Genomic DNA, 71807 nt, shown 5'->3' with positions numbered 1-71807 from the left:
GAGTAGGCATTGGCTGAACCATGGGAAAATCGGTGTGTCTCTTGTCCACATTACTTTATTGTGATTCTTGTCTTTCTTAGTGCTCATATTCACTTGTGATATTGCTCCTAGTTTAATACACATATTAAGAGAGCAATCAAGTGAAGAGTTCTCTCATATCTTCTCATCCGAACTTGGTTTTAATTCTCTCTAACTCATTTATTAGACCAAGTTATGTTGTTTGGAGCAAGTTTTGTTGGATCACCTATTCACCTCCTCTAGGTGCTCTCAGTCACCACCAAACCACGTCCGGACCATAGGCGCAACATACCGAAGGCATGCTGAGAGGTCGCTATCGACACAATTGTACGACGTCATGTATGGTCTTTAGCGTGTCCCTGTTGCCCAATGGGGACAATCAATACCAGTCATGGGGGGCCTCAACACTGAAGTCTCTACAGTGACCCACGTATCGGTAAGGATAGGACGATACACCATACTGGTTGTATGCGTACACACACAGGAAGGTGACGCAAGGCTCGTGACGGAAGACGAAGCCTCACCACGCACAACCACAAACCACACCGCAAGTCTACCCTATGGGACCCATCAAGTATCACTACATCAGCATTGGACTCACTACCAGGACCCACATACTGGACGGATGAATCAATACGCCATACTTGGAGTACGACTACGCACGACCCTATCAAAGACGTCAGAAGGCTACACCACCCAAGGGAAATAGGTCGACCTTCCTCCATTAGAATACAAGTCCCCACTGTAAGGTCCTACCCTTGAGCTATAAAAGGGCAGGGCCCCCTCCTTCTTCCCACATGCACACCTATTGTAACACAATCCTCAAGCAATACAAGGATCAACACTACACTAGACTAGGGCTAGAGCCTGAACCAGTATAACTGACCCTCTCAATATCCCTGCTCGAGTCCCAGCGATTCACCATTCAGAGTGAGTTCCCGCTAGCATCCCCCACTGAACACAAATTCTATTGTCCCCCAGTTTCCAAAACCACGACAAGACTTGTCCCAAAAATCAATATGGCATCGACATACAAGCATAGGATTACTCCTTTGCCCCCACCATAGCGATAGTACACATAAGTGTCGACTTCATTTATAGCAAACCCAACAGATGTTAAAGTTCTATCGAACTTCTCATGGCATTGCTTGGGCGCCTATTTTAAGCCATACAAGGATTTAAACCTGCACACCTTGCCCTCTTGTCCTTATGCTATTAATCCATCATGTTGATCCATATAAATTTCTTCCTCTAGCTCTTCATTAAGGAAAACCATCTTCACATCCATCTGATGGACAAGACGACCAAGGGAAGCAGCCAAGGATAATGTAACACCCCAAATTTTGGGATATAAAAATTTCTTTACTCTATGCTCAAAATTTAGGTGTTACTCTCTCTTTTCCTTGCTTCACTTCGGTCATCTTCCTAGTTCACGGTGAGTCCTTCGTCCTTTCTCTGTAAATGGTTAGTTGTTTCTTCTTTCTTTGATGTTTGCATGCACGACCCTGAGCCTTCGGCATCCTTGCGCCCGTCCCTCTGCCAAGCTGGCGCGAGCACCATAGCCAGGCGCGACCATGGCGGACAGTTTGGCCTCCCCCGTGGCCCTGCCCCTCCCTAGCCCTTGCGCCCCTCCGCAACCATGGTGGCGCAGCACCCCAACACGTGTGCATATGCGTAGCTGCCCCACCCACGCGTGGCTTGGCTGGTTGAGTAGCCTGCAGGCGTGCGTCCCTGACCCGACTGTTTGGTCGTGCATTGCCATCTCGCCCCGGCAAGCCGAGCAATGCTGGTGTCCGCACCTGTTAGAAATATAGGCATTTTCCGTACCATTTTAATTCCATAAATTAACATTATGATGATGACATATAATAGATAATCAAACATAGAAAACATGATCTCAAAAATATCCATAACAATATGGATCATGAGAACACAAAGCATATGAAGCATGTAAATCATATAAATAAAATAAGTATATAAACATGGTTCATGGATTATTGCGGAACAACTGGAAATAAACAGATAACAACATAAACAGGATGACTGTAAAATTAAGACAGACAGATATAACATATTATAATACGATAGAACAAAGCTACATATGACATATATAATATGCAGAATATAAAACTGTAATGAACTGAATTGATCATACCCTCTCATGCGCTCCGAGGATCCTGATCCTTGTCCAACTTCTCTTGTCATCCGATCGAGATGAAGACGCCAAGAATCAGCGATGAAGACAACGACAGACGTTGGACAGTCGCGTAGACGCTCCCCAAAAACCTAATTGCCGATCCCCCGTGCAAGGTCTCGAACGGCACCGGCTTCAGAGGCACCTGCCCTCTCGCTTCTCTGTGCGCGCAGATTCACGAGATGGAAATACCCTCACTCGGCTGCTGGACTGTGAGACTGAAAGTGTTTCTCGCGTGTACCGAGTGACAGGGGTGCTCCTCTATTTAACCTCTCGCAGAGGGAAGCTGAAGGAGAAAGGTCGCCGAGTCACGCCAAGAGTCGGCCAGCTCTAGCCGAGTTATGCCATGAGTCGGCCAGCTCTAGCCGACTCACGCCATGAGTCGGCAGCTGAAGGAGAAGGGTCACTCGGCTAGCTGACGAAGAGACAGGGTCACTCGGCAGACGAAGAGACAGGGTCACTCGGCTGACGTACGCGGTTAGTGAGTGCTAAAAATTAACACAACCACACCACGCCCGCTCGCCTGTCTGCCTGCCTGCCTGCCTCGCCTCGCCTCGCCACGCCACGCCCGACCCGGCCCGGCTCGGCCTGGCCCGGCCGGCAGCGGCGGCGGCGCGCGCGCGCGTGTGGCACACCCTTGTCCATTTGTTGACTTCTCAAGTTAAGTGGAATAAATCCCACCATATAAGTCAAGGCAAAAGACCCTTGGACTTCCAATGTGGTACTATTGGTATTCTCCACCATTACACACCATAGAGTTTATTCAATAAATGGGCCAAGCCCATAAAAGATCCAACAATCCCCACCAAACTCTAGGGTTTGTAATGATGAAGTATCAGAATCACAATCCTTTGATATACCAGTGTTTCGATGGAGACTATTAAGTTGAACATCCATCTAGAATAAGAGTTTCACTCATTCACAACTGAACAATGGACTATGCCTTGAATTGACAGTTTTGTGCGAAATAAGATTCACTCAAATCCTTTGCTGATACTAGGCTGCAAAAGGATATTCCCGCTGTTTAGAAGCATATAAGTCACACTTCAGTGCCTTTCATGAGTATTTAGGGATTACCCAAGTCCCATAGACTGTGATTAGCAGTCTGACTCATATAGGTGTATTCCTCAGAAGATGTTCTGTAGGACAACATCTCACCTTTATAAGACTCTTGGAATACATTAAGGTAAAAACCATCCTGCCTTACAGATAGGAAAGATGTGCATCAGAAATGAGTTAAAGAAGGGATCTTTCCTCACAATCTACTCCTAGTTTGTTTCTCCACTCTACTTCACGAGATCTCCGATCACATAGAGCAGGTTACCACTAGAGTAGATCTCACATGGGTCTCATACCCATTTCCCTCGATGCACTTTCTATCACATTGCGTGATAGACCCTTAGTGAATTGATCTGCCAGATTATTTGATGTGTGGACATAATCCACAGTTATAACTCCAGAGTTTTTCAACTTTCTGACAGATTTCAATCTCCTCTTAACATGCCTTGTAGACTTCATGTTATTCCTAGAACTGTTAACCTTTGTAATCACCGTTTGGTTGTCACAGTTCATGGAAATAGCCGGTATCGGTTTTTCAACTACCGGTAAGTCCAATAGGAAATCACGAAGCCACTCGGCCTCAGCCCCAGCAGTGTCTAATGCTGCGAGTTCTGCTTCCATTGTAGACTTCGTTAAGATAGTCTGCTTGCAAGACTTCCAGGAAACAGCGCCACCTCCAAACAGAAACACATATCCGCTTGTGGCATAAAGCTCATCAACATCAGAAATCCAGTTGGCATCACAATAGCCTTCCAGCACTTTTGGGTTTCCGGTATAATGAATATCGTATGTCATAGTACCTTTCAAATACCGCAACACTCTCTCAAGAGCACGCCAGTGATCATCTCCTGGTTTCGACACAAACCGACTTAGCTTACTCACAGCATAAGAGATGTCTGGCCTTGTTGCACTTGCAAGGTACATGAGCGAGCCAATGATCTAGGAGTATGACAATTGATCCCTTGCTATTCTCCGATTCTTTCTTAATAGCACACTAGGGTCATAAGGTGTTGGAGCAGGATCACAGTCACTAAAACCAAAGCGACTCAATACCTTTTCCACATAATGGGATTGTAACAAAGTTACCCCACCATCAGCTTCTCTAACAAGCTTGATGTTTAGAATGACATCAGCCTCTCCCAAATCTTTCATCTCGAAATTGCTCGATAGAAGATTTTTAACTTCCTCAATCACATTGAGATTTGATCCAAAGATCAAAATGTCATCAACATAAAGGCACAGCATAACAGACTCACCCCCACCATACCGAAAGTATACACACGTGTCAGATTCATTTACAACAAAGCCAGCTGCTGTAAGAGTATTATCAAACTTTTCATGCCATTGCTTAGGTGCTTGTTTTAGGCCATACAATGATTTTATCAACCTGCACACTTTGTTCTCTTGACCATCCGCAATGAACCCTTCTGGCTGATCCATATAGATCTCCTCATCCAACTCTCCATTTAGGAAAGCTGTCTTAACATCCATCTGATGAATGATAAGACCATAAGAGGCTGCCACGGCTATTAATGTGCGAATTGTAGTCAATCGAGCCACTGGTGAGTAGGTGTCAAAGAAATCTTCACCCTCCTTTTGGGTATATCCTTTGGCCACAAGCCTTGCCTTGTACCTCTCAATTGTACCATCAGGCCTAAGCTTTTTCTTGAAGATCCATTTGCAACCTATAGGTTGACAACCATAAGGACGGTCAACGACCTCCCAAGTTCCATTAGACATAATAGATTCCATCTCACTCCTTACTGCTTCCTTCCATAAGTCAGCATCAGGAGAGGAATATGCCTCACTAATGGTGGTTGGTGTGTCTTCCACAAGGTACACTATAAAGTCATTACCAAAGGATTTTGCAACCCTCTGTCTCTTGCTCTTTTGAGTGACTATAGTGTCATCCTCCTCAGGGATGTGCACGTGAGAATCCTCAGCATGATCTATAGGAATCGACAGTTCGTGCTCATGGGGAATTATAGTCTCATGACTTGTATCGCTAGGTGTATTCTTCATGGGAAACTCATTCTCAAAAAATGTTGCGTCTCTTGATTCCATGATAGTATCAACATACATATCAGGCACATCAGATTTTATAATTAAGAACCTATACCCAGTGCTGTGAAAAGAGTACCCAAGGAATATACAGTCAACAGTTTTAGGCCCAAGTTTACGCTTTTTGTTGATTGGCACATTCACTTTAGCCAAGCAACCCCAAGTGCGCAAATATGAGAGATTTAATCTTCTCTTTTCTCATTCCTCAAATCGAGTGATCTCTTTGTTCTTTGTTGGAACTCTATTCAGGACATGACATACTGTCAAAATCGCCTCACCTCACCATGCCTTGGATAATCCCGCTGTACTCAACATGGCATTCACCAAATCTGTTAGAGTGTGGTTTTTCCTTTCAGCAATCCCATTGGATTGTGGTGAGAATGGCGGTGTCCTCTCATGAATAATACCATGTTCCACGCAGAACTCATCGAACACATTAGAGAAATATTCTCCACCTCGATCCGACCTTAACCGTTTTATTTTCCTCTCAAGTTGATTCTCAACTTCAGCTTTATAGGCCTTAAAATAATTGAACGCTTCATCTTTTGTTTTTAAGAGATACACATAACAAAATCTAGTGGAGTCATCTATAAAAGTGAGAAAGTATCTTTTACCACCTTTGGTCAAAATTCCATTCATCTCGCACAGATCAGAATGAACAAGTTCTAGAGGTGCCAAACTCCTCGCCTCAGCAGCCTTGTGAGGCTTGCGGGGTTGTTTTGATTCAACACACACATGGCACTTAGACTTTTTGACCAAGTTAAATTTAGGAATTAAATTTATATTTGCTAACCGCATAAGACAGCCAAAGCTTGCATGACAAAAACGTGAATGCCATAAATCTGACTCATCAGAAAAATGAACAGAATTCACCAGTTTATTACACACATCATGCAATGATAAGCGGAACAAGCCTCCGCAGTCATATCCTTTACCAACAAAAGTACCATGTTTCGACACAACACATTTATTAGACTCAAGAACAACTTTGCATCCATCTCGACATAGCATAGAAGCGCTAACGAGATTCTTCTTGATAGAGGGCACATGTTGCACGCTCTTCAATGGCACCGTCTTTCCCGAAGTAAACTTCAGAATGACCGTACCAACACCAAGAACATGAGCACGCGACCCATTTCCCATCAACAAGGCGACAGACCTCCCGACCTGATAGGAAGTGAACATAGAGGCATCAGCACACACATGAATGTTTGCACCACTGTCCATCCACCACTCAGGTGAATTACAGACTGAAAGAACAAATGGTAAAGAATTACCATACCCAGATGTTCCTCCTTCAGTTTCAGTGGTTACAACATTAGCTGATTTCTTGTCTTGAGTGAACTTGCGATCAGGGCACTCTCTTGCCCAATGTTGATCACTGCCACAGACAAAGCATCCTCCCTTTCCCTTGTTATTGTTGTTCTTCTTTTTAAACTGTGTTGTATGAACAGGTTTATTTGCATTCTCTTATTTGTTATGGTTTTTCTTCTTGTTAAACTTGCGGAAGTTTCTCTTCTGCACCACATTAGCAGTAGAGGTCTCCACACCTTTTCCATTGTCCTTTGTTCTAGCCCTTTCCTCAACATCAAGAGTACCAATGAGCTCTTCCACATTGAACTCTTGTCTCTTATGTTTTAGAGAGGTAGCAAAGTCCTTCCAAGAAGGTGGCAACTTGGCGATTATACCGCCAGCCACAAACTTGTCAGGCAAAGGACAAGGAAAAAGTTCGAGTTCCTTGGCTAGTGCCTGAAACTCATGAGCCTGTTCCACTACAGATCGGTTCTCAACCATCTTGTAGTCATACAGCTGCTCCATGAGATACAGCTCGCTACCAGCGTCAGTTACTCCAAACTTTCCGACAAGTGCATCCCACAGCTCTTTCCCTGTGGGAAGGATGATATAGCTTTTTTGGAATTTTGTATCCAGTGCGCTAATTACTGCTCCTCGAAAGAGGTTGTCTTCAGCCTTAAACTTAGCCTCATCCTCAGGAGATAAGTTGGCAGGCTTGCCCTCAGCGGCATGAAAACAAGACATTGCAGTTAGCCACAATTCCATTTTAGCTTTCCATATCAAGAAGTTTTTACCATCAAAAGGATCAGGCTTTAGCACAGCAGCAAAACCTCTGATAGAAAAATGCCTAACATTAGGTTTTTGGATTGTTAGAAATATAGGCATTTTCCGTACCATTTTAATTCCATAAATTAACATTATGATGATGACATATAATAGATAATCAAACATAGAAAACATGATCTCAAAAATATCCATAACAATATGGATCATGAGAACACAAAGCATATGAAGCATGTAAATCATATAAATAAAATAAGTATATAAACATGGTTCATGGATTATTGCGGAACAACTGGAAATAAACAGATAACAACATAAACAGGATGACTGTAAAATTAAGACAGACAGATATAACATATTATAATACGATAGAACAAAGCTACATATGACATATATAATATGCAGAATATAAAACTGTAATGAACTGAATTGATCATACCCTCCCATGCGCTCCGAGGATCCTGATCCTTGTCCAACTTCTCTTGTCATTCGATCGAGATGAAGACGCCAAGAATCAGCGATGAAGACAACGACAGACGTTGGGCAGTCGCGTAGACGCTCCCCAAAAACCTAATTGTCGATCCCCCGTGCAAGGTCTCGAACGGCACCGGCTTCGGAGGCACCTGCCCTCTCGCTTCTCTGTGCGCGCAGATTCACGAGATGGAAATACCCTCACTCGGCTGCTGGACTGTGAGACTAAAAGTGTTTCTCGCGTGTACCGAGTGACAGGGGTGCTCCTCTATTTAACCTCTCGCAGAGGGAAGCTGAAGAAGAAAGGTCGCCGAGTCACGCCAAGAGTCGGCCAGCTCTAGCCGAGTTATGCCATGAGTCGGCCAGCTCTAGCCGAGTCACGCCATGAGTCGGCAGCTGAAGGAGAAGGGTCACTCGACAGACGAAGAGACAGGGTCACTCGGCTGACGTACGCGGTTAGTGAGTGCTAAAAATTAACACAACCACACCACGCCCGCTCGCCTGCCTGCCTGCCTGCCTGCCTGCCTGCCTCGCCTCGCCTCGCCTCGCCACGCCCGGCCCGGCCCGGCCGGCGGCGGCGCGCGCGCGCGTGTGGCACGCCCTTGTCCATTTCTTGACTTCTCAAGTTAAGTGGAATAAATCCCACCATATAAGTCAAGGCAAAAGACCCTTGGACTTCCAATGTGGTACTATTGGTATTCTCCACCATTACACACCATAGAGTTTATTCAATAAATGGGCCAAGCCCATAAAAGATCCAACAGCACCTAACACTGCCATAGCCGTAGAACCGCTACTGCGCCCTCCTCTCTGTCGCAAAAGCCACCGCTGTTGGCTGATCCCGACCGCCGTCGACGCAGCCCCCTACATGACCCGCCTCCACTCCCGCCCCTTGGTCCTTTGCTAGAAATCGCCCCGCCTGCATGCTTGTTGCACCTGACTTTGCAGGAGGAAGAAACGACCGAGCATCATGATTTACAAAACCGTTTTAGGTGGGAAAACCGGTACCCATCGGTAACGGTTTACCGCCAGTAAACCGGTAAAAACCGGCCGGTTTGAAAAATTCAAATCAATTTGAATTTGTACCGGTTTACCGACGAAAAAACGACGAAAAATCGCTCTAAACCGCCGGTTTTTCGCGATACCAACCGGTTTTCACTGTTTTTTATAGAAAAATAGAAACTTTTGACAGGATTTAGTTGTTATTTGCTCAATTCACATTGCACAGTAAATATTAATTGATCCACACAACATATGTTCACCAAAATAACATACAACATACATATTCAACCACAAACTCCAGTTCTCATGCAACAAACAACCAGTGAACTTCGCAATACTCAAATACAAGTTCTTTTACAGCTCTCCAACGAGGCAACGACACATAGGTCGACTTATTTCACAATACTCTCATGTTCAGCTCGAGTCATAGTGATAATACTCAGACATGTTGGAAGGATCGTGATATTGTTCCAATCATTGTGATAGTGATAGGTCTATACAAAATATATGAGCGGGGAAACAAGGATGGTAAATAAATACTTATCCACAAGAACGATACATAAGCGAGAAAACAAGAATTGTTATCCTAGTGGATATATATTTGAATATGGTGGTGGAGGGGTCCATAGTTTCCATACCCATACATGATCGATGGTGGTACTTCGCCTGGTGGTCCCTATCCTAGTTGCCATTGCCATGCATAAGGATTCTAGATTGGGTCTTGTCCAGACGGATAATTAGAAGAACTGGAGCTACTTGAGCTACGGATTCCATCTAGGATAGGAAATCAAACCAAAATTGACCACTAAATGCCTAAACTGGACTTGAGCTATGGATTTCATCTTCACATATAGTGTATAGCATCTTCACATATAGCATATAACAGTAAACAAGACTAATATACATGAATTGACCACTAAATGACTAGACAGAAACTCAATCTTGGCATTAAATACAGTTTCCCGGACAAAATTGGCGATTTACCGGTCCAAAAATGGTTTACCGGTCCAAAAATGGTTTACCATTGGTTTTCGATTTTTATGAATTTTTTCAAATTTTTTGAATTTGGAACGAATTTTGAAAAAATACGTGGTTAACCGAAACCGCACCCCCGTGGTTTCGATAAACCGACCGGTTTACCGTTGGTTTTCACCGGTTTTGTAAACCATGTCGTGCATGCAGCTATCGTGAGAAAACAAAAAAACGTATGGGCCCATGCACGGCACCAGCCCCATGAATTCCTTGTATGTGGCTAGAAAACTGCTCCCATAATAGACAAAGGGATCCTCTGCGCCCATGACTCTTGTGGCCCTCCGTGTGGCCACGCCCTAGCCAATAAGATCGTGCCATATCGTAATGATGTAAATAATCTATGGACACTATTTATTCAATATAATTTGTCGTAAACCCATTTTAGTTGCACTAATTTATAATAATGTCGTCAATGTGTTAGTAACATTATCTTGTCACGACGAACGTTTTAATTAATTAGTTAATTATTTGTTAATATGATATATATCAAAATAACAGTTTAATTAAAACTAATTTGTATTTTTAATTTACGTTTATAATACAGAGTAATGTGATCAATGTCAACCCACATGTCTTGAATTAATACTTATTTAGTGTAAACATGACATATGTTTAGTAGTTCATGTGTGTTACGCACGCCATTTTCGCGTGTCGCGCGCTGTCCGTGCGTGATATTAAACCCTTCGCTTATAATCAGTCATGTCAGATAGTTAACTATTTGTTTAGTCGTCCACTACTAAATAATAAATTAGTCAAAACAAAGTAGTAGTTTTAATTTACATTTGATAAATGTCGATTAATATAATTATGTTGAATTAAATATTCCAACTAATACTCGCTTAGAATAAACGTGATAACATCTCGATCGTGCTCTAATTGTTGCGTTTATTTTCCTTGCGTGACCGTAGAAGCGAGCTCTATTTCATATTGCATGTTTTGATAATATTTTCCTTTGTGTGGTGTGATGTTCTTATGCATTTATATGTTTGTTAGCTTATGTTTGTTCATATTCGTTGCATGTTGCGAATAGAACGTGATCCGTTCCCGAGCTTCAATGAATTGACGATCAAGCTTTGGTTATCTCGAGGTCAAGTTCTTCGAGTTCTACAAGATTGAAGACCTTGAGCATCTGTTTGATGAAGGTAAGTGTCATCTGACCCATTTATGTCATATTCACATGATAATTCATTTTCCCGCATTACATAATTGAAACATAAGGATTGACTAGCTTTCTATTTACCTTGTCTACCTTTTGGGCTATTATGATTAGCTTTATGTGGGCGCTCTACTTTAATCAATGAACATGATGAGATACAATTCTGATACGATGCTTTACATCTTGATTATGATTATGAGCTTGTGATACTAAAGGATGCTCAGACTATTTCCCGAGTACTTCTCCGTAAGGACTTATTCGTTGGATGACCACCTGGGAAAACTATGTAGCCATGAGGGTGGTATGGGACGCCCTTGGCCAAGTAATTAGATAAGTCTTATGTTGGGTGCTGGTTTTGGTTATTAGGGATGGAGGCGTTTGTTATGCTCTTATATTCTTGCTTAGGGATCTAGGTACGGGTGTCGTTCCCACGACTTTTTCCTAAGGGCAGAGGGTATAAGGTTGGGTACGTCAAATGGTCTCTATGCAGTGGTCATTTCCAACATTCACATAGTGATGACTCTAGGGAAAAGCCACATAGTGAGACCCTGCCAGTTCACCTTATAAGTGATCAATGGGGAGTCGCGATCCTCATCCAGAAAGGAAATCACGACTCATGGGTAAAGTGTGCAACTTCTATAGAGTGTTATGAAACTGATATATCAGCCGCACTTATGGTTAAGAGCGGCATTGGGAGCTCCATTGATTAGAGATATAGATGGTTCGAGATATAATGATTCTAATTATGGTTTTGGTTATGATGATGATGATGTTCCTCGATGAGGAAATGATCCACGAGTTGGTTATTACTAAAACTTGGCTTCTACTAATAATAAATATGTGACGAACTAAAAGCAATTGTTTTGAGCCTAACCCCACAACAAAGCAAGTCCATCTTAGCCAAACGGGAAATTTGGTGAGTACATTGATGTGTACTCACCCTTGCTTTCACAAACACCAGGTTGCATTTGGTGCAACCTATTCTCAGGTAAAGAAGAAGAAGAAGAAGGCGTCGAGGCGGATCTCCAGGAGTTCCAGGACTTCGACGAGTTTGAGGATTAGGCTAGCGACCTCCCCTAGTCAGCTGACTGTGGTGGGTTTATTTACTTTGGCTATGCTTCTATTATGTGCACTTTGATCTATATTATGTAAATGACTCTAGTTTGTAATATTATTACTTACTCTTTATTATTATTCGAAGCATTGTGCTATGATGAGTCATTTATGTAATAGATATGTATATGAGTTCTGATCCTGGCATGTACATGGTTCACATTCGGTTTGCCTTCTGAAACCGGGTGTGACATAAGTGGTATCAAAGCCATGATGACTGTAGGACCACTGACCTAGAGTAGCATTGGCCGTTTTGAGGACTTATTGACTATTACTTCACCCCATCCTTGATGTTGCTTCAAAAAACGACACCTTGACCAATTCTATGTTGTACTTCTATATATATATCACCTTGCTAAAATATTTTATTTTAGTACTGTCTATGCTCTACTTATTCTATTAGACCTGCTCTCACTCTTGTGCTTGCGACCTCTTTGTAGTTAATCTGGCAACAGGTGAGTAGGTATCAAAGAAACCATCACCCTTCTTTTGTGTATACCCTTTAGACACAAGCCTTGCTTTATACTTTTCAATAGTACCATCAGGCCTAAGCTTCTTAAATACCCACTTAAAACCGATTAGCACACATCCCATAGGTCGATCTATAACCTCCCATGTTCCATTTGCAGTGATGGAGTCCATCTCACTATGGACTGCATCCTTCCAATATTTTGCATCGGGCGATGCATATGCCTCTGCTATGGTTGTGAGGTATCCTCAATAAGGTACATAGTGAAGTCTTCACTAAAGGACTTTGCTATCCTCGATTTCTTACTTCTTCTAAGAGCTAACTCACTATCACCTTCTTTATCTTCAAGTGGATTTTCAATTGGCTCAACAGTAAGTGTGGGTTCAGGAATAAATTCATTTGCAACACTAGGCAAAGAGTAAGTTTTTTCATCGGGAATATGTTATCAAAGAAAGTGGCATCCCGCGAATCTATGAGTGAATCCACTAAAATGTCACACGTGTCTGATTTTATCACCAAGAACTTATAAGTTGTGCTATGATGTGCATAGCCCAAAAGGATACAATCAACTGTTTTAGGTTCAATCTTGCATTTCATATAATAGGTACGCTAACCATGGCCAAACAACCCCACATATAATGGATTGATGGTTTCCTTCCTTTCCATCCTTCATACGGAGTTATCTCACTATTTTTAATGGGAACTATATTCACAACATGAGATGCTATCAAAACAGCCTCCCCCACCATGTGTTTGCCATAGTGGGAACTATATTCAGAACATGATATGTTGTCAAAATAGCCTCATGTTGGGAACTTGTTCTCAAATGCTTCGAATTAAGAACAAGGCAACATAAAATGTTAAATGTTAATGCCCTTCGTCCATTGAAGCATTATCTCCCCAAGGGTATAATGATCTTCGGACGAAGGTCGTGAACAAAGACCACGAAGGTCATACCTTCGTGATTAGAGTTATGAAATAATGAAAGATAAAAAATATATAAAATATGAAACATGAATGAATAATATATCAAAACACTTAAACTTATTCATATATTTCATCATACAAATTTAAATATTAAAACATAACATTTAATCACATTTATACCTTCGTCTTGACAGGAGGCAGTAATCCGAGTGTCGCGTGCAAGTGATTACAAGATTGCGTGAACAATACGGGGGTACTGTTCATCTATTTATAGGCACAGAACACAGCCTGTGAGAAATTACATTCATGCCCTTTACAAATGCTTACAATCATAATACAAGCTATCACGGGTCGATTGGTCATTTCATCTTTAAGTCGGTTCACTCCTTCGTCTTGAGACATGTCACTATGTCGAAGCTTTATGGGTGATAGCTTCAGCACTGCTTTTGAGAGGATCTGCCGAAGGTGTTTCTTCTTACAGGATCTTCGGCGACGAAGCATACCCCCAACAGTAGCCCCTTCATGGTGCTAGATCGTTTTTCGTAACGAGCTTGATCCGTGAAAAAATCTCCTAGGCTTTGGAGAGCTGAAGATCCGAAAAACACCTTCCCTGAGCTCGTTGCCGAGAAACGATCACAAAATTTCGAGCGCAAGATGGTCCCACCATGCAGCGGGTAGACGCGTCCTGGCGATTCACCTTCTCGGGTTCTGTGGCCCACCACTCAGTGAGTGCGGGCGACTGTTCGTCCGGTGTGGAAGACTTGACGATTCACCTCCCCACCTGCGGCACTATATAAATAGATGGGTAGGTGTGAAGTTACCACAACATTCATTGTTATTGCCCTGTTTTGCTGCAAAAAATTTGACCATAGCCGAAGCTTGTTCATCGCACTCAACCGAAGCACCGTTGTTGACTTAGCTTCGTCACAAGAGGAAGAGTTTCGGGAAAATTAAAAAAGTCAACAATTTCATCAAAAATTGTGAGGAATTCATCATCACATGGCAAGGGTACGTTCTACTGCTAGGGTTACACATGACGGAGAAGAAGCTGAAACTGCTGAGACCGCTTCGATTTCCGAAGTGATGAAACGGTCGGGGCTAGTAGTGTCGGAAGATGTTTCTGATGAAGGTGCACCTGCCGCTGAGGCTGAGCAGGTTGATGCTGAGGAAGATGAATCTGAAGATGATTATAGTGTCGTGCCATCTAAACCCAGCCACCTGGAGTTTGGGAGGTCCACCGTTACCGAAGATGACATGCCTAAATTGATGAAGTTAGGCTATTTCAGTGAGGCCAAAAAGGAGCTAATTCGCTTTAGCGGAGAGGAAATTACTCCGAAGCCGGAAAAGGATGAGGTGGTAGTCTTTAAAAGCTTCTTCAAAGCAGGATTAAGATTTCCTTTGAATGAGATGATTGCTGATGTTTTGAAGAAGTTTGGGATTTATCTTCATCAGCTAACTCCTAACGCCATCGTTAGGCTTAGCATCTACATATGGGCCCTCCGAAGCCACGGGTAGAACCGTTTGCCGAAGGCTTCTGCTGAGTACATGAGGTTCATTATCAAACAAAGGCTAGAGAAGATGGGCTGCACAAAAACTTCGGCAGCTACAATTTTGCTTATCGCAAAGATGCGAAGTCTCCAGTTATCAGCTATCGTACCAAGTGGCCAGCTGGCTGAAAGACTGAATGGTTTTATGTCAAAGTTGATGAGAAGAAGGACAAGTTGGTTCAAAGCCCATTAGAATTAATCTTTGGAGAAACTAGGCCTCGGTGCGATATGAAACCAGAGAGTCCAAGCCAAATTGCACTGGGCGAATTTCGAGTTATTGCGGAGCACATTGGCACTAGGGATCTGGTGCAAGAATTCTTGGCTTTTAGAGTGTTCCCAACTTTGAAAGAATGGGACATGCCGAATCTCAAAGGGGAAAAAAAAAGAAGGAACTTGTTCGGTTGCCCTATTATTATAAATTCAAGAAACACTTCAAAGTACCTTGCCAAGAATGGTTAGACATGATTGAAGTTATGTGCAACGAGATCCTTGGGAATTATTCTAAAAAATAAGATCAACTAATGACTGCAGCCTTCGGCACTCGTCCGAAGCGAAGGTTAAACCGGGTGATGGATGCTCTGAACTTTGAGTATCCTGACTATGAGCGACTAGACAAAGGTGCTGAAGGACAGAAAAGAAAGAGAGTTGTTAGTGTCCTGGATAAAGAGGCTGCCAAATTGGTGAAAAGGATGAAGAAACTTTGAAGAAAAGAAAATTAAGCCCTGAGCCGAAGATAACTGCTTCGAAGAAAAAGAAAGCTTTGGCTCTGAAACAAAAAACAACTGAAATTGAGGATGAAGCTCCTTCAACACCTCCTGCTATCGATGTAGAAGAAATTTTAAAGGTAATGACTGAATCTTTGCCTGTCAAGATAAGTCCACTAGGGCCACATCTGACGAAGCTTTTTCAGAAGGAAAAGGAGCCTTCAGCAGCGAAGAAGCCAGATGAGCCGAAAAAACGAAGAATTATTCGTGTAGTTGAAGTTATCGAGCAAACGCCGCCGCTAACATCGGCGTCAAAGACTCCAGCTATTAAGAGCTCTACTGCTACTGAAGCTATACCCGCCGAAGCCGAAAGTGTCGAAGCTGAAACCGCTGAAGATGTGAATCTAGATGCCACGCTCTCTAAAATTGATACAATGCTTCTAGATGCGGCCGCGGAAGAAGCTACTGCAGCCGCTGAAGAGATCCCAGGCACAGTGGCTGGAAAGGAAAGGAGAAAGCCGAGGATATTTCGGAAGGAGAGGACTTCAACTTCCAAGATATACTTGGGCAAGAATTGTCGAAGGCTGAAAAAGAAGAACTGAAAGAGTATGCTATATCTTGCGGATATAGACCAGGTGCGCTACTCTTCGGGGGAGTTAACGAAGAAAGCTTAGGATGCCTTCGGGACCACACTAGGGCGAAGGTTGTTGGTACTATATCAAAGAGTGTTGGCTTCCCGAAGGTTAAAGCAGACCTCAGCAGGTACCGGCGGCAACATATCGCCGACAGCCTATTTTATGCTAACTTTAAGGTAAAATTCTTAACTTTTCATTGTTTTGATATGAAGATTGTTTTCTGATGAAACTTATGTTATCAGAGCTTACTGTTAAGCAAAGTCCTAAGGATGCAACAATACCTCGAGGACAAAAAGAACGAAGTTATAATTAGGGCCTGGAGAAGAAGATTAAAGACCATGAGGCTACACTGGAAAAGAAAAACTTCGTACTTCAAACCATGGAAGGTTCACTGGCGGAAGCCCAGGCCGAAATTGCTAGATTGAATGGTGAACTCTCCATGGAAAAGAAAAATTTCGAAGCCAAACTCGAAGCTGAAGCTGAGAAAAATTCAAATTTGCGGAAATCACTGAAAGAACTTCAAGAAAAATGCTTGGGCTTCAGCAACCGGTGCCTACAGCGGCTAAAACAGGTTTTCAACTCAGTCGAAGCTGGTGCTGAGAAATTCAGTCCTTCGGTTGAGAACCTACCGGAAACCTTCGAACATATTGAGGGCGAAGTTGATGCACTCGACGAAGTTATAGGTGGTCACGCCGATTTCTGCGCTCTGCTAGCTTCTCGGGGCACAACTGTTGCCTTCATGAAATCTGGCTGTGAACATGGTAAAATTGTCAACATACCAAATTTTAGCTTATCTCCGACAGATTTAATTGATATCCCTAGCCTAGCTAGGAGTATAGGAAACAGATTCATAACTCAAATTTGGGTAAAAGGCAGACAAAAAATGGCTGGCGACGAAGCTCGAAGCCACCTTAAGCCGGTAAAAAATTTATGCCTGTTACTTTACCTTCTCCTTGAAGTTTGCACTTCTCTCATACCATTTTAATATGTACAGGATGATGATGCTGAAGAAAAATGAGGCGAAGCTTGACAGGTGATCCGAAGCTCAGATGATCCGAAGCTGAATGATGTCAAAGCTGAAGACATTGCTAGAAAAATTCTAGAGAAAAATCTTGTAATATCATTGTAAAAAATATTTGTAATTTAAGAATCAGATACTAATTCTGTAAATTTGTGCATATTTTGTAATATATCTTTACCTTTTTGTCCATGTATTGAACTGCTTTGCTGTGGACGAAACTAGCATTTTTTGAGCCGAAGGCGAAAAACACCTTCCCTTCTTTTCGTACACAATGAAGCATGAAACTGCTTCTTTTTCTCTTTGCCGAAGCCTTATCTTTAGAGCCGAAGCACCCGCCTGTGTTATGATGATGATGATCCTATGTATGTCTAAATGAATGTTTATGAATGCAAATGTATGATGTAATGTGTCGTGCAAATGAATGTCCAAACACACGCATACGAAGCCACAACAACAGTCTTCATTCCCTTGGGAATGACCGAAGTCTCTTTGCCGTTTAGTTTTCGGCTTCACCGCTTATTTTTCGGTGTATCAGCGCTGACTTTTCGCTGTAAGTTCTGCATCCCCTTAGGAACGTCTTTTGAACTTCTTCGCCTTCTATTTCGGCGGTATCACGTTGACTTTTCGCGCTTCGCCTTATATTTCGGCGGTATCAGCGTTGACTTTTTGCTGTAAGCTCTGCATTCTCTTGGGAACAACTTTTGAGCAGAAAACTTACGCTGCGCTCCCTTAGGAATGACTTTTTGTAGCTTCGTCGTGCTCTGCATCCCCTTAGGGACGACTTTCGAGCTTCTCCCTGTTTTTTCCTTTTTCCCTGCACTCGATGGCGCATGCTCAGTTTTTACATTTACATATTTGGGGGATTTTGCTCTCGTAGAGCTGAATAAGAAAAAGAGAAATTACATGTTATGGCCCCATTAAAAACCTTTCTCCCCCTTTTGAAAGGAAAAGGGTGCCATAGAAAAAAATAAAAAGATTACATCAAGCTAGACATAATATCGCCGAAGCTCATCCGCATTCCAAGATCTAGTAATGTCGTTGTCGTCCATATCCTTCAGTCTGTAAGAACCGGGTCTTGACGAAGATACTACCAAAAAAGGTTCTTCCCACTTCAGCTGTATCTTGCCTACTATATCTGGGTTGGCCACTCTCCGAAGTATCAAATGCCTAGGCTTAATGTTCTTTAGCCGAACTTTTCTGTCATGCCATTTTATTGTTTTGGCTTGGTATTTACTGATATTCTCCACGGCCTGAAGCCTGATCCCTTCTATAGCATCTTTTGCCACAGAATAATCAGTTTCGTCTTCTGCCGAAGCCACTGTTCTTATTGATCCTGCCTTAGCTTCTTCTGGGGTTATTGCTTCGTCACCAAACAATAGTTTGAATGGTGTAAAACCTGTTGACCTTGATATTGTTGTATTGTGGCTCCACACCACTTTGATCAATTCATCTGGCCACTTTCCTCTGGGCTGATTGAAGATTAACTTCATTATTCCCGTCATTATAATGTCATTGGCTCTTTCAACAAGTCCATTTGACTCCGGATGTCTGACCGATGCAAAATGAATCTTCGCGCCAATTTGTTCACAGAATTCCTTGAAAGCTTCAGCATCAAACTGTGTTCCATTGTCTACAGTAATGGCCTTCGGCACTCCGAAGCGACAAACAATGTTTTGCCAGAAGAACTTCTGGACAGTGACCGAAGTTATTGTGGATAAAGGCTTCGCCTCAATCCACTTGGAAAATACTCTACCGCCACCACAACATATTTTAGATTTCCTTGTGCTGGTGGAAGTGGGCCTAGCAAATCAAGGCCCCACCTTTGCAACGACCAAGTGGGCTGTATTAATTGAGTGAGAGATGAAGGTTGCTTCTGGTCTCTTGCACATTTTTGACAGCCTTCACATTTTTGGACTAATTCTGCTGCATCCGAAGCTGCCTTCGGCCAATAAAATCCTTGTCGAAAAACTTTTCCCAACAACGGCCTAGATCCAATGTGAGATCCACACAGACCTGCATGTATCTCTTTCATTAATTTCATACCTTCAGTTCTTAATAAACACTTAAGGAGTGGTGAACAAACTCCATGTTTATACAATTCCCCTTCTATTAACACATATGGTCTTTGAAAGGGAAATGTGCCCTTGGGCCATTTCTAAGTATTTTGGTGATTTAGTGTTCAACACAAGTGCTTAAATGTAAAATGGTGGACAAAGTACAAACCAAGGATAAAGGTATGTTTCTCAGACTTAGTACATTGTTTTATGGACTAATGTATTGTGTCTAAGTGCTGGAAACAGGAAAAATCGAATTGGAAATGAGATGGCTTTGTTCAGCCAAAGTCTGCTGAGTCTGGGAGCACCGGACTGTCCGGTGGTGCACCGGACAGTGTCCGGTGCGCCAGGCTGGCTCGAGTGAACTGGCCGCTCTCGGGAATCCACCGGCGACGTACGGCTATAATTCACCGGACTGTCCGGTGTGCACTGGACTGTCCGGTGAGCCAACGGTCGGCCAGGCCAACGGTCGGCCGCGCGATCTGCGCGGGACACGTGGCCGAACCAACGGCTAGAAGGGGGCACCGGACTGTCCGGTGTGCACCGGACATGTCCGGTGCGCCAACGGCTCTCAGGCTGCCAACGGTCGACTGCGCCACGTATGGAAAGAAATCTGGCACCGGACATGTCCGGTGTGCACCGGACTGTCCGGTGCGCCAGTCGACAGAAGGCAAGATCAGCCTTCCTAGATTGCTCTCAACGGCTCCTAGCTGCCTTGGGGCTATAAAAGGGACCCCTAGGCGCATGGAGGAGTATACCAAGCATCCTTTGAGCACATTTGATCACTCACACATCATTCTTGCGCACTTGTTCGACATTCTAGTGATTTGAGCTCCGTTCTAGTGTGCTAGTCTTTTTGAGCTCAAGTCTGGGTCTTGTGTGTGCGTATTTGCTGTGATCCTTGTGTCTTGTGTGAGTTGCTCATCCCTACCTTACTCCGTGATTCTTTGTGAACATCAAAAGTGTAAGGGCGAGAGGCTCCAAGTTGTGGAGATTCCTCGCGAACGGGATAAGAAAAGAAAAGCAAAACATCGTGGTATTCAAGTTGATCATTGGATCACTTGAGAGGAGTTGAGTGCAACTCTCGTCCGTTGGGACGCCACAACGTGGAGTAGGCAAGTTTTGTACTTGGCCGAACCACGAGATAAACCACTGTGTCATCTCTGTGTTGAACTCTTTGTGGTTATCGTATTGTGCAAGATCTTCTCTCTAGCCACTTGGTGATTATTGTGCTAACACTTAAACAAGTTTGTGGCTTAAGTTTTAAGTTTTACAGGATCACCTATTCACCCCCCCTCTAGGTGCTCTCAATTGGTATCGGAGCCGTTCTCTTCAAGAAAGGGACTAACCGCCCGAAGAGATGGATCCTAAGGGAAAGGGAATTGTGATCAACGACAAGGAGAAGGAGTCCTTCATCAACGAGCCGAAGGAGGACAAGCCTACCGACTCGGGCTCGGGCCACAGACGCAAAGATGAGAAGAAGAAGAAGACAAGACGCATCAAGGAGATCGTCTACTACGACGACAGTGATGAGTCCACTTCTTCCCAAAAGGACAACGACGACAACGACTGCGAGAGAAGGAAACCGGTTAATTCAAACTTTTCTTTTGACTACTCTCGTATTCCGCAAAGTACAAATGCTCATTTATTATCAATTCCACTTGGTAAACCTCCTCACTTTGATGGAGAGGACTACGGATTTTGGAGTCACAAAATGCGTAGTCATTTGTTCTCTCTCCATCCAAGCATATGGGAGATAGTTGAGAACATAATGCATTTTGATAGTAGTGATAGTCCCATGTTTATCAATGAGCAAATTCATAAAAATGCACAAGCTACTACTGTTCTTCTAGCTTCTTTGTGCAGGGATGAATACCACAAAGTGAGCGGCTTGGATAACGCCAAGCAAATTTGGGACACCCTCAAGATCTCTCATGAGGGGAATGATGTCACAATACTCACCAAGATGGAGTTGGTGGAAGGCGAACTCGGGAGATTCGCTATGATAAGGGGAGAAGAGCCAACTCAAACGTACAACCGGCTAAAGACCCTTGTCAACAAGATAAGAAGCTATGGAAGCACGCGATGGACAGACCACGACGTCGTCCGCCTAATGCTAAGGTCTTTTATTGTCCTTGATCCTCATCTTGTAAACAATATTCGTGAGAATCCTAGGTACACCAAGATGACGCCCGAGGAGATACTTGGAAAGTTCGTGAGCGGGCGAATGATGATCAAGGAAGCAAGATACGTGGACGACGCATTGAATGGTCCAATCAATGAGCCTCAACCTCTTGCTCTCAAGGCAACAAGAAGCAATGAGACGCTACCTAGCAAGGTGGCACAAATTGAGGCGGCCGGACTTAATGATGAAGAGATGGCTCTCATCATCAAGAGATTCAAGACGGCGCTAAAAGGTCGCAAGGGGCAGCCAAGCAAGACCAAGACAAAGGGGAAGCGCTCATGCTTCAAATGTGGTAACCTTGGTCATTTTATTGCTAACTGTCCCGACAATGATAGTGATCAGGATCAAGGGAACAAGAGGGAAAAGAAGAAAAACTATAAGAAGGCAAAGGGCGAGGCGCATCTAGGCAAGGAGTAGGATTCGGATTGCTCCTCTTCCGACTCCGACAATGAAGGACTCGCCGCCACCGCCTTCAACAAATCATCCCTCTTCCCCAACGAGCGTCACACATGCCTTATGGCAAGGGAGAAGAAGGTATGTACTCGAAACACTACTTATGCTTCTTCAAGTGAGGACGAATCTAGTGATGAGGATGAAATAGATTATTCATGTTTATTTAAGGGCCTAGATAGAACCAAGGTAGATAAGATTAATGAATTGATTGATGCTTTAAATGATAAGAATAGGCTTCTAGAAAAGCAAGAGGATCTTTTGTATGAAGAACATGATAAGTTTGTAGAGACACAAAAATCCCTTGCATTAGAAATTAAGAGGAATGAAATGCTTGCTTGTGAGTTGTCTACATGCCATGATTCTATTTCTAGCTTAAAGAGCATAAATGATGATTTGAATGCTAAGTTAAGAATAACAAGTAAATCAACATCTTGTGTAGAAAATGATGTTATTTGCAATAGGTGTAGAGATTTTGATATTGATGCTTGTAGTGAACACATAGCCTCTATTGCAAAATTAAATGATGAAGTTGCTAGTCTTAATACCCAACTTAAGACTAGCAAAAGTGAATTTGACAAATTAAAATTTGCAAGGGATGCCTACACAATTGGTAGACACCCCTCAATTAAGGATGGTCTTGGCTTCAAGAGGGAAGTCAAGAACTTAACAAGCCATAAGGCTTCCATCTCCACAAAGGAGAAAGGGAAGGCCCCTATGGCAAGTAATGCTAAAAAGAACCATGCCTTCATGTACCATGATAGAAAATTTTCTAGAAATATTCATAATGATAGGAGTTGTAATGCTTACAATGCTTTTGACTCTCATGCCATGTTTGCTTCTAGTTCTTCCTATATGCATGGTAGAAACGTGTTTAGAAGAAATGTTGTTCATCATATGCCTAGAAAGAATTTTGTTCATACTCCTAGGAAAATTATGAATGGACCCTCTACAATTTATTATGCCTTAAATGCTTCCTTTGCTATTTGTAGAAAGGATAGGAAGATAATTGCTAGAAAATTAGGGGCAAAATGCAAGAGTGATAAAACTTGCATTTGGGTCCCTAAGGAAATTGTGACTAACCTTGTAGGACCCAACAAGAGTTGGGTACCTAAGTCCCAAGCCTAAATTTGCCTTGCAGGTTTATGCATCCGGGGGTTCAAGCTGGATTATCGACAGCGGATGCACAAACCATATGACAGGGGAGAAGAAGATGTTCACCTCCTACGTCAAGAATAAGGATTCCCAAGATTCAATCATATTTGGTGATGGGAACCAAGGCAAGGTGAAAGGCTTAGGCAAGATTGCAATTTCAAATGAGCACTCTATCTCTAATGTATTTTTAGTTGAGTCTCTGGGATATAATTTACTATCTGTTAGTCAATTGTGCAATATGGGATATAACTGTCTATTCACTAATATAGATGTGTCTGTCTTTAGAAGATGTGATGGTTCACTAGCTTTTAAGGGTGTACTAGACGGCAAACTTTATTTAGTTGATTTTGCAAAAGAGGAGGCTGGTCTAGATGCATGCTTAATCGCTAAGACTAGCATGGGCTGGCTGTGGCATCGCCGCTTAGCACATGTGGGGATGAAGAACCTTCACAAGCTTCTAAAGGGAGAACACGTGATAGGTTTGACTAACGTGCAATTCGAAAAAGATAGACCTTGTGCAGCTTGTTAAGCAGGTAAACAAGTGGGAGGAGCACATCACAGCAAGAATGTGATGACCACCTCAAGACCTCTGGAGCTGCTGCATATGGACCTCTTCGGACCCGTCGCTTATCTAAGCATAGGTGGAAGTAAGTATGGTTTAGTCATTGTGGATGATTTTTCCCGCTTCACTTGGGTATTCTTTTTACAGGATAAGTCTGAGACCCAAGGAACCCTCAAGCGCTTCCTAAGGAGAGCTCAAAACGAGTTTGAGCTCAAGGTGAAGAAGATAAGGAGCGACAATGGGTCCGAGTTCAAGAACCTTCAAGTGAAGGAGTTCCTTGAGGAGGAGGGGATCAAGCACGAGTTCTCTGCTCCCTACACACCTCAGCAAAATGGTGTGGTAGAGAGGAAGAACAGGACGCTCATAGATATGGCGAGGACTATGCTTGGAGAATTCAAGACCCCCGAGCGTTTTTGGTCGGAAGCTGTGAACACGGCTTGCCACGCCATCAACAGGGTCTACCTTCACCGCCTCCTCAAGAAGACGTCGTATGAGCTTCTAACCGGTAACAAACCCAATGTATCTTACTTTCGTGTATTTGGGAGCAAATGCTACATTCTAGTGAAGAAGGGTAGAAATTCTAAGTTTGCTCCCAAAGCTGTAGAAGGGTTTTTATTAGGTTATGATTCAAATACAAAGGCATATAGGGTCTTCAACAAATCATCAGGTTTACTTGAAGTCTCTAGCGACGTTGTATTTGATGAGACTAATGGCTCTCCAAGAGAGCAAGTTGTTGATCTTGATGATGTAGATGAAGAAGACGTACCAACGGCCGCGATACGCACCATGGCGATTGGAGATGTACGGCCTCAGGAACATTTGGAGCAAGATCAACCTTCTTCCTCAACTATGGTGCATTCCCCAGCCAAAGATGAAGAACAGGTACCTCAAGTGGAGGCACATGATCAAGGGGGAGCACAGGATGTTCAAGTTGAAAAGGAAGAAGCACCTCAGGCACCTCCAACCCAAGTTTGAGCGACGATTCAAAGAGATCATCTCATCGACCAGATATTGGGTGATATTAGCAAGGGAGTAACTACTCATTCAAGATTAGTTAATTTTTGTGAGCATTACTCCTTTGTCTCTTCTAATGAGCCTTTCAGGGTAGAAGAGGCCTTGCTAGATCCGGACTGGGTGTTGGCCATGCAGGAGGAACTCAACAACTTCAAGCGCAATGAAGTTTGGACACTGGTACCTCGTCCCAAGCAAAATGTTGTGGGAACCAAGTGAGTGTTCCGCAACAAACAAGACGAGCACGGAGTGGTGACAAGGAACAAGGCTCGACTTGTGGCAAAAGGTTATGCCCAAGTCGCAGGTTTGGACTTTGAGGAGACCTTTGCTCCTGTGGCTAGGCTAGAGTCCATTCGTATTTTGCTAGCATATGCCGCTCACCATTCTTTCAGGTTGTTCCAAATGGATGTGAAGAGCACTTTCCTCAACGGACCAATCAAGGAGGAGGTGTACGTAGAGCAACCCCTGGCTTCGAGGATGAATGGTACCCCGACCACGTGTGTAAGCTCTCTAAGGCGCTCTATGGACTTAAGCAAGCCCCAAGAGCATGGTATGAATGCCTTAGAGACTTTTTAATTGATAATGCTTTCAAGGTTGGGAAAGCCGATCCAACTCTTTTCACTAAGACTTGCGATGGTGATCTTTTTGTATGCCAAATTTATGTCGATGACATAATATTTGGTTCTACTAACCAAAAGTCTTGTGAAGAGTTTAGCAGGGTGATGACGCAGAAATTCGAGATGTCGATGATGGGCGAGTTGAACTACTTCCTTGGGTTCCAAGTGAAGCAACTCAAAGACGGCACCTTCATCTCCCAAACGAAGTCCACGCAAGACTTGCTAAAGCGGTTTGGGATGAAGGATGCCAAGCCCGCAAAGACGCCGATGGGAACTGACGGACACACCGACCTCAACAAAGGAGGTAAGTCCGTTGATCAAAAAGCATACCGGTCCATGATAGGTTCTTTGCTTTATTTATGTGCTAGTAGACCGGATATTATGCTTAGTGTATGCATGTGTGCTAGATTTCAATCTGATCCTAAGGAGTGTCACTTAGTGGCTGTGAAGCGGATTCTTAGATATTTAGTCGCTACGCCTTGCTTCGGGATCTGGTATCCAAAGGGGTCTAACTTTGACTTGATTGGGTACTCAGATTCCGACTATGCTGGATGTAAGGTCGATAGGAAGAGTACATCGGGGACGTGCCAATTCTTAGGAAGGTCCCTGGTGTCATGGAACTCTAAGAAACAAACTTCCGTTGCCCTATCCACCGCTGAGGCCGAGTATGTTGCCGCAGGACAGTGTTGCGCGCAACTACTTTGGATGAGGCAAACCCTTAGGGACTTTGGCTACAATCTGAGTAAAGTCCCACTCCTATGTGATAATGAGAGTGCTATCCGCATGGCGGAAAATCCTGTTGAGCACAGCCGCACAAAGCACATAGACATCCGGCATCACTTTTTGAGAGACCACCAGCAAAAGGGAGATATCGAAGTGTTTCATGTTAGCACCGAGAACCAGCTAGCCGATATCTTTACCAAGCCTCTAGATGAGAAGACCTTTTGCAGGTTGCGTAGTGAGCTAAATGTCTTAGATTCGCGAAACTTGGATTGATTTATAGCATACACGTGTTTATGCCTTTGATCATGTTCCTTATGCATTTTGTTGCTTAGTTATGGTGCTCAAGTTGTACAAACACTCCCTGGACCTCACAAGTCCGTTGCAAAGTGATGCACATTTTTACGGGGAGCTCTGTTACAACTTGACCCTTTGAGACTAACCATGTGCTTGAGTTTGCTTATTTTAGTCTCAAAGGAGGTTTGAAAGGGAAAAGGTGGACTTGGACCATGAAAGACTTCCACTGCACTCCGATGAGAGGGTAACTAATTCCAAGTTCATCTCATGTACTCTTATTGCCTTTGTATTCTTATTAAAGATTTTGGTGAGGCAATGGGGTTCTAGGGCCGAGATTAATCCCGTTTTGGTGCTTGATGCCAAAGGGGGAGAAAAAAAGGCCAGAGCGATAAATGGATCAGCTACCACTTGAGAGATTTTGAAAATAGTAGAATAGAGTTTTTGGTTTGTCAAAACTCTTTTATTGTCTCTCTTGTCAAAAGTTGGCTTCTTGTAGGGAGAAGTATTGATTATGGGAAAAAGGGGGAGTTTTTGAAATCTTGAATCAATTTCTCTTGGAATGACTCTCTTTATGTCTTAACATGTGTGTTTGAGTTAAAGATAGAAATTTGAATTTGATTTGCAAAAACAAACCAAGTGGTGGCAAAGGATGATCCATATATGTCAAAATTGAATCAAAACAATTTTGAGTTCTTAGTTGAATTGATTTTGTACTTGTTCTACTTGCTTTATGTTGTGTTGGCATAAATCACCAAAAAGGGGGAGATTGAAAGGGAAATGTGCCCTTGGGCCATTTCTAAGTATTTTGGTGATTTAGTGTCCAACACAAGTGCTTAAATGTAAAATGGTGGACAAAGTACAAACCAAGGATAAAGGTATGTTTCTCAGACTTAGTACATTGTTTTATGGACTAATGTATTGTGTCTAAGTGCTGGAAACAGGAAAAATCGAATTGGAAATGAGATGGCTTTGTTCAGCCAAAGTCTGCTGAGTCTGGGAGCACCGGACTGTCCGGTGGTGCACCGGACAGTGTCCGGTGCGCCAGGCTGGCTCGAGTGAACTGGCCGCTCTCGGGAATCCACCGGCGACGTACGGCTATAATTCACCGGACTGTCCGGTGTGCACCGGACTGTCCGGTGAGCCAACGGTCGGCCAGGCCAACGGTCGGCCGCGCGATCTGCGCGGGACACGTGGCCGAGCCAACGGCTAGAAGGGGGCACCGGACTGTCCGGTGCGCCAACGGCTCTCAGGCTGCCAACGGTCGACTGCGCCACGTATGGAAAGAAATCTGGCACCGGACATGTCCGGTGTGCACCGGACTGTCCGGTGCGCCAGTCGACAGAAGGCAAGATCAGCCTTCCTAGATTGCTCTCAACGGCTCCTAGCTGCCTTGGGGCTATAAAAGGGACCCCTAGGCGCATGGAGGAGTATACCAAGCATCCTTTGAGCACATTTGATCACTCACACATCATTCTTGCGCACTTGTTCGACATTCTAGTGATTTGAGCTCCGTTCTAGTGTGCTAGTCTTTTTGAGCTCAAGTCTGGGTCTTGTGTGTGCGTATTTGCTGTGATCCTTGTGTCTTGTGTGAGTTGCTCATCCCTACCTTACTCCGTGATTCTTTGTGAACATCAAAAGTGTAAGGGCGAGAGGCTCCAAGTTGTGGAGATTCCTCGCGAACGGGATAAGAAAAGAAAAGCAAAACATCGTGGTATTCAAGTTGATCATTGGATCACTTGAGAGGAGTTGAGTGCAACTCTCGTCCGTTGGGACGCCACAACGTGGAGTAGGCAAGTTTTGTACTTGGCCGAACCACGGGATAAACCACTGCGTCATCTCTGTGTTGAACTCTTTGTGGTTATCGTATTGTGAAAGATCTTCTCTCTAGCCACTTGGTGATTATTGTGCTAACACTTAAACAAGTTTGTGGCTTAAGTTTTAAGTTTTACAGGATCACCTATTCACCCCCCCTCTAGGTGCTCTCAGTCTTGTTCTTGCCTCCATTCTCTTGTTGTAAGCTTCGTCACTTGAAAGACAATTGCCTTGGAGGAAAGATATTATTTCAGTTCTCCAGTCTTCACTGTGTACTAGAGAAATAGTAAGCACTGCTCTCTCCATGAGCTCAACTGAAGGTGCTTTTATTGTTTCAAAAAATACTTCGGAGGGTATTGGGAGCCCCTGAGCCGCTGATTTGGCTAGCAAATCTGCATGCTCATTTTCTCCTCTTGGAATATTCTTGACGGAAAAACCTTCGAAGGAAGCTTCCAACCTTCGAACTGCATCCAGATATTTTTCAAGCTTCGGATCTCGTGCCTTGCTGCTTTTATCCACATGGCCAGCAATAACTTGAGAATTAGTCTTTAGGATAGCCCTTCTTATTCCCATCGCCCTTAGTTTCCGGAGCCCCAATAGAAGTGCCTCGTACTCAGCAATATTATTTGTGCAACTGAAATCCAGTTTGACTGCATAACATATTTTGACTTTCGAATGTGCCACTAGGACCGCAGCTGCTCCTGCACCGAAGGCTCCCCAAGAACCATCGCAAAACACTGTCCAAGCTTCGACATCTTTGCTTGTCCCCTCTTCGTGAGCCCCTGGTGTCCAATCAGCGATGAAATCTGCTAGCGCTTGAGATTGAATTGAAGATTTGTGCACGTAGTCAATAGTGAATTCATTAAGCTCCGCAGCCCATTTTCCAATCCTTCCAGTAGCTTCTCTATTCCTCATGATATCCTTAAAGGGTTGTGATGAAGGAACAATTATGTGATATGCTTGAAAATAATGCTGAAGCTTCCTGGACACCATTAACATAGCATACAACACCTTCTCCAATTATGTATAGTTTTTCTTTGATAAACTCAAAACTTCGGAGACAAAGTATACTGGGACTTGCTTTTTAGCTTGTCCTTCGAGCTTCTCTTGTACAAGTGCCACACTCACTGCAGAGTGTGAAGCTGCCACATACAATAGCAATGGAGCCCCTAGCACGGGTGGAGTTAATGTTGTTAAATCGATCAAATATTGCTTCAGCTCTTCGAAAGCTTTCTGTTGAGTTGGGCCCCATTGAAAAACTTCAGCTGACTTTAGTACTTCAAAGAATGGTAAATTTCTTTCTGCTGATCTAGATATAAATCGATTCAAAGATGCCAGTCTTCCTGTCAGCCGTTGGGCCCCCTTCTTTGTGCTTGGCGGCTCTATTCGAAGGATAGCTTCGATCTTGCTTGGGTTGGCTTCGATCCCCCTTTGTTAAAACTAGACAGCCAAGGAACTTGCCCTTCTTCACTCCGAAGACACATTTCTCTGGATTTAATTTCAGGCCAGCTTGCCTAAAATTAGCAAATGTTTTCTGCAGATCAGTAATGTGGTTTTCTTGCTTCGTGCTCTTCACTATAATGTCATCAACATATGTTAGCACATTTCTGCCTATATGAGAGTGAAGGACCTTGGCTGTCATCCTGCTGAAGCTTCCTCCAGCATTCTTGAGCCCCTCAGGCATCCGAAGATAACAATATGTACCACTGGGGGTTATGAAGCTGGTCTTTGGCTCATCTTCCTTCTTCATCCAGATTTGGTGGTAGCCTGAATAACAATCTAACAAACTCATGAGCTCTGACGAAGCTGCTGCATCTACTAGAGAATTTATTCTTGGTAATGGGAACTCATCCTTTGGACAAGCCTTATTCAGATCAGTAAAATCAATGCACATTCTCCATTTACCATTGGCCTTCTTCACCATAACAGTGTTGGCTAGCCATTCTGGGTATTTCACTTCTCTGATGACACCAACACTGAGAAGTCTTTTTACTTCGTTCCAAGCACCTTCGGCTTTATCGTCAGACATTTTCCGAAGCTTTTGTTTCCTGGGTCGGAAGGATGGATCGACATTGAGTGAATGTTCAATGACGTCCCTGTTGACACCACAGAGATCGTTGGCTGACCATGCAAAAACATCTTTGTTGTTGAATAAAAACCTTATCAAGGTTTTCTCCTGCTCTTCAGATAATTGGGATCCCAACAATACCTTCTGCTCTGCTATGTCTTCACATAGAAGCATGGGCTTCGGCTGATCAGTCGAAGCAGCCTTCTCCCTTCTGTACTTATACTGTTCACAAGCTTCAGCTCCATCTATATTGTGGATTGCTTTTGAGTCTGTCCAATTTCCTTCAGCCTTTCTGGCAGCTTCCTGACTTCCATGAATAGCAATGGGCCCTTGAACAGAAGGTAGCTTTATGCATAGATATGCTGGATGAAGAATTGCTTCGAATGCATTGAGTGTTCCACGACCAATGATTGCATTGTAGGGATATTCCATGTCAACAATATCAAACACAACCTGTTCAGTTCTTGTATTATGGACAAATCCGAAGGTCACTGGCATTGTGATCTTGCCAAGTGCTACAATCTGCCTTCCTCCAAAACCACAGAGAGGGTGTGTAGCATCATGGATCTTATCCTCTGGCTCTTGCATCTGTCTGAAGGCCTTAGCAAATATGATATCCGTTGCACTGCCTGTATCAACCAGAACATTGTGGACTAGAAATCCCTTGATGACACAAGATATGACCATAGCATCATTGTGAGGGTAATCCTTGAGCTGAAGGTCCTCTTGGGAGAAGGTAATTGGGATGTGAGACCATTTTGACTTGATGAAGGGTCCCTGCACCCCAACATGTTGTACCCTTCTCTGGGCCTCCTTCTTCTGCTTCTTGTTGGCCGGCTCTGAACATGAACCGCCTGTTATCGGGAGCACCAGCTTCATAGCCGAAGCAGCTTCAGCTTGGTTGTTGAACGAAGCCATCAACTCAACAAAGTGGAAGTGAGTTCACCAGAGGTGGGGGCCAATGTCGGGAACTTGTTCTCAAATGCTTCGAATTAAGAACAAGGCAACATAAAATGTTAAATGTTAATGCCCTTTGTCCATTGAAGCATTATCTCCCCAAGGGTATAATGATCTTCGGACGAAGGTCGTGAACAAAGACCACGAAGGTCATACCTTCGTGATTAGAGTTATGAAATAATGAAAGATAAAAAATATATAAAATATGAAACATGAAAGAATAATATATCAAAACACTTAAACTTATTCATATATTTCATCATACAAATTTAAATATTAAAACATAACATTTAATCACATTTATACCTTCGTCTTGACAGGAGGCAGTTATCTGAGTGTCGCGTGCAAGTGATTACAAGATTGTGTGAACAGTACGGGGGTACTGTTCATCTATTTATAGGCACAGGACATAGCATGTGAGAAATTACATTCATGCCCTTTACAAATGCTTATAATCATAATACAAGCTATCACGGGTCGATTGGTCATTTCATCTTTAAGTCGGTTCACTCCTTCGTCTTGAGACATGTCACTATGCCGAAGCTTTATGGGTGATAGCTTTGGCACTGCTTTTGAGAGGATCTGCCGAAGGTGTTTCTTCTTACAGGATCTTCGGCGACGAAGCATACCCCCAACACCTCCCCCACCATGCCTTTGCCATACGAGATGTTCCCAACATGGCATTCACCAAGTCCATTAACGTTTGGTTCTTTCTTTCGGCAACCCCAATAGATTGGGGGAAAATATGGAGGTGTCCGTTCATGAATTATTCCATTATCCGAAAAGAAAATATCAGACTCATTGGAAAAATACTCCCCACCATAGTCAGAACTAGCACGTTTTATTTTATTTTCCAATTGATTTTCCACCTCAGCTTTATGTCTTAAAACATTCTAGTGCATTATCTTTAGTTTTTGTAGAAACACGTAACAATATTATAGTGTATGAGCTCTAATAGTGTCGTGTGCCTCTCTACAGCCTTATGTGGCTTACGAGGTTGCTTTGCTTGCACACACACTTGACACTTAGAGCCTTTGACAGTAGTAAAATTTGGAATCAAACTCATAATCAATACATGCAACATACAACCAAAATTAATGTGACACAAACGAGAATGTCTTATATCAGCCATAGAGTTGTTTGAGTCACACACATGGTTCGCAACTTTATTATAGAAATTGGATAGAGAAAAACGGAACCAACCTCTGCTATCATAGTCCTTGCCAATGAATTGGCCATATCTTGAATCCACTACTTTATTCACTCGAATACCAGCTTCGAACCATCTCGACATATGATCGATCCACTAAAGAGGTTCTTATTTATTGAGGACGCATGTTGCACATTCTTCAGTCGCACGATCTTTCCCGAGATAAACTTCAGATCAATCATACCAACACCGAGAACAATAGCATGCGAGTTGTTCCCCATCATGATGGTTGAACCTCGCCTGACCTTATAAGATGAAAACATGGATATATCAATACAAACATGAATATTGGATCTTGTATCTATCCACCAATCATTAGATTGACATACATAAAATATATATTGTAAATTACCATGCCCAAACCTGCTAGGATCGCAAATAGTCATGTTGGCACACTTCTGCTCTGGCTGATTCTTCTTGCCCTTGCGGTTCTTACACTTCTTGGCGAAATGCCCATTCTCACCGCAAACGAAGCACACAACATCATCCATGTTCATCCTCTTCTTTTTCTTAATTTGGGTAGTTTGATTGGCCTTATAATTCTTCTTTCCAGCATGCTGCCTCATGTTGGCGCTAGACTACCCTTCGGGTGCTTTTGAAGCATCCTTTGCCCAAACCTTCTCTTCCACATCAAGATCAGCCAACAAATTCACAACGACAATTTGTTTTCTTTTATGTTTTAGTGTTATAGAAAGTTCCTCCATGATGATGAAGGAAACTTGGCAAATAATGCCACCAGCTACAAACTTACCATGCAAGATGTGTCCATGCTGTTTGTGTTCCTTCACAATAAGTTGAAACTCATGAGCCTATTCCAGAACAATCATCAACTATTTTAAAGTCATGATAGTGCTCCATCACATATAGCTCGTGCCCAGCGTCCGAGGCAGATAACTTATGTTTGAGTGCCTCCCACAGTTCAGCGGCACTCTTGATGTTCGTATAAACATCACAATGCTGGTAAGAGAGAACGCTAAGAATACATCCAATGAAAACCATCGTAGCCACAGTAAACTCCTGCACCTCTTTCTCATATTCGAGAGGTAATGCAGGCGGATTACTCACGACACAAAATACGCCTGTAACCAAGACCCACAGTTGGGATCTCGCCTGTCATCTCTTGAAATTCACCAGTGAAATTATCCGATTTCATCGCTTCAGAGTAATTACCCATCACTAAATGACTATCATGTTTTTGGATTGTTGGAAATAACAGCAATTTAGTGATGAACAAATTGATTTTGACAATAATAAAATGAGGAGCAACATGTTTCATAAACGTATAACTCACTAGCATTACACAATCTAGTACTAGTGATTTGAAAGAATACGAGAGTAACCGACAGAAAAAGAATAGCCATTATTACAGTAGGGTTGTCAATGCTAGAACAATGCAAAAAGGGGAAGCAGACCGTCGAGAACGACGACGTTGGCGTGGAGGGAAGCAGACGAACAACAAGTTGTCGTGACATCGCTTCCAAAAATCTGATATGACCCCTACCCCATGCAGGGACATGAGGGGACGTAGGCTTCAAAGATGCCACTCTCCCAACCTCGATGTCACGTTGGCGCGCGGGATGGGGAAGACGAAGGCAGCACATCGCTCTGGTGAGAGGAGGAGAACGTTTGTACTGAGAACGACGTCTCGCCCTCAATATGCACACACGACATGGCAAAAAAGACAAGTAATTAGCCGCATAATCACAACGCTAATGTGACAACCAATCACAATTAATACGAGAATAATTGCTTACTAAAGCAGGCAACACAATTTTCTCCATACATACAAAAAATATCAAGTAGCAAAAGGAAGTCGCACACCCGTAAGGTCGGAAGCGAGAAATCGTCGGACCATTCACGCGCATGTCGTGTGCCCATGCACATTCTCCCGCCCCGTCCTGCCCCGCCTGGCGAGGCAAGCGAGCACGCGTGTGTGTTCTCTTTTTTTCTCTTCTCAATGACTTCAATCAGTTGGAGACAAATCAATTATTTAAGTTGACCTCACTGCACCTATACTAATATGGGATACTAAAGATCCCACCATACATGTGAGAGTGGACCTTTAGAATTTATAGAAATTATTAGTTGGGTCGAGCCTAAATTCTTTAACATCGGAGAGGGATACCGAGGGGGTATGGCTGACGCGTGTTTGTTGCGGGTGGGTGACGGACGTCGTTTACTCGTTTACATTATTAATTTCTGATAGTTTTCCTTACAATGTAAGGACATATTTAATGTAAACTATAAACACATTAAACTGGTAATAAACTATAATCTTATAAGGGCATGTACAATGTCGACATGGTTTTCAAAATCTAAAACACATCTAAGACACGGTTCAATACAAAGAGATGTATCTAAAGCTTATATCTTAATTACTGTTTTATACTCTTTGAATTAAATGTTGATTGTGTACACAGGCTTGGGAAGAAGCGGCATTCGCCATACAACGCAGACAGAGGGTTTCTTCGACATTGAGCTGAACGCCAGAGGTGTTTCTTGACAAGAGATGGCTCTCCAATAGTTTTACAATTAGCACCCTAACAAAGTAACACCTGATAAGACACGATGTTTTTAATGCCTTTGTATATGCCCTAATAAACCTTGGTAGAGCTTAAGGCTTTATTTAGAACTTCTAGAACTAATAGTTAGCTACTAAAAGTTAGTTTATTGGGTTCTAAACACCCTCAACTAATACAATAATTAATTGTTAGCTAATCATAGCTAACAATTAGTTAATTAATTGGCTCAACCCAATTAATAATTTATTAGCTGAGCTCTAGATATTCCAAACAGATATTAAAATTTATACTATTTAAATATATTTGATTAAAATTAAACTAGTTTGACTTGCATAAATTTCTTAGTTGGCATTTTTTTATGAATGGAGGAATCATATAAATACAAGAAATTTCTCCATTTTGAATGCGTATCAGCATATGCACCCTATGACAAGACAACTGTTAAATTTCAAATAGTTTAGCTTAGTGTCACACCCGGGTTTTAGTGGCACCAAGACCCGGACGCGAACATAATCATCAGGTGTGCTGGGATCAAGTCTCACACATATGATGAATCATGGCATATGATCGAATGTCACATATTTACTATATAATAGGAGTTATGTACAAAATAAATAAATAATTACATTATAAGGAGACAACGGTCCAGCAACCCAAAGTTGACTAGGAGACGACGACCTAGACCTCTCACGAACTCGTCACGACATCCTCCATGCGCCTCATCCTGCGGTACCTGTTCTTGACCTGTGGGGATGAGACAGCAAGAGTGAGCTCACATACGTTCATAGATCAACAAGTTGTGGGAAATAATGTGTATGAACTCACCAAAGGGGGAGCTTATGTGAAGTGTAAGGCTTACTAAAGAGGATAGTTGAAGCTGAGCATTGCTTTTAAAGTTGGTCAAAATTTTATTAGCAGTTACTAAGTATAAGTAAATACCAACCCAATTAAGTAGTAGAACAAAACCAACAACATCACATGCAATGCAATGCATATGACAAATTGATTTTAGTTCCATAAATTAATCATGTGAGTGTTCGAGCTGTTCATGACCGTGAGCACGGCTAGTATACCAGTTTTACACTCTGCAGATGTTGCACATCTTTACCCACAAGTCATGTTACCCATCTGCCAAGAGACGGTCAATCCCATACACCTCTACCGAGGAGGCGAGGCAGGATAACACTACGAGGCCTTTACAAAGTTCCACTAGCTTCAGAAATCCCGCTACAATTTATAGGAAGCTCCAGTGCAGGAATCCCTCGCCTGACCGCCATCGCAGCAAAATCAACCCAAGGACCTCCCTACACTGACCACTCCCCTACTACCCTTGCCCCTTTCGGGTAAGGAAGTCATCCACTAGCTTTCCTAGTTAATCAGCCAAAGGCGTCCCATTAAACCCTTGTGGTAGCACTGTTTTCCCGGGTGGTCGCTCCATGTTCCCATTAACATAATGATCTTAACATGAACAGTAATAATAAACAGATAATAAAGATGAAATCATGAATAGTGTATCTCCATATCCAAAACCACAATAAGCAATAGCAAGTACTACCCAAAAATATTCAGTGGCAACAAGGTATAAAGATAGCCAAAACTGGAGTAAACTATTGGATCCCATCAAAATTATCCTATGCAGATCATTATAATTAATAAGAACATGGCTGGGAAAAAGTAAGTGATCAAGGGCACAACTTGCCTGGAACTTGAGATTCCAGGTACCAACTTGTTCTTGAGATGACACGTGTCCTCACTGCTAAACGTAGCAATACAGACAAACAGTGTATAGGCAAAATTAACACCACATCAAACATATATGAAAAATTCATATTAATAATCTTCATATTAAAATAAGATCATAGGAACAAGAATTATTAATTTTGGAGTTATAGATTTTAGGTTATGGATTTCCAAAGATTCTATGTGCTTTGTACAAGATTAATTAAGATAACAAATTTAATTTGACTTTTATGTCAAAACAGTGGCACTAAATGATAAACAATAATATTACAAAATTATAGGAACTGGAATGGACTATTTTGGAATTAATATGAATTTTCTATGGATTATACAAGTTTTACAATTATTTCTATACTCAAAATCAATTTCTAAATCTCTTTTTCCTATTTTCTTTAATTCCTGGACTGGGCGCACTAATACAGAGAAGGTCGGGGTTTAACTCGCAAAATAACCCAGACACAGGCTACTCCCACGGGGACTGCGGGGTAATTGTGGCAAAGGGCAGGGGCTCTTAAGTAAGAATTCCAAGCGAAGGGGTATGGTTCAATTCTGACCGTTGGATAGAGTTGGACGTACGAGATTAAATCAAGTCTCCCCCCGAACCGGTATGCAACCGCGTCCGCCCGATTAAGATCATACGGCCCCGATGCAATCACCCGAAGAGGGATGCTATGGTTCTTAATCACGACCGTCGGTTTACTGATCAATAGCCACAGTTATTCCCCCCGAAGCGGTACCGAAGACCATATCCCAACCGCCCATTAGCCCATCAACGATCAGGGATCAACCACCAGACTCGATCTCCCCCATCCAATCCAGACGGTCCGAACAGGGTCCGATGGCCCGGCGTCTTCGTCCTCCCAGCGCACCAAGAGAACGACGGCGCAATGCCCTGCGACGACACGAAGGTCATCGAACGCGCGCTGGTGCCATAATGCTACATCCTTGACAAGCGGTGATGGAAAACAAAGAGAAGACATGAGCAAAATTGGTGGAGGATTTCTTACCGGACTCGAAAGCGCCCATGATGCAGACAAAGCAATCGAGCAGCATGCGGCGCGGGGTGGAGTATGGCGAGGAATTGGAACGACTCTGGGCTACACGTGGGTAACCCTGTCGAGCCACTTCGGACGAGCAGAGGCAGGGCGATGGCGACGCACCTAGATTCTCCCTCCGCCGTTCCAGCGACCACGGTAGACCATGGTTCCATCTTTCCCCGCACACCCACCCGCAGAATCAATGGAGCCCTGGACGAGCGATGGAGGCACGACCACGGTCAAGATTTATACCCCGAATTGGAGTCCGACCAAGGGGCATAGATCCCGCGCGGTACAACGGCCCGCGAATTTGGCCGAGCGCGCACATTTCTCCCCCACCGAACTCCGCGGATCCAGCGATTTGTTGCTACCAGCGAGCGCCCAGGTGCGTGGTGGAAGATGGCTGACAAGGCGGGTCCCCGGGCAGTGACAGACGTGGAGAGCCAGGGCGGGATTTGCTGTGCCGAGCGCGGATTGGAAGGCTGACAACCCGACCCCACCCGACAGCGCGGGGGTAGCGCTGGGCTGGCGCGCAAAAGGAAAAAAGGGAGAGTGGACCGAGAAGGGATTTCGGTAGTGGGCCTGTGCAGGAAGGTGATTCGACCCAGGTCAGTTCAGGTGAGTTCTCTTTTTTTTCTTTTTGTTTTCTTTTGTTCATTTCTGTTTCTTGTTTTCATTTCAAATTTGAAATTTCAAACTCGAATTTGAGTTGTGGTTTCCACTTCAAGTATGCACAACCCAAAAATTCATAATGGATGCATAGAAAGGTATCGTTTTATTATTATCTTATTATTTTATACCTTTAAGTAAAGGCAACGACTGCTATGCAAACAATCCTTCTGTGCAAGCGTGCAAGCAAACCATTTGATCCATTAGATTGTGATCCAACCGTAAGTCATATTTAACATTTAAACCCTTCCACCACCAGCTCAATAATCTTTATAAAAAAACTCCTAATAAACCATGATTGTATATGTGGTTGGATCGTAATCTAATGGATCAGATGGTTTGTTTGCACGCTTGCATAGAAGCACTGCTTGCATAGCATTCGTTGCCTTAAGTAAATGCCTATAATCATGCATTTTAGGAGAATATCATTTGTGAATGTGTGATCGAATTAAAGGTTAAAATCAATAAAAATGAACCTATGTTGTTTTGCTTATTTTTAGAGAAGTAACACATATTCCCTTTTAAGAATTTATTTATAAACAGTGGAAGGTATCCTGAATATTATAGTTCATGAGAGGACTATTCTATTCTAATGTTTTAGGATTTATATTTGGTTAGAAAAATTTTAGTATTGCTTAAATTTATTTATTTCATGATGTTTTTTCTCTGACGCAAATTTTTGGGCTCTACACTTAGACCATGTGGAAACACTGGGGGACGATAGAAATTAATAACGTAGAAGGAGGCGCCGTGGAAACTCGCTGCCGCCGGCGGTGAGAGCCCGCCGAGAAACGAGATCATTTTTTCCAATGCGAGCGGCGGCGCCAGGAAAGGCAAGCAACTGATATCACTGCCACGTGGGCCCTTCCCCTTCGAGGAGCGGCGCAACCGCGCTTCGCGTTATCCGAATTCCGAAAAAAACCAACAGCGCGGGCGTGGGGTAACTGACGTGTGGGCCGAGAAACATGTCGTCTCACCTCGCCGCGGCCGCTTCCGCCCTTCCTCTCCCTCTTCCTCCGCCGGCGGTCGCCGCGCCTTCCCGCGCCCTCCGAGCTCTAATCCTGTCCCGGGGCGGCGCCGCCGCCGTATGCTCCAGTCTGCGCCGCGGCGGCACGCCGGCATGCCTCGTGCGTCGCCTGTGCTCCCACCACTCCGCCGCGGCGGCGGCGACGGCGTTGGAGGAGGCGCGGCGCGGGCGGAAGCAGCTCGGAATGACGCCTGCGCTCTACGACTACCTCCTCGCCAACGTCCGCGAGCACCCCGTGCGCACTCCCTGTCTACGCGTTTCTGTTTCGAGCCCATTTGCCACTAATTTTGGGGTCACTCACGCTAGGTTCTGACTGAGTGCGCCGTCCTGGATGGTTCCAGATTCTCCGGGAGCTTCGCGAGGAGACCGCGGCTATGAGGGGGAGCCAGATGCAGGTGCGTGGCAATGCATTCATAGCATGGCATCGATGAATTGTTGTGTCCTTTTTTTTTTGGCTGTTCCCATCGCGTTAGTTGCATAGTTAAAGTGCTTATGGTAATAAGGTTCTGCAAGAACAACACAGTAGTCCGTTATACTGCCAAAACTGGGAACTCCGATCAACGATGCATCTCTGATGTAAAGCCCGGTATTTCATTTGCAGTTCTTCAATGTCGCCGCTCATTTTCGATTAGTTCTCAAAAAGTGCCATGATAATGTTGGCATTTGGTACTATCGCACTGATGCTTCCACGTTAGACTATCTACAATTTACTCATCCTCGACTCCTCGTACATATATTCAAACTTTGCTCTGTAAACGGTGCAATCTACGGTGTAGAACATTGCAAAATAGTATTTTTTGGTAAACTATTGGTGCTGTAGACGGTCTTACATTTTGCATATGCACTACAACTATATTTTTGGAGGTTATTAGGAGAAATACAGATAATCCTGTTTTGCTGAGCCTACTATTTTGCTTAGTTGCAGTTTCTTGCTATCCCCTTAAATCGCCTTGGTCTCCTTTAGCATATCAATTATAATTTGCCTTTTGCAGTATTTTTTCCCTGAAAATATTATGATGGTTTTCATACCTACTGTAAAGCTCAAGTTTTGCGTATATTTTTCAAGAAGCAAGCTACATAAAAGTGCCCATCGGCCAGTCTAATATGGTGCCTTTGTCTCTGTAGGTTTCTCCCGCTCAGGCTCAGCTGTTGTCAATGCTTGTGCAAATCCTTGGGGCGCGCCGTTGCATTGAAGTTGGTGTGTTTACTGTATGTTAACTGATTACTTTACCATTTTGGATTTTCCTACCATCCACACCCAGTCAGTGAAAACATAACAATAGCAATTCCCAATCCACTTTTTCTTCATGGAACTCAAGTGTGGTGTTATAGCAAACTAGAAATGTTAAGGCCTACATCAGCTAAGCTTTGGTAGTCTAGGGTGCACTCCTTCAATTGTTGAGGAAATGTATATAGTTGCACATATGAAGCTTTCTATAGAATTGTTGATGTGATTAGCTATCATAAGAAACATGGTGTTTGTATCAGTAAGCATATATGAGTGGATAAAAAATTTCTTTGTGAAAAACAAACTATTTGGTATGTCCTGTCTAGCGCTTACCCATGAAGTTTTCCATGGTATATATTGCAGCATGTTGAAAGTATACCTAAATCCTGCAGCTTGGATAAGCTTTTCTTCCTTCTTCTGCAACAGAAAACAATCATTGTCCTTGTGAAAAACAACTTCCTATACAGAAATTCCAAAATATTGCAAATCATGTTGTTTGTGTCTTAGTAGTGCTTTCATCTTTCTATAGGGGTATTCATCATTAGCTGTTGCACTGGCCCTTCCTGAATCTGGTCACTTGGTTGCTTGTGAGAGGGATGACAGATGCCTAGAAGTTGCCAAGAAGTACTACCAACGTGCTGGTGTTGCACATAAGGTAATTGATGTTAATATTCACCTCTTGTACCTTGGATAGAAAGTTAAATCATTTTTTATGATTCTTAAGCCAGCTCTAGATTTTTTTGCATAACAAAGTAAATATGCTTAAAGTAGTCCAATAACCTTTTTGTGCAAATTTGAAAATTCTTCCAAGCAAACTACTTTTCAAGCTCTTCTCTTTTATTTTTTTATATCTGTATCATTGTTCTTATATTGTTTTCTGTGTGTCTTGACTATTAAGTTCTGCACAGCAGTGCAGAAAACTAGAAAAAAAATCTGGTACACCGCATATTGCATCTTTTTCGTTAGAAATCTAATCTTCATGATACTAAGCACTTAAGCAGTAATTCTCTTTCATAACCAACTCTACGCATTCAAAGCCGAAATGCTATCTGGATCTGCCCTACAATGGTAATAATTGGTATTATATGATAGAGTCAATTTATGCTTTTATACTCTAAAATTTCTGTGTGGATTGGTGTGTAAAAAATCATTAGATTGATGTGAAACATGCTTTGGCTGCGGATTCTCTAAGATCTCTTCTTGATTGCGGCGAAGCTTCCAGGTATGCTGATGGTTTGTAACAATCCATTATCAAATAAGTAACCTCTTAAATTTCTATCTAACCTTTACTTTTCCATCTTCTCTAGCTATGACTTCGCAGAGTGGACCGAGAAGGGATTTCGGTAGTGGGCCTGTGCAGGAAGGTGATTCGACCCAGGTCAGTTCAGGTGAGTTCTCTTTTTTTTTTTTCTTTTTGTTTTCTTTTGTTCATTTCTGTTTCTTGTTTTCATTTCAAATTTGAAATTTCAAACTCGAATTTGAGTTGTGGTTTCCACTTCAAGTATGCACAACCCAAAAATTCATAATGGATGCATAGAAAGGTATCGTTTTATTATTATCTTATTATTTTATACCTTTAAGTAAAGGCAACGACTGCTATGCAAACAATCCTTCTGTGCAAGCGTGCAAGCAAACCATTTGATCCATTAGATTGTGATCCAACCGTAAGTCATATTTAACATTTAAACCCTTCCACCACAAGCTCAATAATCTTTATAAAAAAACTCCTAATAAACCATGATTGTATATGTGGTTGGATCGTAATCTAATGGATCAGATGGTTTGTTTGCACGCTTGCATAGAAGCACTGCTTGCATAGCATTCGTTGCCTTAAGTAAATGCCTATAATCATGCATTTTAGGAGAATATCATTTGTGAATGTGTGATCGAATTAAAGGTTAAAATCAATAAAAATGAACCTATGTTGTTTTGCTTATTTTTAGAGAAGTAACACATATTCCCTTTTAAGAATTTATTTATAAACAGTGGAAGGTATCCCGAATATTATAGTTCATGAGAGGACTATTCTATTCTAATGTTTTAGGATTTATATTTGGTTAGAAAAATTTTAGTATTGCTTAAATTTATTTATTTCATGATGTTTTTTCTCTGATGCAAATTTTTGGGCTCTACACTTAGACCATGTGGAAACACTGGGGGACGATAGAAATTAATAACGTAGAAGGAGGCGCCGTGGAAACTCGCTGCCGCCGGCGGTGAGAGCCCGCCGAGAAACGAGATCATTTTTTCCAATGCGAGCGGCGGCGCCAGGAAAGGCAAGCAACTGATATCACTGCCACGTGGGCCCTTCCCCTTCGAGGAGCGGCGCAACCGCGCTTCGCGTTATCCGAATTCCGAAAAAAACCAACAGCGCGGGCGTGGGGTAACTGACGTGTGGGCCGAGAAACATGTCGTCTCACCTCGCCGCGGCCGCTTCCGCCCTTCCTCTCCCTCTTCCTCCGCCGGCGGTCGCCGCGCCTTCCCGCGCCCTCCGAGCTCTAATCCTGTCCCGGGGCGGCGCCGCCGCCGTATGCTCCAGTCTGCGCCGCGGCGGCACGCCGGCATGCCTCGTGCGTCGCCTGTGCTCCCACCACTCCGCCGCGGCGGCGGCGACGGCGTTGGAGGAGGCGCGGCGCGGGCGGAAGCAGCTCGGAATGACGCCTGCGCTCTACGACTACCTCCTCGCCAACGTCCGCGAGCACCCCGTGCGCACTCCCTGTCTACGCGTTTCTGTTTCGAGCCCATTTGCCACTAATTTTGGGGTCACTCACGCTAGGTTCTGACTGAGTGCGCCGTCCTGGATGGTTCCAGATTCTCCGGGAGCTTCGCGAGGAGACCGCGGCTATGAGGGGGAGCCAGATGCAGGTGCGTGGCAATGCATTCATAGCATGGCATCGATGAATTGTTGTGTCCTTTTTTTTTTGGCTGTTCCCATCGCGTTAGTTGCATAGTTAAAGTGCTTATGGTAATAAGGTTCTGCAAGAACAACACAGTAGTCCGTTATACTGCCAAAACTGGGAACTCCGATCAACGATGCATCTCTGATGTAAAGCCCGGTATTTCATTTGCAGTTCTTCAATGTCGCCGCTCATTTTCGATTAGTTCTCAAAAAGTGCCATGATAATGTTGGCATTTGGTACTATCGCACTGATGCTTCCACGTTAGACTATCTACAATTTACTCATCCTCGACTCCTCGTACATATATTCAAACTTTGCTCTGTAAACGGTGCAATCTACGGTGTAGAACATTGCAAAATAGTATTTTTTGGTAAACTATTGGTGCTGTAGACGGTCTTACATTTTGCATATGCACTACAACTATATTTTTGGAGGTTATTAGGAGAAATACAGATAATCCTGTTTTGCTGAGCCTACTATTTTGCTTAGTTGCAGTTTCTTGCTATCCCCTTAAATCGCCTTGGTCTCCTTTAGCATATCAATTATAATTTGCCTTTTGCAGTATTTTTTCCCTGAAAATATTATGATGGTTTTCATACCTACTGTAAAGCTCAAGTTTTGCGTATATTTTTCAAGAAGCAAGCTACATAAAAGTGCCCATCGGCCAGTCTAATATGGTGCCTTTGTCTCTGTAGGTTTCTCCCGCTCAGGCTCAGCTGTTGTCAATGCTTGTGCAAATCCTTGGGGCGCGCCGTTGCATTGAAGTTGGTGTGTTTACTGTATGTTAACTGATTACTTTACCATTTTGGATTTTCCTACCATCCACACCCAGTCAGTGAAAACATAACAATAGCAATTCCCAATCCACTTTTTCTTCATGGAACTCAAGTGTGGTGTTATAGCAAACTAGAAATGTTAAGGCCTACATCAGCTAAGCTTTGGTAGTCTAGGGTGCACTCCTTCAATTGTTGAGGAAATGTATATAGTTGCACATATGAAGCTTTCTATAGAATTGTTGATGTGATTAGCTATCATAAGAAACATGGTGTTTGTATCAGTAAGCATATATGAGTGGATAAAAAATTTCTTTGTGAAAAACAAACTATTTGGTATGTCCTGTCTAGCGCTTACCCATGAAGTTTTCCATGGTATATATTGCAGCATGTTGAAAGTATACCTAAATCCTGCAGCTTGGATAAGCTTTTCTTCCTTCTTCTGCAACAGAAAACAATCATTGTCCTTGTGAAAAACAACTTCCTATACAGAAATTCCAAAATATTGCAAATCATGTTGTTTGTGTCTTAGTAGTGCTTTCATCTTTCTATAGGGGTATTCATCATTAGCTGTTGCACTGGCCCTTCCTGAATCTGGTCACTTGGTTGCTTGTGAGAGGGATGACAGATGCCTAGAAGTTGCCAAGAAGTACTACCAACGTGCTGGTGTTGCACATAAGGTAATTGATGTTAATATTCACCTCTTGTACCTTGGATAGAAAGTTAAATCATTTTTTATGATTCTTAAGCCAGCTCTAGATTTTTTTGCATAACAAAGTAAATATGCTTAAAGTAGTCCAATAACCTTTTTGTGCAAATTTGAAAATTCTTCCAAGCAAACTACTTTTCAAGCTCTTCTCTTTTATTTTTTTATATCTGTATCATTGTTCTTATATTGTTTTCTGTGTGTCTTGACTATTAAGTTCTGCACAGCAGTGCAGAAAACTAGAAAAAAAATCTGGTACACCGCATATTGCATCTTTTTCGTTAGAAATCTAATCTTCATGATACTAAGCACTTAAGCAGTAATTCTCTTTCATAACCAACTCTACGCATTCAAAGCCGAAATGCTATCTGGATCTGCCCTACAATGGTAATAATTGGTATTATATGATAGAGTCAATTTATGCTTTTATACTCTAAAATTTCTGTGTGGATTGGTGTGTAAAAAATCATTAGATTGATGTGAAACATGCTTTGGCTGCGGATTCTCTAAGATCTCTTCTTGATTGCGGCGAAGCTTCCAGGTATGCTGATGGTTTGTAACAATCCATTATCAAATAAGTAACCTCTTAAATTTCTATCTAACCTTTACTTTTCCATCTTCTCTAGCTATGACTTCGCATTTGTTGATGCTGACAAGAGAATGTATGAGGAATATTATGAACTTCTACTGAAGCTAGTAAGATCTTTTTTTTTGTTCGTCAATTGGATATATGTAAAACACATGCTACTTTTTGTACCTTCCCCATAATGTTCTCTCTTTTTAACTCTTCATGCCACTTATACTGTTTGAAGACATCATCTTTAACAACCTTTGTTATCTCATATTGGTTTGTATATAAGGATTTCCCTATATATAATACATCTATATAATGATAATAGTATTTATGTATGGACTTATGGTGCTTTATGTGTTGACAATTCTGTTTTCTTCTGTAGGTAAGAGTTGGTGGTTTAATTGTAATGGACAATGTCCTTTGGTATGGAAGGGTTGCCGATCTACTGGTCAGTTATAATGTCTTCTAAATTTACACAATGTGTGTTATATGGTACACATCATTTAGCACATCTAGCCTTTTTCAGGTTGATGACCAAAAGACGATCAGTATAAGGAACTTCAACAAGAAAGTTTTAGAGGACAAGCGTGTCGATATCAGCATGGTATGCTTTTCCCTCTCCTTGTAATATTTTGGGTACTTAATGAATTGCATGTAAGTGTTTATTACATCTAAACTTTTATAGGAATTTGAAAATCATGCACAATTTTTTGTCCTTCAGCATAGGAGAGGCAGTACAAATTGCGGTTTGTAGCAGTACTGCAACATCGGCATTGCTACGTTTACTAACAATGGCATTATTTTATTTGGGACACTTGCAGGTGCCAATTGGAGATGGGATGACAATTTGCCGGAAGCTAGTAGATACTTGAGTTCACAACGTTTTTGTGTAGATGCGGAAAACTTCTTACCAAGGTCAAGCCCTGAAAAATCAAACTGGTATGCATTAATCAAGTAAAAATGATTATAGGTGATGAACCTCTTGGCATTGACAATATCTGTACTGCAAATGTTGCTAGTGGCCTGGGCTCTACTAACCACAGTGGTGGGGAAGCAGTTGGTGGCAGTAATTTTGATTCGCTGCTTAGAACGCTGAGATGAGTGTGGCGTGTCTTGCACACAGTATAACTTGAATTCAAGTACAAAACCAGTGTTATGGTGTTTTGTTGATAGACCACAGTTTCATCTCAGGTGTATATGGAACTATGGAAGTGTGGTGCACGTATTAAATTGTGAGTCGTGATCATCCATTTTATATCTAATGGTTGCTCTATATATTTTACAAACAACATCTTCTATTACTACACTCTGTCACTTCTACCCTGCTCAAAAGGTGTTTTTTTTGTAAAATGTATAAAGTAGCGAGGGATGTTAAATCATGATTTGATATGTGCACCATATAATTCTCTTGATAACCACCTCCTGGACCACATGCTAGGAATTGCAAGCAGATGACAAGTACTTCTATTGCAGCATTTTGCTGTGACCTGTGAACCAATCCACAGAGTTTTGATCGTTAGCATTCCTGAAGCTTGTTTTGGAATGCATTGGACACATGAATGTCATGTTTAGGCTACTGACTGTAAAATTTCGCTGAATTCCAGATAATTTGTGAACTGAATGGCTGGTCAAAATTGCTCAAACAAATCTTCCAAATCCTAGACATAGTATGGTTTACTCTTTTTCTCCAGAGGTGTTTTGTGGCACCTCGCTGTCCCATCGCTCGTGATTTCTGGCACGCTGTGGGGATCCAGATCTGTGATACCCAATTTTCTGAAAAGAAGTTAAATTTATTTTTCCCTTTTCTTTTGTGATCTGTGTAGTTGGAGTTTTTTAGGAAGCATTCACCAGTAAAACAGTAGATTACTTGTTGGATTTGTGCGCTGGGGTCGGGAGCAGACGTGAGAGCGAGTTTGGGCCGTGGATCTCGATCCGGTGGTGGGGAGCCCATTAGTTCCCCCCTTAACCCTAGCCGCCCCCTCCCTCTCACTCCCCCACCCCTTTGGCCGCCCCCCTCTCTCTTCCTCTCTTCCACTCTTGCAGCCGCCCCAATTCCTCTCCTTCTTCCCCAAGTGATTGCAGCTCCACCCCTCAACCCTAGCCCCCCCACCTCTTCCTCTCCAAGGTGGAGCCTTCCCGCTTGGTATCCGTCGTGTGGGTGCGAGTCTTCCATGGGAGTTTGGAGGGAGGAAGAAGGAAGAAAAGGAGGAAAGGAGGAACCCAAGGTGATTTTCGTGATCATTTTGTTGTATTTGTGCTGCAATCCAATTGGTTATATGTTTACCTATGCGATTTGGTAGAGGTGCTGTCCAGAAATTTAGTGGGTGGACGAACAACAGTAGTTCTAGGGATTTCTGGGAATTTTTCGTGGGCAATTAGTGGGGATCAGTGGGAGAATCATGTAGAGCTTTGTCATACCTTTCCAACGAGTACTTATGCGCTCGATTCGGAGTTATAATTTAGGAGATATCGTTGTTTGAATCCGGTTACGTTGCTGTCCAAAAAAACAGATTTTTCAGGTGGGTGAACAACAGTAGTATTAGCAGTTTCTGCGAATTTTTCGTGGGTAATTAGTGTTAACCAATATGATAATCATGTAGGACTTTGTCTTATCTTTCCAATGAGTACTTATGCGTTTGATTTGGAATTATATTTTAAAAGATATCGCTGTTTGAATCCGGGTATGTCGCTGTCCAAAAGACAAAAAAACAGATTACATGGTTCATCTTGTGGACTATTTTGGGCTAATTAAATGTTGGAATTTAATTATAAATTGTATACAAAACTTGTGGGAAATTTTATGTAGATGCCTCTGGAGTTTTTGTTTGTTACCACTGATGTCATAATTTTAAAGTTATGAAATTATTAAGCAGCGCCGCTGCAGTTTGGTGGGAGTGGGGAGAGATGTAACCCGCGGCGGGGTTTGAGTTTGTGCGTAGGTGCGGCGTCGTTTATGAGCCTGATTATGCGAAATTGGTGCACTAAGTTGTGTGTCAAAAACAGGTGGTGGACTTCCGGATCGTACTTAGGGATTTGCCCGAACTCCCGGTAAAGGCAAGTAAATACAGTGGTGGTTGCTACCGTTTGGGTTGCATCCTAATCCCTGTCATTGAGTATGCATAAGTTATAATTATGTTAATCATTGATTTCTATGATGAAGTTTATTTGTTTGGAAGTATTAATTCTCAATTGTCTAATATTGTTGATGATCATAATTTGGTAATGATATATGTGGTTGATTTCCATCTTGGATGAAGTTGAAGTATCTTTTTGAATCACGTTATATGAAGTGTTGTAGGCATGACATGCACATCGCATCATCCATCTTGCATTTTGAAGTTATGTCGCGATCTTATGGTCCGACTGTACCGGTACATTTTTAGCATTGTACGTTGCCCGAGGAGGGGTACGATGCGGCTTCATATCCTTAGAGATATGAAGGCAGAAGTCATTCTTGCATTTGCAGACATTTGCACTCATGAGGCATATATGAAGTGTGACATTACTATGTTACTATTGTGGTTTCCACCTGCGAGGTGTGGTGACTAGGTGTGTTGTACGTTGTATACGTGCTGCACCTTCGTAATAAGAAGGTTGTGGAATCAAGTGGTGGTAAAACAATGTTCTTATGTGGTTAAACAGTTTGATATTATTTTACTTGCTGAGATGTGTCATCTCACTCTTACATTACTCAATGCAGGTACTTTATACATGCTGGGAATGAGGGGAGTAGCAGCACGTCCACTTTCACTCTCACAATAACGTTGCCCAGGCGCAGCCATGATTTAATTAGAACTTATTGTCAAAGGAAGTTTGTTTTTTAACTAGTCGTGCACACTAGTTAATTCAGATCATGTCGTATGTTTAACTTCTCTTTGCTAGCCGATTAATAATACTTAGTATGTTTTTGTCATGATATAAGTTTATACACTGTTGCCCCCTCATTTATGCAAATTGCAAAGGGGATGCTGCCGAAATTTTATATATAGATGTCAGAAGTGTTGTTTAGTAGCATTCTGGGGTGTTTGTGGACCCCGGGGTGTTACAGTTGGTATCAGAGGATAGGCTGTAGATTCTACGCAATTTGAAGATAAATTTGACACACTTGCACATATAGGAAGGGTATGGGTTCGTATATCTTTCATATTAGTATTTTATTGTATAGATGACTAGAACTTCCTTACTCCAAATCCCTTTATGGTTTGATGTGGTATGTCGTTAACGATGTAATGCTTGATATGATATGTTACTTCTATTTAATATTGATTTCTTGATGTGGTTGTTATTGAAGATATTATGCAAGTGAAGCTACTAATGTACTTGTTTTATATACATATCGTCATGATGTTTTTTTAGATGCAATGTTTTCAAATCTCTGAGCTATTACCATCATATATTTCTATATGCTTGACTGTGGATGTTTTTTTCCCAAAAGGATTCTTGGGTTCTTGTACTTATAGGACCGATTGTTTATTGAGCTTGTGTATATTGGGTCTAATCCAACTTGGTGTAGTGTGAAAACACTACATAATGTAGTTTTATGGTGTTGTTGAGTTTGATTGACTGTTGGGTAACAACCCAACTTATCAATGTAATATTTCCATGGGTGCAATGCTTTGCACCTCACTTTTTTTAGGCTAGTGTGGCAACTTGCTAACTTGATCTTAGTATAAAATTGGTTTGTCTCTATAGAGCAGAGGCAACATTGTAATGTCTATGAAATCTTTAGACTGGTAGAACTCGAGTGAATTTGTGAGATGATGTAGATTGATAAGTCCAACCATGTCTACCTGATAGGTTTTCTTATTATGTGCAACCTTATTTTTAACAATAAATAGGGTGGTTTCAAGTGGATTTTATGTCGTGCATGTTTTCCTTCTATGGCTTGTTTCAATAGCCATAAAGGCTATGCATAGTTTTTTAGTTGTTGCAGGCTAGTCATGTGGGCGATATTGACAACCCGTTTTATATTTTTTTATTTGCCAACATTGTATGGCAGTTCGATTTTTTATGAGCAGTTTCTCTATGCACGCTTGTTGAATCATTATTTGGACCGCTTTATCTTAAACGAAGTCAATGCTTAACTGGGAGTTGCTTATGTTTGTTAGTCTTCTATCTCTTTAATGATGGGGTTGTTGCATCGGATTGAAATTTTTCTTATATGAATGATGGTTTGATAGATCATGTATGTCTACTACTTTGAATGCATCCTGTGATATCACGAGGTACAAATTGTTCAAGTGCAGTAATAGTAGGTTTTGTGGTATGTGAGGTTAATCAAGGTAGCTTGGTTATGTGGATTGTCTTATTGACGTCCAATTACTCCTGTTGAGCATAGTATCGTGTTATTATTTTAGTATTGAAAGTAATATTTATGAAGCTTTTGCATGAGTCTGTGTCAAGAAGTACATTAGTTTTCTTGTTGTTATCCCTCCATTGCTTTATGAGTATTGCAAATTTTATCTCTTTTGAGAGGAGGAAAAGACGTTACATGACATGAGCACCATTTGCTTCACGTCAACAGAATAGTTGTGGAGAGCTCTAATAGTTAGATTCTAGTGTAATAACAACCATGTTTTATAGTGCTAGAGGCGGGTATGTCAGGTGTTTCATACATTGTTGATACATGGATGTTTGACCTTAGTGGCATTAACAAACGAGGTTGATGAATTCGTTGATTGTTGTGCTTAGTGTTCTAACCTATTAGGTAAAGTGTGGTTTAAAGGTTTTGGGGAGTTGCATCCCCATTTGGTAGTGGAAAATCCTAGTGTGGGTCGCACCTGCCAATGCCTTGGGTTTTATTTTATATTGTTTTTTTATTATGGGTAAGGTGTTGTTTTGTTTTGGGAGTCATTTTAAATTAGTTGGAGGCTGAATCAGGCTTCACTTATCTAGAATGTTTTGTAGTAGGTTTCTTCATCTTTGTATAGGATGCTCAATCACCCAGTTTGGTCTAAATATTTGAGAGTTATGGGTTTCCTATAGCAGCCTTAATTTTGTACGGAAGTATAGACATTGAATACGGTAAATTTTGGGTTTTGTTGGATTATGAAAGTTTTAGTAATTTCATGATCTTCCCAAAGAGTATTGGTTTGTAGTTTTCATTGCATGTAATTGGAGTTAGGCTACTCTGAAGTTGTTGCACCGTTGTGTCTGAACTTTAGGTGTCGTTAAAACCACTAATAAATCGACCGCGTTTTGATAGTTTTAGAGCCCAAATTTGGGAATTCTCTTTAAAAAAAACTATTAGTTTTTTTCTTAGTACCTTTTAATGGGTATTTACTTGTAATTGTCTGTTAAATAGATTGGGAGAGGTGGTTGTCCGGATATAAGTCGAATCTCTGATGTGCAGTATCTCAGACTGAGTTTAGCTGTAGGTCATGCAGAGTTGAGGGCTATAAAGATAAATTTGGGTGCAACTTTATTGCAAAAGTCGTGGACAATTTCCAAACTTTTCCAACGCGTGTTCGTTGTAGTTTTAAGTTGAGTATAGCAGGAGTTATAGTATTTTGAATTTTAGTTGTCCCTTGTTTCTAACCTATCAGTTTTGCAACAAAGCAGTTGCATTGTTTTATTGGTTTGGAAACCAATTCTGAGACACTCATTATAATAAAAGTTTTAGGGAATGTTATAATCTTTTCAATGAGTTTATATTTGTAAAATTTTGTTAGATGCAGAGAGTTATGATGTTTTGAATTTATGGGTCATGTTCCGTCAGGTTCTGGTGGCAGATCATGTATGTCGCCTTACAAGTCATCAAAAAAATGGAGATAAAATAAAACTTTGTTTATCCTTTGAATACAAAAGTTGTAGGTCATGAAGTTTAGATGATTTTACAATATTTCTTTGTTAACATTGCTTTTATAGTGAAAGAGGTAGAGACAGAATGAGCATTTGTGTTGTTGATTGTCAATTTTCTATTTAGGGATATTTCTTTGGGAATTTGGTTTAGTTATGGTGAGCTCTTTCGCAAACCATGTTAATTATGTTGTATGGTGGGAGGGAATAGATGTAGTGGTTGTGATAGTTATCTTGTCATTGTATATGCGGAGCGTGGGCTGAAACAGAGAGATAGCGAGGGATATTTGAATATGCTAGTACGTATTGTTGTGAAGCCATGTTTTCTGGTCTCGGCATGTTTGCGTAAGTATGAAATAGTTACGTCGTGTGAAGTCTAGGTGGAGATGCAGATTGTATGAGTTATTGGATGGATATATATATATGCATAGTATAATTAAAAAAAAGAGAGATTTCTTCGATGGGATGATATAATGTATAGAATGTGCTTGGATGATGTGAGATCAGGCTTAAAATGATTTAAAAAGTAAACATATTGCTTCTACCCTTATGTTGGCTCTAAGTGTCTTGTAATGAAGAACCTAAAGTTATTAGTCCTTCGATGAACGCTTAATCTTAGAAGAGTATAGAACCTGAATAAATTTATTGCTTGCTGTTTGGGACTACATGACCAGTTTTGGTTATGCCGCTAGTTCAATGAATTACACCATGTTTTCGATGGAGGTGTTGTATATAAAAAGTTGTAGCCAACTTCTTCATCTTACTTGTGTAAAATTTCATGACCATAGGTCTAGTAGTTTGGGAGTTATGATTTTCTCAAGTCTAGTCTTGGAATCTGTCCAGATTCTGTACAGATTTCGAAACTGACCTTGTTTGCCCAAGTTAAACTTCGAATCAGTTCTTATAAATTATAAAGAAGTGGTAGTACTTTCCTTAAACTTTCCAACAAATTTTGGATCACCCTTTTTGTTGACCTATAAGTTAAGCTACAACTGTTTTAATTGGAATCTTTGAATCTGTCCAAATTTGGACAACAAAGCCTTTCTTATGTCTTTTGATGTTGATATGCATTGAATTAACCTGATAGGTTTATAAATGAAATATAGACAATTTTACTGACTTTCTAAAAAGTCTAGGAGCGCCTGAATTGGATGACTGAGACTCCAATTATGGATTTTTGAAGTGAGTAGTTGAATTCTGTCCAAGTCTGGACAAAATTTACGTTTCGCATTGTTTGGCCTTTCTAAGTGTCAAATCTTGTGGTGATGATAATACCAAGGGTATAGTGGACTTTGTAAGCTTTCCATAAAGTCCTAGTTTACTTCTATTGGATGCATATTTTGTGAGTTATGAGGAAAACAAATAACTGTTGTGCTGCTGTCTAGAAATATGCAAGCATTAAATTGATCTTTTGAAGTTACTCTTGTTTGGATAGGTTTGGTTTAGGCTATTTGAGCACAGTATGTATTGCATTCATATATATATTCATTGAAGTACTTGCATGTGTCAATGTTGATTTGGTGTCAGGAAAGCTTTGTCCGAGTTATATAGGACCGTCTACTATCTTAGCCCGAGTTGGCAGCTTGGCTTAGCACCTACAATTGTCGGAGTCTACGATCAGAGTACACCATGTATTCCATGTCTTTATGTTGAGGAAGTATTTGCGGAATCCAGACCATCAAATCGAGCTAGAGCCGATTCTTGTGTTGCAAGACCAGACTCTAGAGTGTCGTCTGCTGCGTATCTTAGAATCCTAGGAGCTTGAGGAGCTGATGCGGCAGAAGTACCCGAACTTTTCTTTATGTGTGAGTTTTGTTGATTCATTGATCTTTCCTTGTCGTTCCGATAGAAGCGTCGGAATTCGAGGTCGAATTCTTTTTAAGGGGGTAGAGTGTGATACCCAATTTTCTGAAAAGAAGTTAAATTTATTTTTCCCTTTTCTTTTGTGATCTGTGTAGTTGGAGTTTTTTAGGAAGCATTCACCAATAAAACAGTAGATTACTTGTTGGATTTGTGCGCTGGGGTCGGGAGCAGACGTGAGAGCGAGTTTGGGCCCTGGATCTCGATCCGGCGGTGGGGAGCCCATTAGTTCCCCCCCTTAACCCTAGCCGCCCCCTCCCTCTCACTCCCCCATCCCTTTGGCCGCCCCTCCCCCCTCTCTCTTCCTCTCTTCCACTCTTGCAGCCGCCCCAATTCCTCTCCTTCTTCCCCAAGTGATTGCAGCTCCACCCCTCAACCCTAGCCCCCCACCTCTTCCTCTCCAAGGTGGAGCCTTCCCGCTTGGTGTCCGTCGTGTGGGTGCGAGTCTTCCATGGGAGTTTGGAGGGAGGAAGAAGGAAGAAAAGAAGGAGGAAGGGAGGAACCCAAGGTGATTTTCGTGATCATTTTGTTGTATTTGTGCTGCAATCCAATTGGTTATATGTTTACCTATGCGATTTGGTAGAGGTGTTGTCCAGAAATTTAGTGGGTGGACGAACAGCAGTAGTTCTAGGGATTTCTGGGAATTTTTCGTGGGCAATTAGTGGGGATCAGTGGGAGAATCATGTAGAGCTTTGTCATACCTTTCCAACGAGTACTTATGCGCTCGATTCGGAGTTATAATTTAGGAGATATCATTGTTTAAATCCGGTTATGTTGCTGTCCAAAAAACAGATTTTTCAGGTGGGTGAACAGCAGTAGTATTAGCAGTTTCTGGGAATTTTTCGTGGGTAATTAGTGTTAACCAGTATGATAATCATGTAGGGCTTTGTCTTATCTTTCCAATGAGTACTTATGCGCTTGATTTGGAATTATATTTTAAAAGATATCGCTGTTTGAATCCGGGTATGTCGCTGCCAAAAGACAAAAAAACAGATTACAGGGTTCATCTTGTGGACTATTTTGGGCTAATTAAATGTTGGAATTTAATTATAAATTATATACAAAACTTGTGGGGAATTTTATGTAGATGCCTCTGGAGTTTTTGTTTGTTACCACTGATGTCATAATTTTAAAGTTATGAAATTATTAAGCAGCGTCGCTGCAGTTTGGTGGGAGTGGGGAGAGATGTAACCCGCGGCGGGGTTTGAGTTTGTGCGTAGGTGCGGCGTCGTTTATGAGCCTGATTATGTGAAATTGGTGCACTAAGTTGTGTGTCAAAAACAGGTGGTAGACTTCCGGATCGTACTTAGGGATTTGCCCGAACTCCCGGTAAAGGCAAGTAAATACAGTGGTGGTTGCTACCGTTTGGTTTGCATCCTAATCCCTGTCATTGAGTATGCATAAGTTATAATTATGTTAATCATTGAATTCTATGATGAAGTTTATTTGTTTGAAAGTATTAATTCTCAATTGTCTAATATTGTGGATGATCATAATTTGGTAATGATATACGTGGTTGATTCCCATCTTGGATGAAGTTGAAGTATCTTTTTGAATCACGTTATATGAAGTGTTGTAGGCATGACATGCACATCGCATCATCCATCTTGCATTTTGAAGTTATGTCGCGATCTTATGGTCCGACTGTACCGGTACATTTTTAGCATTGTACGTTGCCCGAGGAGGGGTACGATGCGGCTTCATATCCTTAGAGATATGAAGGCAGAAGTCATTCTTGCATTTGCAGACATTTGCACTCATGAGGCATATATGAAGTGTGACATTACTATGTTACTATTGTGGTTTCCACCTGCGAGGTGTGGTGACTAGGTGTGTTGTACGTTGTATACGTGCTGCACCTTCGTAATAAGAAGGTTGTGGAATCAAGTGGTGGTAAAACAATGTTCTTATGTGGTTAAACAGTTTGATATTATTTTACTTGCTGAGATGTGTCATCTCACTCTTGCATTACTCAATGCAGGTACTTTATACATGCTGGGAATGAGGGGAGTAGCAGCACGTCCACTTTCACTCTCACAATAACGCTGCCCAGGCGCAGCCATGATTTAATTAGAACTTATTGTCAAAGGAAGTTTGTTTTTTAACTAGTCGTGCGCACTAGTTAATTCAGATCATGTCGTATGTTTAACTTCTCTTTGCTAGCCGATTAATAATACTTAGTATGTTTTTGTCATGATATAAGTTTATACACTGTTGCCCCCTCATTTATGCAAATTGCAAAGGGGATGCTGCCGAAATTTTATATATAGATGTCAGAAGTGTTATTTAGTACCATTCTAGGGTGTTTGTGGACCCCGGGGTGTTACAAGATCAGCGAGGACTTGAGCTGCTTCAACCTGCACCGCCTTCCTCGACCTTCTATCAAGTGACTTCCCCACCTTCGTGGTGCTCTGTTAGTGACACTTGTGGAAGAAGTGTAACAACTATATCTTCAGGCAGGACCCCCCTAACTGTAACCCTCCGTGCGTGTATCGCAGATGCTCGCCTGTGGGCTTGTAGGCTGAAAACTACTGAATCCACCCGAGCTCTTGCTTGCCATGGATGTCTCTCCCTCGTCCTCTCACGACTGTAATCTCTTTGCCCTCTCTAGGGTTGTGTTCATAGGCATCAAAAGCTTAATATATGTCGAGAAAATTCAAAAAAAACACGCACTGGGTAACTGATAAATCTCATTCGAGTATCAAGTTTCTTGCCTTCTCCACAGACATCATTCAAAGCTGCCCTACACTACCAAACAGCTCGGCCAGATCCTATCTCCACGAACTACCCTATGCTGAACTTGTAGGCTAGACGTTTCAATGTTCTATTTCCTCTAGGCAAAAATCTACCAAAAAACTTTGGAGAAAAAAAGAAGAAGAGAGAATCAACTGAAGATCACAGCTGCGACGACCAGGATCATGGTTGCGAGGAGTCGGTTGCTCCATCCAGCATCGCCTTGCGCCGACGACTTGCTGTTCGACTCATGAACCTGTGGCCTGCAGGTTTTTTCGGAGCAGAGTGTGAGTTGCTGCAGGCCAAGAACAGTAATAAGATGTATCACTGCATCAGCTGAGAGGAGACATACTTTTGCCTCTCCTTCAGTAGACCACAGTAGAGGGCATTGTCCGGGACGACCATCTCGGTGATGTTGTAGCCCAGTGGATCGGCAACCTTCACATAGACCTCCTGCCCTCTGTACCAGTCATCCAGCCTTTCGGCGCGCAGATTCCAGACACCAACGTTGTCGAGCGAGACTAGGACCGCCGTCCAGCCCCCGGGGAAGACCTGTTTTTTTCCCCACCATTGCAGGTATTCAGAGATCCGTGCTCTTCAGAATTTACCGATGGAACAGCTAATGTTTCATACCTGAGTCGTGCAGCGAGAGATGGCATCCCACTTGTTGTACTCACTCCTCCTGTCCGGTGTCCACTCGCCGTAATCCATCCTGAAACTCACAGGGAGAGGTTGCGCGTTTCTTTTCCAGATCTTCACAAGCTGGGATATGAAACATTGGTTACAACTGATCGAATTTGTGATGGTCCAGCGCGTACGTACCCGACAACAAAGAAGGAGTAGCCATCGAGATGGTAGGTCTGGACGTCGGTGTCGTTGTTCTGGAACACGATCTCCAGGAACCCCTTGTAGGACGCGTTGAGCGCGGACGAAGCTACCCTCGGCGGCGCGTCGTCGTCGCTGGGCGTCGCGGGGAAGTCGGCTGCGTAGACTCCGGTCAGGTTGTGGAGGTCGGCCAGCCTCAGCGGCGTCTCCGGAGGCGAGTAGGACACCCTGTTGATCGTCCTCCGGCGCTTTCCGCCGATGCTCAGAGGCTGCTCGTTCTTGAGGACGAAGGTCTGCGTGACGTTGATCGATCCGTAGTGGAATGATCCCTGCGGGTTTGGACGGGCAGCGCCGGCGCTCGTGTTCATTCTGAAACGAGAATATACCAATGGATCTTGAATAATGGAGAACATATGAATATCGTCATGTCAAATACAGTAAGTAACACAAAGGACAACTTCAAATACCGGAGAAGAATCAGCTAAGCTAAATGGAGATCAGAGTCCACAGTAACACAAAGATCAGAAGTGAATTCCCATGCCAAGGACAGAGTCATGCTGTACTCCTGTGAACACAGTACCTGATGGACCTTGCCTGGTTCATGGAGCGGTACTTGTCGTAGTGATCATCTGGAGCATCAGGGAGGCTGCCAGAAGCCCTGCCCTTGGAGTTGGAGTACTGAAGGACGGCCACACCAGCCACTTCGTGCCATCGAGGATTGCCTACGAACCTCGGGCTCGCCACAATGTAGTAGTCGGTGCTCGCGTTCTGATCCATGGTCACCAAGAAAGAGTAGGACTGTCCAACGTGGATGTCCAGGTCGGCGTAGTTCTGCTGGTTGGTGTAGGTCCCTTCGGTCTCCACCAGACGCATGTTGTGGTTCTGGATCCTGAAGTTGAGGCTTGTTGAGACGCCAACGTTGTGGACGCGGAAGCGATATGTTTCGCCTGTTCTTACAGATATTCAGATAAAGATAAAGATCGACTGGTAAGCTGCAAATTTGCAAGTAAAAGTTTGACAAAAAAAACCATATATGACCTGGCTCAACTCCAACGATTTCGTAGGGAAGGCCATCCGGAACCAGCGCACTGTCATATCTGTAAGGTGCCCTTCCATTGATTAGAATAGCATCTGGTGCCCCTAGGTCCTGACCATCATCTAGCATGTTCCTCAGTTCCTACATGTGCAACAACTCCATTCTCAGTGAAATCCAGTTCACTGAGATCAAGGGAAAAGCGTGATATTTTTCCCTGGCTATCTATCTCGATCTGAAACAAAAGGATGAACCATCTAGCTAGATTTGCATTGACTGACACAAAAAAACAAAGCTCTTACAACGTGGCCCTTGGTGTACCAGTCCCCGATGAACAGGGTGATGTCGCCATGAGGCTGGTCGAAGGGGACGGGCACGGTGGCGCGGTTGTTGACGGTGATGGGGCCGAACCCGCCGGCAGCTCGCTGGAGGCCGAGCGACGGGAAGTAGAAGAAGCTGCCGATCTGGTCCTTGAGCTGGAACTCGTAGGTCCAGTTCCATCCGGGAGGGATGGGGCAGTTGGTGCCCGTGACGCCGTCCTGCCACGAGTTCATCCTCATCTGGATTCCGTCCCTGCCATATCCCATGGAAGAGAGAGAGGTGGGCACACCAAACCAGTTCGGTTGCCACAGGATGAGAATAAAACTGGCGCCAATTTTTTAAAAATTGGAATTTGTAAAAGCAACCCCTCAGATATTAAGCATTTCAACCATGTTTCTAAGCATGGTCTAACTGACATCTGCTGCGAAGTTATTAAGGCCATGTTTAAGACAGCTCTAGTTGCAGCACCAAAAAATTTAGTGGAGTTGGTAGAACAGATCATTAGGTGATCCAGAAAATCGTGGAGCTAGAGTTGTAAGGTTTTAAAAGACATTTGGATAAGTAATTTTTATTATTATTTAGATTAAAAATATTTTTAAAACTATTTAAATTAATATTATAAACTATAGCTACACGCTGAAGCTGGAACCTGTAGCTATCTCAAACACCCGCTGAGGACATAAAATGGGTACAAAATGTTGTGCAGGTTTTTATTTGGTACAGATGTGATTGAACAACACAGATATCGAAAGAAAACAGAAACTGCTGCGTCTTGAGTCACTGGAGCAAACAACATTTTGGTATGAACTATTAGTAGCATGTAAGTAAATGCTATATATGGTGCCGAGAATCAAGCACAGATGCAGGCACCTGAACCAATCTGAAGGAAAGAACATGATCAATTAAGCCCATAAATGCCTCAAATGCACGACGCATAATATGGCACGTTTTCTACGCCTAAGAGCAACTCCAGTAGTAGCCTAAATAATAGCTCCTTAAATGGATGTTTAGTAAGCTACTAAATTAGCTTTGCAAGTAAAAATCGTGTTGGTCTCCAACGGTTGTTGAAATATAGGAAGCTAGAACCGTTTTGAATATTTGGTGGACCAGTTTTTGCATGCGTCGCCAGCAGGTCTGAACCAAAGACGCTGAAAGTAACGCCAGCAGAAGAGTTCTGCGCACTGTCGTCGTCTTGATACACATTATCAACTTAGAGAATATCTAGTTCAGCACTTGTGGCAATACCACCGGAATTTATATTGTTAAGTTCATTTGTTATAGTTGTTTCTATTTCCTGAATTTAGTAGTCCAACAATTATAGTTTGCAAACAATGAGTCCAAGTATTTACTGCATCAACAATGAGTCGCTATTGCTGCTATCAGTCGTGAAGGACGAATAGTTCATAGCCAGGCTCCATTGAATCAGACAGCACAACCTACATTCATATTCAACTAGAAATAGAATAGATTTATTTGGCAACCACACAACACTATGTCCATTGATATGAAAATGAAATGTCACAAGACAATCCAACAATAATAAGAAATTGAAACTATTTAAGGCATATAGTCCAAAGGATAAAATCCTACAAGTATTCTTAAAAGAAAACTGGATCGCTATCTAATTCATGCGACGGGTAATAATTTCAGACTGAAGGTTCACGTAATATTGTTGTTGTATCTCATTTAAAGTATTGACGTCCATGTTCATGATTCTCTCTTCTTCAGCAATTCTCTTTAAGTAAGTATTGTTGGCTTCATTGCTAAGCTTCTCCTTCTCTATTGAATTCTCTCTTTGTCAAGCTCAAGCCTTTCTTTGTCAAGAGCATATGACTTAGCATACCTTTCCTCTCTCTTTATCTCTTTCTCTTGGTTAGCTTCAACCTTCTTTGCCCAAAGAATGTCTAATGCTTCTTTGCAGACATTAGTACCACCACGACGAAATGCCTCTTTTGCCTTCTTCTTCCCCAAGGGTCTATCTGGTGCTTCTAGGTGTGGAATGCCAGTTTCTGCAGGGACAACAACATTCATATCCTGAGATGGAGCATAAGCATTTGTTGGACTAGATTTCTTTGATGTCTTCTGTTTTTTGTTACTATTTTTCGCGGCTACTAATTGATGCATCTTGTCGTTCCATTTTGGTTGATTTCTCAATAACAGCCAACAATGTCTAAACTGAAAGGTCTTGTTCTGGGGATCTTGAGATTTGAAAAGCTTCTCAGCCTGCTCCACCTGAAAAAAGAACAGTAAACTCAGTCAGTAATAAAATTTTAGAATTTATATATTAGATCAACTCTATATGATGTCGTACCCTATCATGAATTGTCATCCCACTTTGATTTCTAGTTTCTATACTATTGATACATCCACAAAATTTGCTCACTACATCTTGGATAGAACTCCAGCGATGCAACAGTGATCCCTCACTACGTTCTGCAAAAGTTCCTCTGTTTTCCTCAAAGAATAAGTAGATCATTCTCCAAAATGTGCCTCTAGTTTGATTTGTCCCTTGAATAGGATCTGTACTAACATTCAACCAAGCTGCAACAAGAAGTCTATCTTCGTCCTCAGTAAAGTTTTTACCCTTTTGCTTCTGGTTTGACTTCGATGACGTTTTGATATCCTTTATTTGGGCAGTTGGCTCCAACTCAACTGGTGTTTTAGATACATCCTCAAAAGTTTCAAAAGCTCCATTGACAAGATTGGTAAAGTAAGAACCATCCCCTTCCATACCTGCAAATATTAAAACATATATAAATGGCATATTATGATCTAGGATTATTTGAGTCTGACTGCTATGAAAATGACAATTGCTAAAGGTATTTGAAATGTGTGTCAGGCTCTAAAAAACGGTACTGTGATGTTACTTTTCAGAATTTACAAGTTACACAAGTGCTTTGCCTGATAATGGATAAGGCCTGAAAATAATACGAGGTGAAAATAAAACTACTTTGCATCTGAAAATGAAATTACCATTGGAACTACTATCAATTTGAGCTTACAAGTAATGTGCATCGAAAATGAACAAAATAAAACTACTTTGCATCTGAAATGAAACTGTACAATCAAAATGTACAACTGAATTCTAAAAAAATAGTACAACTTAATTATAATCACTGCACTGCATTATTACCACTGAATAAAAATTGTAGCACTGCATTATACAAGAGGTCTTCAAGATTGGTTAAGGAATAAGTCTCGATCTGCCTAGATTGAAAGATAGATAATTCCCAAGATGAGTACAGACATACTAGGAAAGGGTTTCAGTTAATATTGACTGAAACTAGTTCATTCTCATCTCTCTCACTCTCTATAGCTTCTAAACCAGTTGGCAAAGGTTCAATATGTTTCAGCAAACATTTTTGAAGTACATCCGTGCACCCTTTGCTCGGACGACAAGACAAGCATGTCCCCAGGCGCCAACGTCACCACATGAATAGCTGGCAGCTGCCCCACGTCTTGGGCTCAAGACAACCAATGGTGTTATGTATGGAGTACGATGACCCTCATCCATCTCCCATGCCTGACCAAGAACATCACAGTTACGAACTCGTCATACCTTCAATCCAAGTCGTCCTCTGCCACAAGGGACGAGGGCCTGCCGGAGGAACACAAATCCCTGCCGATGGGACCAGGTGGTGCCTTCGTCGAAGGGAGCGCCAGACACCGACGAATGGGAGCCAGGTGGTGGCATCGTTGAAGGGGACGCCAGGCAACGTTGGACCGGGGGATGGCGTCGGGGAAGGGGAGGCCAGGCACCAATGGACCGCGGCTAGTCGGTGGCGTATGGCAAGGGGAGGCCAAGCACCGGCGATGGAGGGAAGGGGAGGCCAAGCACCGGCGATGGAGATGAGGGCCTGGAGGCGGCGGGGACGAGATTGAAGAGATTGAAATGGCGCGAGTGGGTCGTGGGCGGCTATGGCAACGCGCAAAACAAAAAAAATGGCGCGACTGGACTGTTCGGGAGTCGGAAAACACTTGCTACATGTAGAGATCAAATTGGCTGGGATAGCAACTTAGTAAATTTACCAAGTTCATTTCAGGAGCCGTTGGAGAGGGGATTTTATGATAATTCTCCAAATTATTTGTTTAGGAAATTCTTTAGGCAACTACTGGAGTTGCTCTAATTTAGGAAGCGCGGAAATAGAGGTGCGGCTTAAGATCTACCAATGGAAACCGTAGATATGGCTACTGGCGTAATTTGACTCGTCATTTTTTTTAAAAAAAAATGGTGTAAAACGAAAAATGCATGTGTGTAATATTAAAAAAAATCCAAAAAATAATAGGTTTGCTTCATGTGAAGTCACCTGAGATCTGCTGCATCAAAAAAAGAAGAATTGACCAGAGAGGCATCATCGGTAGTAAAGTAAGTACCAGGTGATGAGGAGGGGCTCGTCAAGGTTGTTCTGGACGTTCACCCTCACGTTCTGGTTCGTCGTCACGTTCAGCAGAGGACCCGGGAACTGGTTGTTTATCGCAATCACCTGAACAAGAAAAACAAAAGAAAAGAAAACGCATCTCATGCATATTGATTGTTTGAAGAAGAAAAAAAAACTTATGCGTCTTTGGCCTTTGAAATGGTTCACAAAAGAGTGATCTTTAAACAAGCACACGGTGCAAGAAATGTGCCAGAATCAAATAAAATTTCTCCAAAGAAGTGGAGAACACGCGCGTGTATCACGACCACAAAAGAATCATTGCAGCATCGACGACAGATTTATTTCCGGAGGAACGCGAGCTAGCGTTACGAATCATTTTTAGGACAAAGAAACCGCAAACGAATTAAGCGACCATCCGACCACGAAGAAGATAAAACAAAGGATAAATCATTTTCCCCGTAGGATCAAGATCTTACAAACCCATGACCATGAGTGAGGTGAAACTAGAGAGAGAGAGAGAGAAAACCCACGTAAAAATTTCCAAACCAAAAACTTTTTCCCCGGTGGTCTAAATCGAAAACTTTCAGACAGCCAGAGAACACGAAGGAGAGAGATGGGTCGAGGCAGAGGTGGTAGCGACAAGTACGAACCTTCTGCGGTCGGCCGAGGGGCTCCACGGTGAGGTACGCCACCTCCCAGCGCACCTCCGCCGCCTGCGCGGCGGCGGACGCCATGATGGCAGCGAGCACCGCGGCCACCGCCGCCGCCATCGCCATGCGATGGTTGGTTCTCGCTTCTCCTGCGGTGTGGCGTGCGCGCCGCGCTCTACCGACTCCCTCTCGTACGACGTCCTGCGTGCTCGTCTGCTTTGTTGCCAAGGTGGGTTTTGGTGGCCTCTCTCTCGTGGTGTGTGGGGGTTTGAGGGGCTATAAAAAAAGCGAAAAAAGAGAGGGCGGAGAGCAGAGGAGAGATAAAAAAGCAAGTGTAAAGAAGAGACAAAACCAAATATGAATGTATGTCATCTCTTTATTTTATGGCTAGAGATATATGATATGTTGGGGTTTGGATTTTGAATTAATTGTTGTGCAAAGTGATAGGGCAAGGGTGTGTGTTTCCACCGTCCGTGGACTATCCAACGGTTGAGATTAGGCGTGTTAGTTACCGCCTCGGAGAAATGCGCTTGTCGAGTTCGGTGAATACGACAAGTCGACGTTTGTGGTATATAAGGTGGTTGCACGTGCACGTGCGTTTGTTGTACGTATCGTAGACTCGTAGTAACGTCAATATGTCTTATGTGCACTATATCGTTATAGTTTGACGTTGAACATCGACTTAGAACAGCTCGAGCAATCCTTATCACATGGGGAGAAAACTATATAGAGGGCCATGTGTGTGCAAAGGTAGTAACAATTAAATTAGTTACAAGACAACATGTTGTTTTTACACAAATACCCTTCCCTAGGGATGTTCATTTCGCTTTCAAAGGGAGGGGAGGGATTTGCAAAGCCAAACATGAATATTCACCCAGAAAAAAAACACCCTGCAAATCATTTTGCACTCGGCAAATCCGGATTCCGGTAATGAATGACCGTGAAATCTCAAAAGGCGGATTTTGTTTATATGGCTAAGGATAATGGTAATAATTACAGAATAAAGATGAGATTTGGATTAAATGATGCACCAAGACATGTTTAGCGTTATCCTAGTGAGTATTATGAACAAACTTAATCATGGTCACTACCGAATTAAATCACGCCTATAACAGAGTAATGTACATTTTACCATATAGCAATATATGTGATAATCCGACTAATCCTTATTACATAGGAAAAACTATATAGTTAGCTATGAATGTGCAATTAAAGATAGCAATAGATTGGTTACCTCGACACTATATAGTGGGTTATATATGTTGTATGTGCATATAGTCAGTAACAAGCTAGGTCGGTTGCATCGATGTAGCAATAGTAAAACACAACATGACGCTTTGCACAAATATCCTCCTTACCTTTTTGAAACGCTCATTTTCTTTAAGAAGATAGAGATTTGTACGACCAATTAATTATATAATGGATGGACATGAAATCTCGAATGCGCCTTCTTTTTGTTCATTTATTTATTGCTAAGGATATTAGGTAGTAATTACATTACATAATTAAAAACACATTGTAGTCATAGCAGGTTTGGATTTGGTAGTGTGCCAAAAGTATATCCTGATTCCTGTATATGGCTTTCCATGTGAAGGTCAGTAGTAACCAAGACAAGAGATGTTGTAGATATACATACTGATATAGATATAGAGTAGATATATACGGGGAGAGAGAGAGAGGGACAATAGCTAAACTTGGGGAGGGTTTAGTTTAGTCAACTCTTTGGAACTGAGAGGGTGTTTACATTCTCCACATTCCCACAAGAAAGATATTGAACGCGCTAGTTTAGAAACTCAAATTTTCGAGATCCTCTATGATAGCATAGTAGATTGAGTGCTTGTTTGAGAAAAAAGGTATTAGAGAAGATTAAGAACTGGTTTGACAACAAAAGAATTGGAGAAGATATATAGAAGAGTAAATCCTTTGATATTCAATTTTAAATAGCAAAAGATTTACTCCTTATGAATCCTCTCTAATCTTATCCCTTGAAGGGTCCTGCTCCTAAACAAGGCCAGGGATAATAATGAACTTCCCTCCGGTCTTATTTAAATTTCCAAACTAGCCTTAAAGATATCTAATTCCAAAAATATTTTTGGCTCCGCCCACCGGCCGGTTCATTGCTTGCTCCACCCACTGTATCGGCGTGAACCACCGGCCTGCCCTGCTGAGCTACTGACCAGACACTCGGCCCAGTTATTAAGTAACAGAAGGAGCATACTGGTGAATCCACACATTCAGCATGATGCTGATCAGCTGATGTGCTTCACAGGCAGCGTTTTACATTTGTATCGTGACTCGTGAGATTAAAAACAGGAACTTAATTGACCAACTAGCGTTTACATCGTATCACCAAAAAAAAACACAATGGAAAGTCGACGTAAATAAGCGTAAACATCGGCGCGCTTCGTGTCTTATCAAAAAAAAAAAAAAATGACGCAAAACGTCTTCTCGGGCAAGCATCGCGAGACTGATAGGCGATTTGTTGGAATTAGGTCTATTAGTGTGTGACACAATTCAATAAATAAGCCAATGTGGTGTGTAGAGATGACATGAGATTTTAGTCCAATATTGCTCATTTAGTTAGGAGAGAACCAACTTATATGTGTGAATGATCATTACTCTTCACACGAGACAAATAAAGCGCTATGAAGGATGCCACATGCGTGCGCAATCACTCGGGTTTTTTCGTGTTATTTATCGTGTTACTTGTGACGATACGTAATTGCGTCGTGACGTGTTCTAAATGGCAGTATAATTTTTTTGCCTTTTGTTTATTTGGTTATCAAATATCACACCTATACTGCCACGTCAACCAGGAGTAATGGGCACGCACGTTACGTACGAGATCTCTGGGTGGTTGCACATAGAGATATTTCAGGGGGCAGTTCCTGAAAATTTAGCAGATCAAATCAAGGGGGTTGCGGTGGTCCGTCTATAAAGGGCAGACGTCCTTCAGTCGGAGGACACAAACGAATAGCAATCGACTCGTCCTCTTATTCTCAATTCTCTGTGTCGCCACTTCTCTGCCCTGTCGTCCCTTCGTCTGCCGTGTAGCAGATCAAGGGAGAGCGGTGTCTTCGAACCACCGCCGGTATTTTGACGACCTGCATGGGTGCCGACGAATCAGGTTTCTGGAAAGTTCTTCGCGCACGTCCGCTCGGGTTCCTCTCCAAAACTCGTGGAAATTACTGTGAGTAAATGTGCATTTTCAATTTATTGCAATGACGACGTTATGGTTAGATCCGTTGTCGATTCTTCTTTTATGCGTTAATCTTGTTGAGTTAGTTCAGATCTGTTCTGTTCTAATGTCGTGGATATTATCTGCCAGTAGATCTGGATTTTTCGTTTTATGTTATATTATCAAATTAATCTTAGCCCCGTTATTTTTCCAATACGAGTCACACACAGTGCTGGGAATTGGGTTCGACCGGTTTGGTTTGGGGCATCGTGCTCCGAGCAAAATGGGTTTGAACTAAGAAGGTCCAAAAAAATTTGGGTTGTGTCATGTCAGCCCAAAAAAGTAGAAACAGTAGCACAACCCAACCTTAAAGCACGTCGTGTTTTCGTTGGACTGCCGGCCCAAGCCTGACCCATACATTTGAACTACATAAAGTCTAAATATTGCAACCACATAAAGACCATAGCTTAGTAAATTAAACCAATTAAACAATAAGAGCATCATTGAATCACATAAAGCCCAAATATCATAACCACATAAAGTCCACATCTTACTAAATTAAATAAGTTAAACAATATAGGTTTTACTAGGCCGTGTCAGCCCAAGCCCATGGTGGGTCTGACGGGCCAGGATATGAGGTCCGACTAAAACCCGTCTCGGACCGTGCTAGTTTGGCTTATATTATTTCGTGCTAGGCCGTGTTTTGGGGTTCTGTTTTTAGACCATGCTTGTGTTGCCCCAAAAAGTCCAACCTATATTTCTAGCACTAGTCACAGACACCGGAGAACCAGCTGCGAACGAGAGAAGTGTTCTGGGAAGCAAGTGGGCTAGACGTCGATCGACACCACCACACCGCCCTCGCAGCTAGAGGCTGTTGTCGTTGCTCTCCGTTGGGACTAGGGATGAAAACGGACGGAAAAACCTCTCTCCCGTTTACGTATCCGCATTTTATCATCGTAAACGGGATCGAGTCCGGAATAGCCGGGAACGGAAACGGGAGCGGAATAAACGGAATTGAGAAAACAAACGAAAACAAAAATACTAACGAAAACTCATAAATTAATACAAACACAAATGATATTGATGGTTGAAGTGATTGATTGGCAGAATAATAACATAAAAATTGCTAATGGTGTACATATAGCTATATCCGATGTTGTTTAAGATTTTGGACCACTTGTCATTGAAAAAGAGCAGATGGTTACAATGGTCACTTGTGCTATACTTTGTCACATAAAGACACAGGGCTTTAATTTATATACTAATGCATATTAGGCTCGTCCCATATTTATCAAATACGGAATAAATATTGGTTCAATCCGGATAAAACGGGATTCCACAAAAGCGGATGGAATAAACCATCTTATGTTTCCTTCCTGTTTTCATATTTTTTCGTAAATACAGAAACAGTCGGATTAAATATAGAAAACGGATGAAGGCTGGATTTTACTGTCTAAATATAGAAAACGGATCAAGACGGGATTTTACGGTCCGTTTCAATCCTGATTGGGACTGAGAAGTCGTGGCGAGCGCCTGGCGGCGCAGGAAGAGCAAGGCACTGTTTGTTAAAACATTGCGGGAGGCCCCATCGCGTTAAGAATTTGCCACCATCCCTTCTCCGCGCTAAGAAACTCTGACCATCTGGAATCCTGATCACTGCCTCTGCCTCCCTATTAGGGATGAAAACGGTCGGAAATGATCGGAAAACACTAAAACCATTATCGTTTTCATATTTTTTTTATCGGAAACGGTAATTCCGGAAACGAAAACGACATCGGTATTTTGGAATCATCGGAAACGGAAGTTCGGTACAAAAAACATCGGTATCGGTCGGAATCTAAAATACAATGGGTAACCATATCAATATGAAAAACATACGCTTTCATGGAGGTGAAGCTTCACCTTCACTAGCCATAAGAGCGTATCACAGTTTTTACCCGCAAATAAAAATTGTGACATTAGAGTAGATCACACCTTCACATTTTCCTTTTTTTTATCGGATTTTTGTTTGAGCGAACACCTATTTTGGATAACACATATTTTGTATATGTGTTATTACTCCGTAGTATTTTATATGAACACCCCCACATACTTTAAAGCCCATGATATGGCACTCAGTAAAGCATCAATGTGTCTAATCATTAAAAAAACTGGTAAGCATTTTCTGCGCATAAAAATATCTACCATTTGTTTCCTGTAGCTTCAACGGTGGACTACGGTGTTCTAGACTTCCATGCTTTATAGCAAAAAGGTCAAACGATGCAGCGTCGTCAAGCGCGAGGCATTGATAGCGATGCGATTGCGTCTGGATAATGAGGTCACTTGATCATATTTCCCATGTGCAAACTGCAGCCTCCAGCCTCCAGGGTACTGTTGATGCCTTTTTGGAGGCGCCAATCACTTCAAAAGAACCAGCGGCGATGCTCTCTGGTCAGGCGCGGACGGTCCGCGGCACAGGGCCGGACGGTCCGCGACCCAGCGTGAGGCGGCGGTGCTCTCTGGTCAGGCGCGGACGGTCCGCAGCACAGGGCCGGACGGTCCGCGACCTGGTGCAGGAGCTCGGGTTCCCTGCCTGACGGCCGGACGGTCCGCGCCCTAGGGCCGGACGGTCCACGCGTGCGCAGGGGCGGCGGAAGATCGCCGGCGGCGCCTGGATCTCGCTCCCAGGAGGGACCCCGTCGGGAAGGAGAGATCCTAGGAGTTGTCTAGGCTCGGGCAGGCCGACCTAGACTCCTCTAATCGACGTAGAGTCGAGGAGAGGCGGAGAATTTGGGGATTGAGAGGCTAAACCTAAACTAGACTAGAACTACTCCTAGGATAAAATGCAAAATAGAAGTGTTTGATTCGATTGATGATGATTACAAATTGGCCGTAGACCTCTCTATTTATAGAGGAGGGGGGCTGGACCCTTTACACAACTGATTCCGAGCTAATTCCGCGAATATAGCTAACAACCGTAGCACAAAACTCGGAACCCTAAACTGCTCTGCGCATGCGCGGACCGTCCGGCCCACAGGCGCGGACTGTCCGGACCGCGGACCGTCCGGCCTCAGGGCCGGACAATCCGCCAGCTCAAAACGGTGCTCAACATATGCCCCCCTGCCTTTTGGTGGAGCTGAGCAAACCAAAAGCAACTAACTCGATGTGATTACATCGGTTCTCTTAGGCATCTTGCCACATACTAGGATGGTACTGTTTGAGGAAACGCCCATTCAAAGCCTTAGGCAAATCCTTGCCTTGTAATGTTTGTAGCAAATAGGCGTTGCCAGACATCACCTGTTTTACTTTATAAGGACCCTCCCAGCTTGGCGACCATTTCCCGAACTTCCGGTCTTTATTCCTTAGAGGCAGAATGGTCTTCCACACCAGGTCCCCTACTTGAAATGATTTCGCTTTGACCTTCTTGTTGTAGGCCCTGGCTACCATGATCTTGTCCTTTTCTATTGTTCCCAAAGCTATCATCCTCTTGTCGGTCACCTCATCAATATTATCCATCATTGAATTATAATAATCAGTAGCAGTTAGATCATTTTGTCTGGCGAACCTGACAGCATTCAAACTTATTTCCACAGGCAACACTGCTTCCTGCCCATAGACAAGCTCAAAAGGAGATACTTTAGTAGCCCTATGTTTAGATATTCTATGAGCCCATAAAGCTTCAGACAAAATCTTATGCCAATGTTTAGGATTATCAGATATCTTCTTTTTTATCAAATTAATCAATGTCCTATTACTAGACTCGGCCTGTCCATTGGCCTGAGCATAATATGGAGATGAATTAAGCAGCTTAATTCTGTATAATTCAGCAAATTCACGTACCTCCTTTGACATAAAAGAAGTACCTTGATCTGTAGTCAAGGTCTGGGGAATGCCGAATCTATGAATAATATGCTCAGTTATGAACTCAATTACCTCCTTGTGCGTCATGTTCTTCAGAGCAACGGCTTCAGTCCATTTGGTGAAATAGTCAGTGGCAACTAACACGAACCGATGCCCCTTTGATGATGAAGGATGAATTTCTCCAATAAAGTCTAATCCCCATCCTCTGAAAGGCCAAGGCTTGATGATAGGATGTAATTCGGCTGTAGGGACCAACTGTAGGTCGCCGAATTTTTGACACACTTGACAACCCTTGTAATACTTGAAACAATCAGCTATCATATTAGGCCAATAAAAACCATACCTTCGCAACAACCACTTCATCTTTGGAGCCGATTGATGGGTACCACAAATTCCTTCATGTACTTCGGCCATGGCTAATATAGCATCAT

General features: G+C 42.5%; 3 protein-coding genes across 15 annotated transcripts; 2 read left to right on the top strand and 1 right to left on the bottom strand.

Moving 5' to 3' along the window:
* Positions 1–38431: 38431 nt before the first annotated feature.
* Positions 38432–42028, top strand: LOC109943015 (tricin synthase 1). Of its 2 annotated transcripts, XM_020545736.1 has the most exons (6): positions 38432–38500; positions 39248–39813; positions 39920–39973; positions 40704–40787; positions 41336–41874; positions 41961–42028. In XM_020545736.1, the coding sequence occupies exons 2-5, from the start codon at positions 39517–39519 to the stop codon at positions 41498–41500; spliced, it is 600 nt and encodes a 199-aa protein (XP_020401325.1). In that variant the 5' UTR covers positions 38432–38500; positions 39248–39516; the 3' UTR covers positions 41501–41874; positions 41961–42028. The 2 variants fall into 2 exon arrangements, with proteins under 2 accessions (XP_020401325.1, XP_020401326.1); XM_020545737.2 differs by lacking the exon at positions 41961–42028 and having other exon boundaries at positions 40704–40776; positions 41336–41472.
* A 172-nt stretch (positions 42029–42200) lies between these two features.
* On the top strand, positions 42201–49734 carry LOC103641291 (O-methyltransferase MdmC). Of its 12 annotated transcripts, none has more exons than XR_560216.3 (10): positions 42201–43511; positions 43618–43671; positions 44402–44485; positions 45034–45159; positions 45659–45726; positions 45812–45881; positions 46142–46207; positions 46286–46363; positions 46581–46698; positions 49460–49672. XR_560216.3 is itself a non-coding variant. In XM_008664646.3 (10 exons), exons 1-9 carry the CDS (start codon positions 43215–43217, stop codon positions 46629–46631), a joined length of 894 nt encoding a protein of 297 aa, XP_008662868.1. In that variant the 5' UTR covers positions 42201–43214; the 3' UTR covers positions 46632–46674; positions 49460–49734. The 12 variants fall into 12 exon arrangements, 3 of the variants coding, with proteins under 3 accessions (XP_008662868.1, XP_008662867.1, XP_008662866.1); XR_560217.4 differs by lacking the exon at positions 49460–49672 and adding an exon at positions 48763–48813; XR_560215.2 differs by lacking the exon at positions 49460–49672 and adding an exon at positions 46779–47048.
* A 7356-nt stretch (positions 49735–57090) lies between these two features.
* Positions 57091–63875, bottom strand: LOC103641288 (monocopper oxidase-like protein SKU5). Its single transcript, XM_008664642.3, has 8 exons — positions 63704–63875; positions 59311–59581; positions 59014–59152; positions 58556–58922; positions 57973–58344; positions 57784–57862; positions 57503–57702; positions 57091–57413 (listed from the first exon to the last, which is right to left on the bottom strand). The coding sequence occupies exons 1-8, from the start codon at positions 63850–63852 to the stop codon at positions 57302–57304; spliced, it is 1689 nt and encodes a 562-aa protein (XP_008662864.2). The 5' UTR covers positions 63853–63875; the 3' UTR covers positions 57091–57301.
* Positions 63876–71807: the final 7932 nt, after the last annotated feature.

The sequence above is a fragment of the Zea mays genome, chromosome 10 (genome assembly GCF_902167145.1).
Source record: "Zea mays cultivar B73 chromosome 10, Zm-B73-REFERENCE-NAM-5.0, whole genome shotgun sequence".
Taxonomy (NCBI): Eukaryota; Viridiplantae; Streptophyta; class Magnoliopsida; order Poales; family Poaceae; genus Zea; species Zea mays.
The sequence above is the reverse complement of the archived record's forward strand: the minus strand, read 5'-3'. Positions and strand labels throughout refer to the sequence as shown.

What these genes read in the sequence shown, in the direction of transcription:
- LOC109943015 (XM_020545736.1), top strand. Translation starts at nt 39,517, where the DNA reads ATGTCGTCTCACCTCGCCGCGGCCGCTTCCGCCCTTCCTCTCCCTCTT. An exon ending in TGAGGGGGAGCCAGATGCAG is followed by an intron (nt 39,974 to 40,703) that starts GTGCGTGGCAAT and finishes TTGTCTCTGTAG; the next exon opens with GTTTCTCCCGCTCAGGCTCA. An exon ending in TTGAAGTTGGTGTGTTTACT is followed by an intron (nt 40,788 to 41,335) that starts GTATGTTAACTG and finishes ATCTTTCTATAG; the next exon opens with GGGTATTCATCATTAGCTGT.
- LOC103641291 (XM_008664646.3), top strand. Translation starts at nt 43,215, where the DNA reads ATGTCGTCTCACCTCGCCGCGGCCGCTTCCGCCCTTCCTCTCCCTCTT. An exon ending in TGAGGGGGAGCCAGATGCAG is followed by an intron (nt 43,672 to 44,401) that starts GTGCGTGGCAAT and finishes TTGTCTCTGTAG; the next exon opens with GTTTCTCCCGCTCAGGCTCA. An exon ending in GTGCTGGTGTTGCACATAAG is followed by an intron (nt 45,160 to 45,658) that starts GTAATTGATGTT and finishes AAAAATCATTAG; the next exon opens with ATTGATGTGAAACATGCTTT.
- LOC103641288 (XM_008664642.3), bottom strand. Translation starts at nt 63,852, where the DNA reads ATGAGATGCGTTTTCTTTTCTTTTGTTTTTCTTGTTCAGGTGATTGCG. An exon ending in GGTACACCAAGGGCCACGTT is followed by an intron (nt 59,153 to 59,310) that starts GTAAGAGCTTTG and finishes TTGCACATGTAG; the next exon opens with GAACTGAGGAACATGCTAGA. An exon ending in TACTCCTTCTTTGTTGTCGG is followed by an intron (nt 57,863 to 57,972) that starts GTACGTACGCGC and finishes TGTGAGTTTCAG; the next exon opens with GATGGATTACGGCGAGTGGA.